Source organism: Hordeum vulgare, chromosome 2H (genome assembly GCF_904849725.1).
Source record: "Hordeum vulgare subsp. vulgare chromosome 2H, MorexV3_pseudomolecules_assembly, whole genome shotgun sequence".
Lineage (NCBI taxonomy): Eukaryota > Viridiplantae > Streptophyta > Magnoliopsida > Poales > Poaceae > Hordeum > Hordeum vulgare.
This window is the reverse complement of record NC_058519.1, coordinates 381,583,646-381,655,734: the sequence shown is the minus strand read 5'-3', so window position 1 is coordinate 381,655,734 and position 72,089 is coordinate 381,583,646. Positions and strand designations below refer to the sequence as shown.

The window sequence follows — 72,089 nt, the reverse complement described above, 5'->3', positions numbered from 1 at the left end:
ATATGATCTCATGGTCATAGGAACAAATACTTGACACGCAAAAAACAATAGCAATAAAACAACACGATCAATATTCTACGTTCATAGTTTGGGTCTTGTCCATCACATGATTCTCCTAATGATGTGATCCCGTTATCAAGTGAAAACACTTGCCTATGGCCAGGAAACCTTGCCATCTTTGATCAACGAACTAGTCAACTAGAGGCTCACTAGGGACAGTGTGTTGTCTATGTATCCACACATGTATTTGAGTTTCCAATCAATACAATTCTAGCATGGATAATAAACGATTATTATGAACAAGGAAATATAATAATAACTAATTTATTATTGCCTCTAGGGCATATTTCCAACACTAATACAATGAACTCGATATTGTTTCTTCGGAAAGTGCACCGCATGCTCATTACCATTGACATGGAAAGTGACACTGCCTTTGTTGCAATCAATAACAGCCCCTACAGTGTTTAAAAAGGGTCTTCCAAGGATGACCGCCATGGCATCATCCTCGGGAATATCCAGAATAACAAAGTCCATTAAGATAGTAACGTTAGCAACTACAACAGGCACATCCTCGCAAATGCCGATAGGTAAAGCAGTTGATTTGTTGGCCATTTGCAAAGACATTTCAGTGGGTGTCAACTTATCCAATTCAAGTCTACGATAAAGAGAGAGAGGCATAACACTAACACCGGCTCCAAGATCGCATAAAGCAGTTCTAACGTAGTTTCCTTTAATGGAGCAAGGTATCGTGGGCACTCCGGGATCACCTAGTTTCTTAGGAGTTCCACCCTTGAAGGTGTAATTAGCAAGCATGGTGGAAATCTCAACCTCAGGTATCCTCCTTTTATTAGTCACAATATCTTTCATGTACTTAGCATAAGGAGACATTTTGAGCATATTTGTCAAACGCATTTGCAGAAAGACAGGTCTAATCATTTCAACAAAGCGCTCAAAATCCTCATCATCCTTTTTCTTGGATGGTTTGGGAGGAAAGGGCATGGGTTTCTGAACCCATGGTTCCCTTTCTTTACCATGCTTCCTAGCAATGAAGTCATTCTTATCATATCTCCTACTCTTAGGTTGTGGGTTATCAAGATAAACAGGTTCAATCTCCACATCCTTATCATTGCTAGGTTGAGCATCATCATGAACACCACTATCGATATTATCACTAGGCTCATGTTCATCACCGGATTGTGTTTCGGCATCAGAAACAGAGACATCGTTTGGATTCTCGGGTGTAACAGCAACAGGGTTGCTAGCATGCAAGTTCCTATCATCTTTGTTTTCTTCCTAGGATGACTAGGTGCCTCAGTGCTAACTCCTTGAGAATCTTGTTCAATTCTCTTAGGATGACCCTCAGGATACAAAGGTTCCTGGGTCATTCTACCACCTCTAGTGATAACTCTAACAGACTTGTCATTCAGCTCATTGAGCAAGTCATCTTGAGCCTTAAGTACTTGTTCTACTTGAGTGGTGACCATAGAGGCATGTTTACTCAAAAGCTTAAAATCATTGACATTTCTATCCACACAAGCACTTATATGATCAACCATACGAGCATTTTGCCTCAATTGTCTACTAACATAATCATTGAAACTTTGTTGTTTGGCAACAAAGTTATCAAATTCATCTAAGCATAAGCTAGCAGGTTTATCAAAAGGAATATCACTCTCATAGAATCTACGAAGAGAATTTACCTCTACTACCTGTGTCGGGTTATCAAGACCATGTATTTCTTCGATAGGTGGTAGATTCTTAACATCTTCAGATTTAATACCTTTCTCTTGCATAGATTTCTTGGCTTCTTGCATATCTTCAGGACTGAGGAATAGAATACCTCTTTTCTTTGGAGTTTGCTTCGGAGGTGGTTCGGGAATAGTCCAAGCATTATCATTGCTCAAGATATTATTCAATAGAATCTCATCTTGTTCCACAGTTTGTTCCCTGAAAACACAACCAGCACAACTATCTAGGTGGTCCCTAGAAGCATCGGTTAGTACATTATAAAAGATATCAAGTATTTCATTTTTCTCAAGAGGGTGATCAGGCAAAGCATTCAGTAACTGGATAGGCCTCCCCAAGCTTGTGGGAAACTCTCTTCTTCAACTTGCACAAAGTTATATATATCCTGCAAGGCAGCTTGTTTCTTATGGGCAGGAAAATATTTCTCAGAGAAGTAGTAGATCATATCCTAGGGACTACGCACACAACCAGGAGCAAGATAAGTGAACCAAGTCTTAGCATCATCCTTTAGTGAGAAAGGAAACAACTTAAGGATATAGTAGTGGCGGATCTTTTCCTCACTCGTGAATAGGGTGGCTATATCGTGCAGTTTGGTAAGATGTGCTACAACCGTTTCAGACTCATAACCATGAAAAGGATCAGATTCGACCAAAGTGATTAACTCGGGATCGACAGAGAATTCATAATCCTTATCAGTCACAAAGATGGGCGAAGTAGCAAACTTAGGATCGTATTTCATTCTACCGTTCATAGATTTTTCTTTCCACTTGCGCAATAAATTCTAAAGATCATAGCTATCCTTACAAGCAAGAAAGTCCTCAGCTACCTCTCCCTCCATAACATAACCCTCAGGTATATCAGGCAATTCATATCTAGGAGAGCTAGTTCTAATAGGTGAAATAGCAGGTTCTACTTCAATAATTTCAGCAGTTTCAGAAGTATCACCACATTCAACAGCATCTAGCAATTTGTGCATCAAGGAATGCACCTAGTGGCAAAACAGTATCAAGCAAAGCATCATCATAAGCATCATGGATAGCAGAAGTAGCATCATCAAGCACAGGAGACACATCATAATTTCTAGTAGGTGGTGGTGTCGCAAACTTACACATAACTGAAGGTGAATCAAGTGCAGAGCTAGATGGCAGTTCCTTACATGTCCTCGTAGTTGAGGGCAAGACTTTAGTTTCTGGATCTCTCAGATTCCTCATAGTGATCAACAGACGTGAATCCCAAGTGACTCAGAGAATAGTGCTAGGCTTCCCCGGCAACAGCGCCAGAAAATAGTCTTGATAACCCACAAGTATAGGGGATCACAACAGTTTTTTAGGGTAGAGTATTCAACCCAAATTTGTTGATTCGACACAAGGGGAATCAAAAGAATATTCTCGAGTATTAGTAGTTGAGTTTTCAATTCAATCATACCTGAAAGACTTAGTATCTGCAGCAAAGTTTCAGTAGCAAAGTAGTGTGATAGCAACAGTAGCAACGGTAACAGTAGCAGCAGTAACAGCAGTAGCGGTAACAGTAGCAGCAGTGACAACAGTAGCAGCCAAGTAACGTAGCAAGGACCAGTAGGAAAAGACTCGTAGGCATTGGATCGGTGATGGATAATTATGCCGGATGACATTCATCATGTATCAGTTATAACATGGGGTGCTATGTAACTAGCTCCAGTTCGTCAATGTAATGTAGGCATGTATTCCATATATAGTCATACGTGCTTATGGAAAAGAACTTGAATGACATCTATTGTCCATCCCTCCCGTGGCAGCGGGGTCCTAATGGAAACTAAGGGATATTAAGGTTCTTCTTTTAATAGAGAACCGGAACAAAGCATTAGCACTTAGTGAATACATGAACTCCTCATACTATGGTCATCTCCGGGAGTGGTTCCGGCTATTGTCACTTTGGGGTTGCCGGGTCATAACACATAGTAGGTGACTACAACTTGCAAGATAGGATCAAGAACACACATATATTGATGAGAACATAATAGGTTCAGATCTGACATCATGGCACTCGGGCCCTAGTGACAAGCATTAAGCAAAGCAAGTAGTAGCAACATCAATCTCAGAACATAGTGGATACTAGGGATCAAACCCCATCAAAACTAACTTGATTACATGATAGATCTCATCCAACCCATCACCATCCAGCAAGCCTATGATGAGATTACTCACGAACGGTGAAGAGCATCATGGAATTGGAGATGAAGGATGGTTGATGATGACGACGGCGATGATTTCCTCTCTCCGGAGCCCAAAACAGACTCCAGATCTGCCCTCCAGAGGAAGAACAGGTGGTGGCGGCGGCTCCGTGTCGAAAAACGCAATGAACTCTTCTCTCTTAATTTTTTCTGGGCGAGAGAGACTAAATAGAGCTAGAGTTGGAGGCGGCGGAGCCCCGAGGGCCTCACAAGCCTGCCACGCGCGGCCAGGGGGCGAGCCTCCTGGGCTTGTGGGCTCCTCGCTCCGTCCCTCCAGGTAATTCTTTCGCCAGTATTTTTTATATATTCCACAAAAAATCCTCGTAAATTTCCAGGTCATTCCGAGAACTTTTATTTCTATGAAAAAACAACACCATGGCAATTCTATTGAAAACAGCGTCAGTCCGGGTTAGTTCCATTCAAATCATGCAAATTAGAGTCCAAAACAAGGGCAAAAGAGTTTGGAAAAGTAGATACAATGGAGACATATCAGGAGTCACCCCCTCAAGAACTCTCTAGTTCTTCCTCTTGGGGATCCACATCAACTTGACGGGAATCCTTGGAGTTGTGGTAGCACCAGATGAGGTAGTTCTACTAGTGTCCCTCGGAATCCACTTGACCTTGGCTTGGGGTTCTTCTTCAAATAAGTCGATGTCCTCTTGAATCTTTCCCTTGCCCTTGTGGTCTTGTGGTAGAAGGCCATCTTGTGAGCTTGTTCCCTTGGGAGGAGTAGGATCATACTTCTCCTCTTGAGGAACAAACTTATGAATGGGACATGGACCTTCTTCCCAATTATCTACGTTGATGTTGAAGTAGCCAACACCTTCTTTCTTCCAAATGTCCTCCTTGCTTGCGCAGAATTTCCTCAAATTACTTACTACCGGCAACTCTCTTGAAGACACCTCTCTTTATAATCCCTTTCAATAAATTGTTGTCTTGCTCAAGTATAACTTGGCTAAGAGAATCATTGGTGGAATCAAGAGAGCTACTAGTAACAACATGATTAGATTTAACTTTAGCATTGTTGTTACTAGATGAAGAAACTTTCTTGCATTTGTTACTAGTGTTCTTAGTTTTAACTTGTGGAACAAAAGTAGACAAGAGTAATCGTTTGGCTGGATAAGAAGAACTCTTCTTTTGAAGATCGTCATTGATTGCTTTTAGGAACTCATGCTCTTGCTCCAAATTGAGCTTCTTGAAGCGTAGCTTCTCATGAGTTCTTGCAAGCTCTCTATGATCTTCTAGAGTAGTTTCATGACCTAATTTAAGAATGTTCAATTCAATAGTTAGTCGTTCAATCTCTTTCTTATCATCATCACTCGATTTCTCTTGACTAGCATGATAATTAGCAAGTTCTTTTTCAGTGCAATCACTAGCTTTATCAAAGAGTAAGCCATCTTCTCCTAACAAGTCATCCTCGTCACTATTAAAATCAAGATACTCGGGGTGTAATACCTTGGGGCCTTTAGCCAGGAAGCAGTTTCCGAACCCCTCATTTGGTGAATCAAATAAGTCGTAGGAGTTGGAGGAAACAAGTGCAATGTCGGCAACACCTTCATCTTGACTATAGTCAGAATTGGAGTGGTAGCTTCTCTCGGTTTGGTTGTTAGACTTGGAGACACAAACCCATTCACCAACATGAGCTTGATGTCTTCTTCTAGAGCTTCTCTTGGTGTATTTGTCCTTCTTCTCTGATTCCTTTCCTCTCTGTGAGTGTCTTCGTTCATAACGATCTTCTCTACTCCTTCTCTCTCTGCGAGGTGACTCATCCCTTAAGCTTCGTCTTAGAGGTGACTCTTCTCTTAGTTTGTAGGGAACCGAGCACTCATTGGAGTAGTGCCCGGGCTTCCCATAGTTGTAGCAGTTTTGATCATGACTGGACGAATGCTTCTCATCATGTCTTGAGATTGAGCTTCTCTCTTTGCCTCTACTCATGTAGAACTTGTTGAATTTTCTAACCATGAGGCTTATCTCTTCATCAGTGACAAGGTTGTCCTTTGAAGTAGTGGGAGCATCACATGAAGCTTTGTATCCACCGTTTGACTTGTTGTGAAGCTCATCTTTGTCCTTGAATGACATCTCATGAGCAACAATCCTACCAATGACTTCAGTTGGCTTGAGATCTTTGTAGTTTGGCATCATTTGGATCAATGTGCACACGGTGTCATACTTTCCATCAAGAGCTCTAAGTATCTTCTTGATGATGAATTTGTCAATCATCTCTTCGCTTCCTAAGCCAGCAATATCATTGATGATGAGAGCTAGCCTAGAGTACATTTCAGCGACACCTTCACCATCCTTCATCTTGAACTTGTCAAGATGACTTTGGAGCACACCCAACTTAGATTCTCTAACAGAATCAGTACCTTTGTGCATATCGATGAAAGTATCCCAAATCTCTTTTGCATTCTCAAGGCCGCTGATTTTGTTGAATTCTTCGGGGCATAGACAGTTGAAGATGATGTCGCAGGCTTGTGCATTGAGTTGCAGCATCTTCAGTTCATCGGTCGTTGCATCACGATCTGGTTCACGCCCTTCTCCGAAGAAATTACCTTGCACACCAACACAAATAACAGCCCATACACGAGGATTAAAACCAATAATATGCATTTTCATCTTATGCTTCCAACTAGCAAAATTAGTGTCATTGAAGTATGGACCTCTACAGTGATAACTTCCCTCACTAGACGCCATACTCTCCTAGGTTGTGAAACCAATGCAATGGAGCCCAAAGCTCTCATACCACTTGTAGGATCGAAAGTATATCTAGAGGGGGTGATTAGACTACTTGACAAGATAAAAACTTAGCATTTTCCCAATTTTAGTTGTGAGCCAGTTTTAGCAATTATGACAAGTCAAGTACACCCTACACATGCAGTTCTAAGAGTATAGCAGTGGAATGTAAAACATGCAAGTGTAAAGTAAAGGAGTGAGGTAGGGAGATCAAACGCATGAGGTTGACACGGGGATTTTTGGCTTGGTTTTGTTAGGTGGTGTTATCGTATGTCCATGTTAGTGGATACTTCAACCCACGGAGGGTAACGGCTGCGAGAGTCCACGAAGGGCCCCACCCACAAGGGGTCCACGAAGAAGCGGCCTTGTCTATTCCACCATGACTTCCGCCCATGAAGGACTACTATTACTCACGATAGATCTTCACGAAGTAGGCGATCTCCTTGCCCTTACAAACATCTTGGTTCAACTCCACAACACGAAGTAGGAGGCTCCCATGTGACACCTAACCAATCTAGGAGGCACCACCCTCCAAAAGGTAATAGATGTGGTAGAACAATGAACTTCTTGCTCTTGTGCTTCTAAAGATAATCTCCTTAACACAAAATCACTCTCTCACAGACTAGGCATGGGTAGGAGAGATTGATTTGGTGGAAAGCAACTTGGGGAGGCTAGAGATAAAGTTTCAAATGATTGGATTGGAATATCTTGGTATCAACACATGAGTATGTGGCTCTCTCTAAGAAAAATGGATCTGGCAATGAAGTTTGTGTTCTGAGTGATTCCTCTACGAATGAGAGGTAGGTGGAGGGGTATATATAGGTTGTCTCCAAAATCCAACCGTTACACCTAAAGTGGCCAACTCGGTGACATCGAAGTCATCAACTTGGTGGTAATGACTTGCACTAAAGGCAACAACTTTTGAATCTCGGTGGAACCGATATACACAACTAGGTGACACCGAAAAGGTGGCTAATGGTCAGATGACACAACTCTGTGACACCGATACTCAAACTCGGAAATTCCAATTTTGTGTACCAAGGCAACACAAAGTTGTTCACCTAAACTCGGCAACACCGATATGGTTTTGGTTGCACCGATTTGGTGGGTTTGGCTAGGGTTCTGTCTGAGATGAAAATCGGTAGTGCCGAAATGAGAAAGTTGGTGGCACCGATTTTGAGTATGTGGTTTTTGACAGAATGGTTATGTGGGAAAATGACTAAGTATTTTTTATGGTTATCTCTAACAGCCCGAGACCAACGCTCCAGAGGATTCTCCTTTTATTCCACATGCATCTCTAACGTCGTGTGATTCGTTTGGTTGTCGCATTCATTATCGCACCATTCACATCATCCACATGCATCGGCACTCTGTTGTCGCCAGTTTTCAAACTTGCATCGGTTAGTAGTTTCCAGTTCTTTCTGTTTTCGTCGCTAACCGTTTTGAGACCTTCCACACACACGCGCGCCCGCGGCATCATTAAAATCTTGTTTTTAAATGTGTGTATAAAACATTCTCGGATTGGGTTGAAACTTGGCATGCGGTCTTAATATAGTGTAGGTAGGTCGCGTGCCAAATTTCGTCTCAATCGGAGTTTGTTCCATACCCGAACCGTTAAACCTATAACGACACTATAGACGGTCAAACGTCAGACATTTTGGTGTTTTAAAAACTAATGTCGGGTGTCCGTTTTCCCTCTCTTCTATGCCTAACCCCTCCGCACAGTGCACCGACCCTACGCGCAACCTAGCCTGAAACATCCCCCACACCGAACCGGGCGGTCGTGACCGTTGGGTTCGGATCAACCCCGTTTTACCGCAAACCATCATCGGTTTTCCAGTGGACTTCCTAACCTAATTATCTCGACCACCCGATCTAAATTGGAGGGTCCAGATGCTCCTAAAACTAACCCTCGTTCTATATATAGTCTGCCTCTAGTCCATTTTGGACAAATCTTGACCTAACCCTAACCCTAGCCTACCCTAACCCCGCAGTGTCGCCGCCCCTTTGTCCCTCCTCGGGATCCTCCGAGATCCCATATGTCCAACCAGCGCCCGCCCGTGCCCGATCCAGCCCAGCCAACCGCAGTCGCGCAAGCACCCGCATGGCGCCCAGGAGTTCATGCCCGAGGCCACCAGCGCCTGTCGTCCGAAGCCCCACGCAGCCTGGGAGCCGCTCCTCCCGAGGCTTCCCCAGCTCCGAGCTCCCTCGTGTTGCACCCGCCGCCGCCCGAGGGCCTCGCCCAACGCCGTTGAGCAAGGCAGGTCGGAGCACCCCTCCTCTACCTTGCTGGAGGTGCATCGCCCTGCTCATCCCTTGCATCCCCCTCCTCTCTTTCCCGTTTCATCTCTATCTCACCTTGTTCATCCCTTGCTCTCTCCCCCTCGCAGGAAGCTACAATGGCGCGCGTCAGGACCTCGCCATCGGGCTCGGAAGCCGTCGGGGATGGACGGATCCGGGGGGCTCCGTTGTGGATCCGACCTCCCTTGCCATCCTCGTCGCGCTGGAGCCCTGTCGCGAAACTCGCATAGCCGGACAGGACCTGTGAGTGCCCCTGCTTCTGCACGTGAAGGAAGACGAGCGCCAGCCACAGCGTCCACCTCGACCTCCCCGTCATCCCAGCCTGGCCGAGGAGATCCATCCGCCTCCAACCACGCTGCTCCCGTGCTGCTTCAACATGTTCGTCTACATCGAACAGGTCTAGGGAGACGATCCCCCGCATTGACCCGATCCTTCGCCAGCATGGACCGGTGTTGCGTTGTGCGCCTGGGCCGCGTGCCTCGTTCGGCCTCTTCATTGACCACGATGTCCTCAAACGTGACTAAACCGTGGAGACCCAAGACCACCTCGGGTTCGACCGCACTCGGAACCCCCAAGACCGTTGTCGTGTACAAGTACCATCGTCGAAGACGCGTGTACCACTACTTCCACGACGTCCACGACGACCCATGTAAAATTACACCGCTACGACTCGAACCGCTCCGAGAGGCACGCTTCAAAGGTATACCGCTGAGACGATACCCATGGATGAATGCATTGTTGTATGAGAGGCGATGTTGTCTGTTTTGTAGATGCCATGCTAGTTGCACGTTGTCCCTCTTTTGTCGTGCCCCCGACACCTGGGAACCCGGTAACCGGGATCACCCCATCTATCGTGGCATGACAAGCACACGCTCCCAATTCGTTGGCACCAGTATCTCATCGAGTTATCGGGACCGTAATGTTGTCGTGGCATCGTTTCCGTTTTGCCGCCATGCTTCCCTTTCTTTCGCCATGGCGACACATGCTTCATGTCCTCCAGGTCAATGTTTTCATAAAATTGCATGCATGTTGCATTCACGGCATATTATCTTGTGTTGCACGTATCTGTTAATCGTTGCTCCGTTAGCGATGTTCTATTTATGTTAACCGGCTAGAATGACATGTAGAATCACATGCTTCACCTCTTCCCATGTGTTAAACAACATTTAATATTGTCGTGTACCTAAACGGGAGTGAACTAAATAATTTCGTATGTGGAGTTTCGTCAATATGCAACTCGTTGCATATTGAGCTTCACTTAATGTGTAATGTTGATTGTTGTGAATTTCCATGCCATGCCATGAATAATTGAAATGGACATGCATCATATTAGGTTGTGCATCATATCATTCATGTGAGGTGGTGAATATCGTGTGTTGATTCTTGTTTACGGTTTGCTTCTTCTTGGTAGAGTTCCGCAAGCGTGTCGGATGTGAGGATCCGTTTGATTACATTGGTTCATCTCCTTCACGGATTCGTTATTCTTCCAAGCGGTATCTCAGGCAAGATGACCATTTCCCTATATACCATTACTATCAATGCCATGCTAGTTGTCTCGTTTCTTTCGTAATGTCTCGTTGCCTACCACCTGTTAAATGTTAGCCTCTCAGCATTGCCATGAAAACCTTCAACTTGTTCACAACCTAGCAAACCACTGTTTGGCTATGTTACCGCTTGCTTAACCATGTGTTAGCGTTGCTAGTTGCAGGTGCAGTTGCTTCCATGAAATAACATGGGTTCCTTGTTATATCACCATAATAATGCTATTTAATTTAGTGGACCTATATAATTGGTAAAAGTTGGAAGGCTCGGCTTTCTAGCCTAGTGTTTTGTTCCACCTTTGTCGCCCTAGTTTCGGCTACCGGTGTTATATTCCATAATTGAGCGCTCCTAACTTGCTCGGGGTTGTTATGGGACCCCCTTGATAAAAAAATAGTTTAAAACTCGTCTGGCAAGGCCCAACTTTGGTACTGCATTTACCTAATAACTAATAAACTTACTGTCACGACCAAGATGCGACCCTATCCTCAATTTGGCACGAAGGCCTCGTCGGGGATAGAAGCGCATCTCGTCATGTCGCAAGAATGGATATCGTTACAAGTACTTGTATTGAAAAGAAGAGATAAATACAGAGTTGGCTTACACTCGCCACAAGCTACATCAGAGTCACATCAGTACGTTACATAATCATCAAGAGTAAGAGCAGGGTCCGACTACGGACGAAAACAAACGAGAAAATAAGAACGACGTCCATCCTTGCTACCCCAGGCTGCCGGCCTGGAACCCATCCTAGATTGATGAAGAAGAAGAAGAAGAAGAAGCAACTCCAAATGAACAATCAACGCGCTCGCGTCAAGTAATCTTTACCTGTACCTGCAACTGGTGTTGTAGTAATCTGTGAGCCACAGGGGACTCAGCAATCTCATTTCCAAAGGTATCAAGGCTAGCAAAGCTTAATGGGTGAGGTATGGTTAAGTGGTGAGGTTGCAGCAGCGGCTAAGCATATATTTGGTGGCTAACTTACGAGTACAAGAAACAAGAGGGGGAAGATCTACGCATAACGGACGTGAACTACTGATGATCAAATGAATGTTCCTGAACACCTACCTACGTCAGACATAACCCCACCATGTCCTCGATCGCAGAAGGAACTCACGAAAGAGACAGTCACGGTTACGCACGCAGTTGGCATATTTTAATTAAGTTAACTTCAAGTTATCTAGAACCAGTGTTAAACAAAGTTTCCACGTTGCCACATAACCGTGGGCACGGCTTTCCGAAAGATTTAACCCTGCAGGGGTGCTCCAACTAGTCCATCACAAATTACCACAAGCCGCATAGAAATCCTCAATCACGAAGCTCGCGATCTCGTCGGATTCCCTAGTGGAAAACCTCAACTCTGAAATTACCCAAAGCATCACCGGAATCCCGATGCACAAGATATCTCGTCAAAGGTAAAACTAATCCAGCAAGGCCGCCCGACGTGTCGACGATCCCGATAGGAGTCACGTACCTCGTTCTCAGGACACGGCGGATGAGCTAGACGTCGGGATCGCTAAACCTCCGGGTGACCAGAGGGGCGCCGGACATCGCTCAGGTGGGGCCAACACTCATGAGGAGCACTGGCCCGGGGGTTGATTAAATTATCCTCGGGGCCCGGGAAGTCCCTATGCAATTTTAGTAGGTGATTAGGCAAATGTAGTACCAAAGTTGGGCCTTGCCAGACCAGCTTTAATCTAAAACGAATTATCAAGGGGGTCCCCATAACAACCCCGATCGTGTTAGGAGCGCTCATTTATGGAACATAACACCGGTAGCCGGAAACTAAGGGGGCAAAGGTGGAACAAAACACCAGGCTAGAAAGGCCGAGCCTTCCACCTTTTACCAAGTATATAGGTGCATTAAATTAGATAGTAATTGATATGGTGATATAACAAGGAACCCATGCTTTCACATGGAAGCAACTGCACCTGCAACTAGCAACGCTAACAACATGGTTAAGCAAGCGGTACCATAGCCAATCAGTGGTTTGCTAGGTCGAACAGGTTGAAGGTTAACATGGCATTGTTGAGAGGCTGATATTTAACATGTGGTAGGCAACGAGACATAATCGATAGAAGCGATAAAACTAGCATGGCAATGATAGTAATGGTATCTGGGGAAATGGTCATCTTGCCTGAGATCCCCTTGGAAGAAGAATGCCTCCGTGGAGCAGACGAACCGACGTAGTCGAACGGGTCCTCACAATCCGGCACCCTGCGGAACTCTATCAAGACGAAGCAAACCGGAAACACAAATCAACACACGATATACACCACACGACGCACAACACATATGATGCATGAGCAGTTGAAAACATGCACGTCACGGCATGACAATCCACACAATCAAACACTACACATTAAGTGAAGTTCAATATGCAACGAGTTGCATATTGACGAAACCCCACGTTAATTATTTAGTTCTATCCCGATTAAATACACGGCAATATTAAATGTGGCTAAACATGGCAAGAGGTGAAGCGTAAATAAACTACCTATCTAGGTATTTTAAATGAGGTCGGAAATGTCATATAGCACCTCCGAAATGACCTCACATGTTAATTTACAATTCTGTCCAGATCTGAACTAATGCATTTAATTAGTTGTTAAACAGCAAAACAAATAGGTTCACGTGATTCCACATGTCCAGGCAAGCAATCTACACATAAAGAACATCTCCAACGGAGCTACGGGTCAAAAGATACAAGCACCGCAAGATATGATGGCATGAATGCAATATGTGTGCAACGGCGATCACGAGCACTTCAAAACCTACAAACAGCAAGGGAAAAAGAAACTACACGAGATCCTAAGCAAGTTTCATGTAGGGCACGATCAAATCGGAGCTACGGTTCAACATCTACGAGCAAAACAAAAAAACACTACAATCTACCAAAATCAGCCACATAGCATTTTCTACACCCCACAACTACGGATACACAACTCCGATATGCTCAAGCAAGGCATGGCACGGAAGAGGCGAGAAGCACAACTACAAGCAACTAACAACAACTAGCAAGGCAGCAAGGATCACTAGGGAAGGAAGACAATAAAATGGCATCTCACACACTATTTCAGACTTAGTGAAAATTACACCTCATGAAAGTGCAGTTTTCGATCTGAAGCAATATTGACAGCAGCAAAACCTATAGCTACAGGACTCCAAATGGCATGAAAATTTACAGCATGCTAGAGAAACACAAGGGGCACAACTAACTCCATTGGACCAACCTCAAAAGAGCTACATATCACAAGATAGAAGCAAGACAAGACAGCAACAAAATATAACAGATTCCAGACTTAGAAATATTTCAGCACGTCCAAAACGGCACTATTTCTAGCAACTTGAGAGCAAGCAAACAACACATAAACATGCATTTCTATTGCAACCAAAAAGGCAGGGGCTAAACAAAACATCCAAGATCAACTCTCTAGTTGACAACTCCTTTAAACGAAGCACGGAATAAATCCTACGAATTAAACAAAAGGGCATCACGGCAAAATATCTCGCGAACTAACTTCCTCACGAGCTAAAACTAATTGCACAGAAAAATCACATGGATTTTTCTACCCCGGAAACATATAAAATATGTGGGGTTTGCAACACAATATAATGCCACACATAAATGCGGGAAAAACTATCAAAACGCGGAAAATAAACTAGCGGCAAATCACTAAGCGCAAAAATACCAACGGCTACTCTAAAATACATGCAAAAATGATTCCTAAAACATGGGCATTTAATCTACAGCATTCGAGCAACCCGATCTTGCACGAAAAATAAATACGGGTCGAAACCTATTAGGACAGCACGCTTATCTAGGCAAAGAGCATGCTAAACCACGTCAAACAAATATGCAAGTAGCAAATTCGGATTCTACGCGCAAAACTACACGATTTTCATATATTGCTAGCTACGATCCGATATACGGAATAAAAGATACATGCGTTTGAGAATCTAATATTACCGTGAAATTAATAAATCGCAGAAATCCTAAAATTAACAACGGGCCGAAACAACAGTGAGCGCAACATACTATCCTACGCCCTGAGCGTTTTATAGCGACTAGGAGGGGGAGCTGCTCACCTCATGGGCTCGGCCCATGAGGCAGGCCTGGGCGCGGGCAGTTGGAGGAGGAGGCGGCCCACGTGGGAGGCCGGCCTGGCGCGTGTTGAGCTGGGCCTGGCAGGCCGAGGCGAGTGAAGGCGAGGGCGCGGCCAGGTGGGCCGGCTCGGCGCTGGGCCGGGGATGCGCTTGGCCTGGGCAGCTCGGTCAACAGGGCGAGCGAGCCGCTCCTCCCGATCCAGATCGGGATCGAGGGAGGGAGCTCGCGGCAGCGGCTCCGGTGGCCGGTGGGGCTGCAGGGCGTGACTGCGGCGACGGGAACGAGGCGAGGCAAACCGGAGCTACCCGTGTCCTGGCCGGGCGGCGGTGGCAAGGCGAGGTAGGTCCGCGAGCATCGACGGCGCGACCATGCAGCGAGGCGATGCCATGGCGAGGGATGGAGCTGTGCTAACCTCCGGTGGCGCATACCGACGACAGAAGGGGCGGCGACCTCCGGTGGCAGGGCCTCGGCGCGGGGATGGAGTAGCGCACGGGCGCGGGGCCCCTCAGGCGCCATGGAGGCCCTGCTCCATGTGCTGGAAGGCAGCGGCATGGATCGGGCCCAGATGGGCTTCGTGCGGGCTCAAACCGGTCCCTGCGGGCCGGCGGCTGGAGGAGGGAGACAGGGGCGTTGGGGTGGCGGCTGCACACTGTTTCGCACGGAAAACGAGGTGGAAGAGGGGCTTGCTGTCTAAATTAAAGGATGGGGTGTTTAAATAGGAAAGGGAGCTAGGGTTAGGGCTTTTCCGGGCCGATTTCGACCACACGATCGAAAACGGATGGCTTCTGTCGCGGAGTGTGGTTAGGTGGCTGTGTAGAGAGGCTTAGGCTAAGATGAGAGGGAAGGGGTGCGTTTGTGACACGCGTTTTAAAACACCGAATCACGTCCGACGATAGACCGAATACGGTGCCGCTACGGTCGACCGTTCGGGTACCAGACGGACTCCGATTGCGATGAAACTTGAGAGACGGCCTACCTATATATAAATAATACCGCACGTCAAATCTCACCCCAATTAGAGAAAGTTTTTTTTCAACACACTTTTTAAAACAGGGTTTCGAACGATGCCGCGGGCGCGTGCGAGTGCGGTTGGACTCAGAACGGACAATGACGAGAACCAGCAACTACTAACGAATGCAAGTTTTGAAAAGTGGCAGCAACGGAGATGCCGATGCAATGCAGATGATGTGCATGATGCGATGATGATGCGATAAATAAAATAAATCACACGATGAAAACGGAATAGAAGGGGAATCTTCTGGGGCGTCGGTCTCGGGCTGTCATACTTACATAGGGACCAGTCGACCCCCGTGGATAACTAATCAACCCCCGGGCCAGTGCTCAGAGTGTTGGTCCAAACTCGCAGACTACGGGGCCACCGCCAGGCAACCCGATGTCTGGTTTTACTCCTAGTGTGACCCATCCGTCATGTCGTGAGAAAGAGATGTGCGGCTCCTATCGGGTTCGTCGACACGTCGGGCGGCCTTGCTCGACTTGTTTTACCTTTTATGAAATATCTTGAGCATCGGGATTCCGGTGATGCTTTGGGTTATCTCGGAGTTGAGGTTTTCCATTAAGGAATCCGAGGAGGTCACGAATTTCGAGATCAAGGCTTTCCATGCGTCTTGTGGTAATTTGTGATGGACTAGTTGGAGCACCACTGCAGGGTTAAATCTTTCGGAAACCCGTGCCCGCAGTTATGTGGCAAACTTGGAAAAAAAATTTATCATCCGGTTCTAGATAACTTGAAATAAACTAATTAAAAACTTGCCAACTGTGTGTGTAACCGTGACCATCTCTTTCATGAGCTCCTCCTCCGACTAAGGACACGGTGGAGTTATGTTTGACGTAAGTAGGTGTTCAGGATCCTTCATTTGATCATCATTTGTTCACGTTCGTTATGCGAGATCATCCCCCTCTTATTCTTGTACTCGTAAGTTAGCCACCTCAAATAAATGCTTAGTCACTTGTTGCAGCATCGCCACTTAACCATACCTCACACATTAAGCTTGCTAGTCTTGATACCTTTGGAAATGAGATTGTTGAGTCCCCTGTGGCTCACAGATTACTATAACACCAGTTGCAGGTACAGGTAAAGTGATATTATGACGTGACCGCGATGATTGTGCTTTTGGAGTTTCTTCTTCTTCTTCTTCATCGATCTAGGATGGGTTCCACGCCGACATCCTGGGATAGCAAGGATGGACGTCGTTCTTTTATCGTTTGTTTTCGTCCGTAGTCGGACCCTGCTCTTCTTCATGATGGTTGTATATTGTTGTATTGATGTGAACTTGATGTAGCTTGTGGCGAGTGTAAGCCAATTCCATATACTCATCTATTATGTACATGTACTTGTAACGATATTCATTCTTGTAAAACGACAAGATGCGCTTTTATCCTTGTCGAGGTCCTCGTGCCAAAATAAGGATAGAGTCGCATCTTGGGCGTTACACTATCTTTGAGCACTTGTGCAACCAGTTTATTTTAATACCTCACCCCCTTTTAATAGTATTAGCTTTCCTATGGACTCAAAAGTGATTTCTCATAAATATAAAATGAAGAGTCTTCTAGCTTAAAGCTTGGGACTATCTTATTCCTTTATTGCATCAAGGGGCATCTCCATGTAAGCCTTTAACCAAGGCATCTTTTGAACTTTTCTGAAATATATTTGGAAAAACATATTAGTTTAATGGTGCATATGTTGTGATCAATTATCAAAACCATCTTAGGGAGCAATTGTGCTTTCATGATGCATTGGAATAAGGTCTCTCCGGCCTCTTTCTCGGTGACCTTCGATCCAACGCCGATGAAGGGCTTGTAAGAGTAGGCGTTGTCAATATGCTAGATCTCTGCAAATTTGGCAGTTGATGTGTCGATCAAGTGAAGCAGTTGGTTGGCTCGTACTACATCGACTTCGACCTCTTCTTTTGAATTGTTATACGACATGCCTAGTTTCTCTAACCATTTGAAGTAGTGATGAATGTTTGCAAGGTTGTGTTGAGCGGGGTGATGCCCCAACAAATGTTCCTTCAACGGTTACTATATCTCATTCCTAATGGTGAGTGGCTACCACGATCTTCAAAGACTAATATGCCAAGGGTGTTTGCAAGCGTCGCTTTTCCTTATTGCCGATTCAATGCTTCGGCGAGTGACATACAACCGGAGGAAGAAGACTGTACTTTTTAATCGGTTTCTGTCTTGTTGCTTTTTCATTATACCGTTTTGCTTGATAATCATCAGATATAGTATGCACTTTGGATGTCTTATCTCAAAAGAAAATATGAAAGAAGGGCAGAATCGATTCTCGAAAGCATGAAAAAATGCCCACAATTCTGAGTTATGATGATTTTTTTTTTTAAATTAGAAAATCAGGAATACCCCTGGCCTCTGAATTATGATGATATATTCACAAGAATTCAGATTATTATAACATGAGAGTTTGGATTAATGAAACTTGTGGTATGTGCAAAGATTTTTGAACTGGACATGTATCACAGTGAAATCCCAAAAGTATTTGAGAAAATATGTACAGAGATGATCAATGTTGGCTTTGTACAGCAAACATTTGATACACGTTTTCTCAGTCTCCGCATACACTTATGGTCGTCTTTCTTTGTTCGGGTGTTTTTCATATGCACCCGTTTATACACTATTTCAAATCAGGAAATCCATGCGATTATTTGAGTTCAGTAGCACACAAAATTAAGTTCCAGAGAGAAACGATGTCTGGTTTAAAAACAACTATATATAAGTTAACATTTGGAATAACTTGTGGTAGGTGTCCGAAACATGCACTCCTACTTGAGGTTTCTGCATTGCCCACACTCAATCCTCACACAGCCAGCCAGCGCCAGCCAGCCTATTTACCTCCTCTCTTCAGACAAGCCAAATCTTGAGACAACTTAAGTCAAGCGAAGAGGCGCCTCCTGCCGCGCCTGCCAGCCCTTGCCCGTGGTCCGTCGGCAGCCTCGCCACGCACCACCTCGTCGACGAGCTCCTTGAATATCGACCTCTCGATCTCCAGTATCATCCCAGGGAGCTGCTGCTGGACGAAGCTTGTCGTCCACCCTTCCAGCCTGTGCAGGATCTCTGCGTCAGGTATCACAGTACTGCTCTTCTCCTGGCACATCCGTGATCTCTCCGCTTTCAGGTACTCGATCTCTGAACAAATGGCCTTCACCAGCTGCTGACCGCTGGACACCTCCCTGGCTCCGGTGAGCGAGCTGGCCGCATGGACCGAGGTTTCTTTCTCAAACATGTCAAGGAGGAGCATGTTCACGGCATCGAACATTAGCTTCCGGTGAGCTCTCTTGGGGTCGTCAGACCTTCTGCTCTGAGGGACGCCCTCGGGTTTGGAGGTCCATCCCGACTTGCGTTGCTCCAGCACGAGGAACAAGTCAGGGTTGATGGGGTAGCCGGAGGCGTGGAGCTGGATTTGAGACAGGCCCGTGCCCAGGTCTTTCATCAGAAGGCCCGAGGCCAGTAGGATCTCCGACACATAGCGGTGGTCCGGAATTTGTGTCTCACACAAGAAAGCAATGTGATCCACAGGAGGGGCCTCGTCGTCATCCTTGGTTACAGTCAATTGCTGCAGCTTCTGAAGAAGGCTCGCTACATTTGCGAGCTTATTGTTCTCGGACTGAGTAGTGAGCTTTGTTGGCTTTACATCTGATGGATGTCGCTGATCATCTGAGAGTTCCAAGGAAAAAAGAAATTAGCCACTGGAAAACACCCAATATCCACCAGTCATCAAGGTAAACATGATTTTCTATCTGTGGACCAAGGTACTAGCGCTGTGCAAAAGAGCTATCGGTTGCACATATACATCCGACAAGCATGATGGTGAGTATACATCACCAGATTCATGATCCCCCGGTCCAGGGAAATTGTAATGTCAAAGCAGGAAGTAAAATGAATAACTTCAAGATCTTTCCATTTGACGCCAACAAAAATCGAGTTTTTCATTTTAAAGGAACACAATTTCCAGTTTATATGATCAAGAAACAAAGTTAGCAAAGCTGGCGAACTAGGTGATCTTACCAACATTAGGTGAATTTGAGGTCTTGCTGGTATGGAAAATATTCTCCTGGTCAAATGAAGAGTCCAAGACAGAGACTGGACTTGGCCGCTCAGGGATAGTTGCTGCATGATCCATAGATGACAGGTCCTTGTTTGCATCATAAGAGGTTTTCTGCACAACAGATGAATACCAAAGAATAATTAGAGAAGAGGCATGGAACACTAGTAACATTTCAAGTCTTCAGTACTAAAGTGGGCTGGTGGGTGAGAATGGCGTTTTGGCTCCCGGGAGCCATGGAGGCCTTTATTTTTGAAAAATTCAAATTCAAATTTTTATGGTTCAAAAAATTCTGAAAACAAATATGCATGTATGTAAGGATGTAACCTACATGTGTGTAAAATTTCAGGTCAAAAAACTTTAAAACGTGATCTGTACAAAAAAGACAAATTCATGGTCTGAAATGATGAATAGTAACATGTGTTAAACAGCCTCAGATTTGTCTTTTTTGCACAGCCCTCATTTCAACGTATTTTGTTCTGAAAATTTACACACTTGTGTATTATACCTTCATCTATCTATGTATTTTTTTCAGAATTTTTTGAAACATTAAAATATAAATTTTCACTGAATTTGAAGTTTGAATTTAAAGGCCTCCAGTGAGCTCGGGAGCCAAAAGCAATATTCGGCTGGTGGGTTTGCTATGTGGATCCTTTCTGTATCTTCGTGGTTTTATGATGAAATTAACAATTAAAATACTATCTTGTCGCAGACTACTAGTTCGCAGCAAAATCAGCCTAATCATACCGCAGGTACTAGCCCAAACAAGTTGGTTTCTGCTCTGTACCAGGATTTGCGATTTGGCTCTTTTGAACCCGCGTCCGCGCCGGCAAAATTTGGTTCTTGGGCGGGGTGCAATGAGACACTAGTGCGGTCTAGTATGCCGCGCTTTTTGGGAAAGAATCCCCGATGCAACAAAGGAATTGTGCAGTCTCAATCTATGTTGCAACCACTGTCTCTGGAGGAGTATCTGGCGGGAGCAAAGGCAGCGAGTAATCAGCATGGTACGTTAGATGCACCAGAGGAAGTACAGCCAGCTACCAATATTACTTGCATGGGTGGAGAAATAGCTGATGGGCTCGGCTCCGGCGAACCCACTAGCCAGGTGGTCGTTTTGCCCCAGGCTACGTTTGTGCATGAGGGCGCTGATGCTGCCCAGACCATGCGCATGCATGCAGATGCGGCTACACAGGCCACGTACGAGGGTGCTAAGGCGGCTGTTGGTAGCGATTCTAGTGCACCAGGGCTTGATGGATCTCACGTGTTTGACCCAGCGGCAGCAGCGGCAGCTTGCGACGGCGCGCTCGCCAGCACAGGTGGTGCCCAGCTGGATTCGACCCTATGCGCTGCTATACCCGACGACAATTCTGAGGAGGCTGTCGTCTCTATGGATGGACCAGATTTTATGCCCAAGGTGGGTACGGAGTGTGCCCCTACTGCTATTGCACCAGAGTCTGTACCGATCTCGGTTGATGAAGTCATAGCATTCGGAGGTGTTCCCAATCCGATGGGTCCGGATAGACGAGCTAGTCTACGGGTACAGTCTCAGCCAGATGCGGATGACCTGCAGATTGGACGGGCTATGCGAGCGGCCAAAATGAAGGAGGTTCAGAATTCAACAGGTATGAATTTTAATACTGAACATTCTATTCTTCATTTTACACCGCAAGAGATTTTAGATAATGCTACGGCAGTGGGGGTGACTTTGGGTGAGACTAGCAAACAAGTGTCAAAATCTATCAATGACTTATTAGACTTAGAAGTTGATAGGGCTTTGGATATTATACGAAACTTAGCGGCGGTTCGACCTATGAATGATAAGGAGATATCTGATATGGGGGGACTGAATTTACTATGTAAAAACTTAGTCCCAGAGGAGGATATTAAACAGTCGCAAGTAGATTTGAATGATTATAACCTATCTACTGATCATCTTAATGATAGTGGCAAAGATACTCATGGTTATATGGACCAGGAGTATGCTTCGGATAAGCCAAAGCGCACTTCGAAACGAAGAGTTTATACAGTTTCTGCTGTTCGTAGGAGTGCTATTATAGAGAGTCTGAATCTACGGGAGATTGAACTCTCAGCTAGGAAATATACTTGGGCCAATTCTCTACATAACCAGACTTTTGAAAAATTGGACAGAGTACTTACTAGTGTTGACTGGGAGCAGAAGTTCCCTTTAGTCACAGTTTGTGCTATGCAGAGGACTATATCTGACCATACTCCACTATTGCTAGATTCTGGAAATGCCACTCACACAGGAAAAAAAGATGCCTTCTCCTTTGAATCCAGTTGGTTCACACATGAGGGCTTTATAGACACCATTGCTAGAGAATGGAGCAAGCATACGGATGGGACATCTAGTGTCGACATCTGGCAAAACAAGATCCGACACCTTAGACAATTCTTGAGAGGTTGGGCTAAGAATGTGTCCGGACAGTATAAAGATGAGCAAGACCGACTGCTCCATTTCATAGATGCCCTGGATTGTAAGGCTGAGACCGACATGTTGGATGAACATGAAAGGTCGTCAAAGTACGAGGCCGAACAAAGAGTGTGTGTCCTCCTCCGTGAGGAGGAAATGAAATGGGCTGTCAGAGCCAAGGTTAGGGCAATTGTCCACGGGGATAACAACACAAAGTTTTTCCACTTGATTGCAAATGGCAAACATAGGAAAAAGAAAATCGTACAGCTTGAGCAAGACGAGGGTACCATAGTAGGGCATGAGAATTACTACAAACGGTTGTTCGGTGCTCCAGACCATAGTTTTGTGTCTATGGACGAGCATCAGACTGCGGATATTCCTCAAGTTGGACAAGCCGACAATGAGAGTCTCTCCGCACCATTTCTAGAGGCAATTGAGGGTATGAAAAGTGGTAAAGCTCCTGGGCCAGACGGGTTCCCAGCTGAGTTTTATAAGAGATGTTGGCATATTATTAAGGCGGATCTTATGTCTATGTTCCATGATTTGTTTTCTGGACACCTACAACTCTTTCATCTTAATTTCGGTACGATAACGTTACTACCGAAGAAAGAGGGTGCCTCCAGAATTGAACAATTTCGTCCTATATGTCTCCTCAATGTCAGCTTTAAAATTTTCACAAAGGTGAGAACGAATAGGCTAACTAAGATGGCACATTCGGTCGTGCAATCTTTGCAGACGGCTTTCATGCCTGGTAGGAATATTCTTGAAGGGGTTGTCGTACTGCATGAGATCCTTCATGACTGCACTCCAAGAAACTCAATGGAGTTTTATTTAAGGTTGATTTCGAAAAGGCATACAACAAAGTCAAATGGTCTTTCCTGCAACAAACTCTACGTATGAAAGGGTTTGGCGACATTTGGCAAAAACATGTAGATTGTTTTATAAAAAAAGGTAGTGTCGGTATTAAAGTAAATGATGACGTCGGTCATTTCTTTCAGACACTTAAGGGACTTAGGCAAGGAGATCCTATGTCACCTATTTTATTTAACATTGTTGCGGATATGTTGGTGCTAATGATCAGGAGGGCTAATGACAAAGACTTAGTAGGGGGACTAGTACCTCATCTAGTTGATGGGGGTGTCTCGATCCTACAATATGCGGACGGCACGATCCTTTTCATGGAACATGATCTCAAAAAAGCCAGAAACTTGAAACTCATATTATGCTTATTTGAACAGCTATCTGGGTTGAAGATTAATTTTCACAAAAGTGAGCTCTTCTGCTTTGGGGATGCACAAGCTGAACAACTCACGTATTATCAACTTTTTGGTTGTGAGGGTGGTAGGTTACCGTTCACATATTTAGGAATCCCCATTCATCACCGAAAGTTGACCATCAAAGAGTGGAGATGTATCGAGGATCGTTTTGACAAAAAACTAAGCTGCTGGAAGGGCAAGCTATTATCCTACGAAGGACGATTGCTTCTTGTCAACTCAGTGTTGACAAGTATGCCAATGTTTCTTCTATCCTTTTTCCAAGTGCCTCTTGGGGTGCGGAAAAGGTTGGATTTCTATCGATCTCGATTTTTCTGGCAGAGTGACGAGGTCAAAACTAAATATAGACTGGCTAGATGGGACATTATTTGTAGACCCAAGGATCAGGGAGGTTTGGGGATTGAAAATCTAGAGGTTAAGAACAGATGTCTGCTTAGCAAGTGGCTATTCAGACTGTCTGTCGAATCGCAAGGGATGTGGGTACAAATTCTAAAGAACAAGTATCTACAGCACAAAACCTTAGCCCAGGTCACTGCGCGACCGGGCGATTCACCTTTTTGGAAGGGTCTCATGAGGACAAAGGCCGCTTTCTTTAACAGGACTAGATTCGTCATTGGCAATGGTGAAAATACTAGATTCTGGGAAGATACTTGGTTAGGAGCGCAACCTTTGGCTCTCCAGTATCCGCAACTCTATAATATTGCACAACGAAAACAGACTTCCGTTGCGGCAGTGTTACGACAGACTCCTCTTAACATTCAATTCCGTAGAGCCTTGATCGGAAATAGATGGGTTAGATGGTTACATCTAGTCAGAAGGCTAATGGATATTTCCCTGTCTGATTTTCCAGATAGTATTCGTTGGAGGTTGACCACCAATGGTACTTTCTCAGTGAAATCGATGTATGTCCATATTATTGATACGTCGCCTATTCCAAAGTCATGAATATATGGAAGGTCAAGGTTCCCCTTAAGATAAAAATCTTCATGTGGTTTGTTCACAAGGAGTTGTTTTAACTAAGGATAACTTGGCTAAAAGACACTGGAAAGGAAATAAAAGATGTAGCTTCTGTCAGACGCATGAGACGATTAAACACCTCTTTCTGGACTGCCCTATGGCTAAATTATTATGGCGCTCAATCCAAATTACTTTCAACGTTACCCCGCCTACTAGCATTCACATGTTATTTGGGACGTGGCTAGACGGGGTTAATATACTTTACGCCAAACTAATTCGAGTTGGAACTTGTGCTATTCTGTGGGCTATATGGAACTGCATAAATGATCTAGTTTTTAATAGAATGCATTATATTAACTTTTTGCAGGTCATCTTCAGGGCTACCGCCTTGATCCGCACGTGGTCCTTACTCACTCCTGTGGAAACCAGGGAGCCTTTGGTTACTGGGTGTGTCCGATGGGAGATGGTAGCTCAGGTTATCTTCAACCGATATGGATGGCGGCATGCTAATAGGATTGGACCTTAGTCGTGTATATCCGAGGGATATAGTCGGTATTGGCGTTATGATCGCCATGTAACTCTTTTTCTTGTTTTTTCCTTTGGATTCTCGGACTCCTCTGTATTTCGTTCAGACTATTTCCTTCTTAATAAAATGGATGTATGCATCACTCGATGCAGAGGCCGGGGCGTTGCCTCCTTTTCGAAAAAAATCTTCATACCGATACAGCTTTGAAATATAGACCTTTTCTCGAAAACAAAATCCAAAAAGGTGATAACCCCGGCCTCTGCATCATACGATGCACACAGCCAATACACCTTTTCTGGATGAATTGAAGGATAATTTGAAAGAAGAAATGGCTTACCACTTTTTGTGGATTCCTTCCTGGTGGAGTTTGATTGCCTTGTTGGAAGCTCGATGCATCAACTTCTGCAGATCTGTCAGCACTTGTTACTTCTATGTCCAGCTCTGATACAACACTCATACTGCCATCCGACCTTAAAGACATATCATCGCCTTGCTGGTTAAGACTTCTTGTCCTGCTCTTTGCAACATTTTGATGACCATCTTCACCTTGAGCAAGCTTTCTTCTAACTTTGCTTCTGGGTGATATTGTATCCAAGTGACTCTTGTCCGCAGATTGCCTTTGGTTCTTGTTAGACTCAGGAGAAGGAATAGGCAATCTAGACCTTCGCTCCATGTCGAGCTTTTTCTGTGGTAATCTGGGGCTAGTGGAGTTTTTATGCTTTAGCATTCCATTATTATCTCTTGGTAACTGCTGTCTTCTCGATGAGCTCTCAGTCATCAACTGCGAGCTAGATTTCTGTTTCCTGCTCGTCACTTCATTTCTTCCATTTGGTCTCCCATCAGAAGCAAGGGGTTGAGAAGCAGGCACCGTTGGACTAGATTTCAGACGTTGCTCAACAGTTGCCCTACTGATCTTTGGCATTTTCCTTTTATCAGTGCTATTGACTGTCCGCAGCTGCGGTAAATCTGATAGCCCCCTCAATGGGACAACAGGAGAATCTGTGTCACCCAAGAAGTCTGCAGAATTTGCAGGCTTCATGATCACAATAGGAGATTTAAAGAATTTTTCTGCAATGCTCTCTTCTTCCATTGATGGAGATGGGGCCCTTTCAGATATCTGACTGGAGTTTGTGTTACAGCTGAGTCTCGGATTAGCATCAGCTGTCACCTCTTGGCTATTGTAGTCATCATCATATAACTTGAGCATCGATGCTTCCTCGCGTTTCTTGTTCTGCAACAGTCCTTTTGCTTGCATAGAGTCCAGGATCTGCTTAAGTGCCCTCAGGTCCTTGTTTGAATGCTGAAAATCAAGGTCGTTGAGTCGTTTCTCTATCTCACTGTAAACTGATGCAGCAGGTTGCTCTTTTCCATGAGCAGCCTTGGACCCTTTTGGCAATTTTCTCGGTAGCACGATCCTTTCCTGCTTCCAAGGTGCAGTTTCAGCTGGGAACTTAGAGTTAGGAACATTTCTGATTGTTGCATCCAGATTCCTGTTTTGCCTACGAGCAGGCTCATTATGCGAGGAGAGGCTCAAAGGGATCAGTATATGTTCTTGCTTCCTCTCTTGAACTGATATGGGTGCCTGTGGTGATGTCACCTTGTTGTCGTTGGGCTCGGGCAACTCTTCCAAACCCATGAGTTTTGCAACGACACTTGGGAGACGCTTAGAGGCTGCTGGTTGTTCTTTCTGGATCTCTGCATTGTATTCTTTATCCGAACTGAAACTGATGCTCCTTTCTGTGTCGTTCATGTTCGGCTTCGGCCACGAGTCCATTTCACGGGTCCTAAGAGGGCCTTCCTTGATGTCCAGCGACAATCTTGGCATCTCCCTACGTTTTGATGCCGATTCCCTCCCATCATATGAGAACCGAGGAGCGTCATAAGACAGCCTTGGTTGGTGGCCAGGTTCAGATGGACTCCAAGAGGACTCTCTGAGCTTGGCTAGCACTCTGAGCGACTCATTGATGTCCATGGTTCCCTTGCTCTTTGCTTGGATATCGCTGCTAGGGGACTCATCAAAGCATGTTGCTGCATCTCCACGGTTGTATGTGTGATCTGCCACTGCTTCCGTTGTGGAAGTTCTGGCTGACAAATCACGAGTATCTCTATAAATCGAATCCTTTACCAGATTTCTTATACCAAGAGTCCGGTGGCTGGATTGAGCTGAGGGCGTGTTGGTGAGGGTATCATCCAGGAAGTAGTCTGGTCCATTGTCACTCTCAGGCGAGCTCTTGAGCCTCGGTGAGCACTTGAATGGTTTCTCCGGAAATAGCATCCGATCAGTTGACGATAGGTCCTGTTGTGTCGACCTATTGCCATCAAGGGAGGAAAACGACGAACATGATGACGATGAAGTCTCCATTGTTGACGATGCTCTTTGATTTTCAATCCAGCTTCTACTGAAGTTCTTGTCCTGAATACAGATTGCAGCAAGTCAGTCGAATTGTGAAAGGCTGGAAGCCGGTGCATGCATGCTGAAGGAGTGCACTGACAAGTGAGACTCACGAGAACAATCTGGGGACCGTATCTTGTGCGCTCTTCCCCTACGCTCGGGCTGCTTGACAGTGCATTGCCTGTTTTAGTAAGTGAAACATTTTTCAATGGTGAGCCAGCCTGAACAAGAACATTGGATTCTCAAAAAGAAAAAGGAAAGGGGAAAATATTGCTTCTTACGGAAAAATACATGGGACGAGCAAGAGAGAAAGTTAATCAAGACTGTTGCATTATAAAAGAAGAGAAGCAAAAACGTCACTGTCATTGTTGTCCAAATATACACTACATTTTTCTAGGAACTGTCACCCAAGAAGAAGAAAAAGAAAATTGTCAGTGTCATTAGTTGTCCAAATATAAGCTTTTTTTGTGAAAAGAATCCTCTTCCAATTTGAAGAATCATTTTCATTGATGTCAACATTTACAGATAGATTTTATTATGGGAAGTAGTAGGGTTCTAATATGCCTGCATGGCATAGTGACATATTTTGTCGGTCGTCCGGGGCCAATTCCCGGGTAATCAGCGCCGGTACAGATAAAAAAAGGTATTCTGAACTGAAGATTTCATTTCAGAAATAAACTTCCCTCTGCCTCCATCCTACACCAAGGTAGGTAAGGTACTCCGTAATTAAATTCCTGCATCTCGGTGGCCCGCCCAGAAAAAGGGGAAAAAGGCTACAGTAGATCTCAGCAATTGCCACCAGCACCTAGCGATTCAATGTGGAATGAAAGAAGGCCGAAAAAACAGGACGATAGTAAATTAAATCCCTGATCTATCATCCAAAATCAGAGCTCTGATCTATGACGGTGGCATGGCATACGAACATATATATAAGCAAAAAATGTGATTAGTGCGTCCAATAACGTAATTGGTGAGACGGAATGAATCCATGCATATTTGGAGCAAGCAAGCAGAAGCAGGTGCGGCGGGAAGGAAGGAAGGAGAGGATAGCAAGCAACCTGGGGGGAGCAGCCTCTTGTGGGAGTGTTGGGCGGCGATGGGGTAGCGGCGGTCGAAGGCCTGCAGGATCCCGGTGACGCACCCGATCTGGCGGTGCAGGTCCGGCCGCCTCTCCTCTCCCAAGGCCAGCAGGTACTTGGCCGGCATCGCCTCCTCCCCCTTCCACCCAAGAATGCAGGGAGGAGGAGTAGCAAAGCGAACCAAACCAAGCAGCTACCAGCTAAAGAAGAAGAACATCTCAGCAGTGCCGTAGCTCAATCGTGGAGGCAGCCCAGCCCAGCCCAGAGGGACAGAAGGAGGAGATCTTGTGAGGAGGCTGAGCGGTGAGCGTGAGGGACGTAGCCGCCCTCACCGCTCTGGGACTGGAGGTAGATGATGGAGGGGAAGTCTGGTGTGGGTTGCAAGAAGGGTGGTCGTCCTGTTTTGCTGCTCCTCTCCTCTATGACTGACTGGGACTGGAAGAGCTGTGAGGATGAGAATGGGGAGGAGGGGCTGGAGAGAAGAAGAGAAGAAGGCCTCGCTCCGCTACTGACATGTCATTGTTAACTCGTTTTACCGGAATGTGGGTAGGGTACTACTGTAGTACATCAGTGTCCTGGTAAATGCAGTTAAGAGGACTGACGTACATGTGAACTTGGGTAGGAGGAGTGCTGCTACTGTACTGGGACCTGGCATTCCATTGCAGGCAGTGTATAAACTAAACTACCCACAACTAACTAACTATATTAGGAGACGCTTCCCTCAAAAAAAAAACTATTGGGAGACGTGGCCTGTAGCTAGCTCGAGGATATGTGGGTGGGCACGGGGCATAGGGCCGAGAGGAGGGCGGGGGTTCCTTGTTCTCTTTCTCAGCACCCCATGTGCCGCTCCAAGCCCTACCCACCATCAGAGATGCTTGTCCACTTGTCCATCTCCTCTCTCTCTCTCTCTCTCACACACAGTGTATGCGTATGCGTATGTGTATGTGTATGTAAGGAAGTCAACATCAGTTTGTCATTTTGCAAGCGACCATGGCTGACCATGGAGGAAGTGAAGAGTTTGTTCGTTGGGTTGGGTAAAAAACTTGTCTCCTTTCAAACCGAGTAGGACTACTCGTCGGTTGGGTTGGGTGAGGAAGAAGAAGAAGATGATGATACTAAATCTGACAGCGTGTTCCTGCAACCATTAGCTGTGCTTTGTCCAAAAATTAGTGCAGCAAATGGAACGATCCATCAGCTGCTTCGTCTTGGGGTCAAGGACGCATTCAATGTGAGTGCAGTGCAGGGCAGGGCCAACTAACAACACCGCATTCATGGTGTGGATCCGTGATTGCAAAACCCAGCAGCAATTCTTGGCGTTGAAGCATGCATTGCATTTGCATTGCACGCTCTGACTCTGCACTCATCTACTACCTCTATGTCTGCAACACGCCGTTTCTTCTCCTTTTAATCTGGACCTCTCTTTTTTCCTTCTCCTTCTATCATTCTTCCAAAAGATTCAGACCGCTTCTTCTTTTCATTTGGTTCAGACTCAGACACAAACTGTTGAGCAAGTTGCAGCAAGCTGAATAAATTAAGGGACGGATGACATGGACTCTTGGCCGAATGAAATGACCAAAGTACCCTGCCACGTAAACAGACAGTAATATACTCCCTCCGTTCCTAAATATAAGTCTTTATACAGATTTCGCTAGTGGATTACATACGGATGTATATAGACATACTTTATAGTATACATTCAATCATTTTGCTCCGTATGTAGACACCTAGTGGAATTGCTTAAAGACTTAGGTCCACTTTGATTCAAAGGATTCTCATAGGATTTTTAAAGTATTAAAACCCTTCGTAATATTTCCTGTGTTCGTCATTTGATTCGCAGGATTAAATCCTGTAGGAATTTTTCCTATGGATTCATTTTTATTATATTTCATAAAAATTCTAGTATCCACTCCAACCTCTTGAAAAAAATCCTTTATTTTTCCTGCGATACAATCAAACAAACTTAATTCCTACAGGAATGCAATGGACATGCCATTATAAACCTACGTTTTTCCTATTCCAGCATTTTTGCAATCTTGTGAATCAAAGAGGCCCTTATATTTAGGAACGGAGGAAGTACTAGTTATTGGCATTTTCAGTTTTGCAAACTGTTTCAACTGTGGAGGACCAGCAGCAGCAGTTGCTCCACATTTGCTTGCGTCCACGCTTGAGGATTGACCTAACATAAGGAGCTGATAAGCATGGACATACGGACTACTCGTATTTAGAGCATTTTCAGCGGTTTGCTTCCCAGTGTACCTCGATGATAGCCTTTTTGACGCTTCGCCGGTGCTATTCTCGGCCTGGGGGCGAGCGAGTTTCCGATCGCGTCCCTATGTTTCGATCTCCAGACGTCAATGTTTTTAATTTTTTCTTTTCCGCTGTCCAAAAACACGCCACGAGTTCGGCAATCATCATGTCACAAGTCGGCGATCAGTGCCATAGTTCGGCGATCAACGGGGAGGGTAAAAAAAGGATCACACGTCCGACTAGGCGGGGTGCGTCGCGGGACTGGTCGGGCTCGGCGTCGGCGTAGTCGGGCTCACCGTCATTGACGTGACCGAGCTGTTCGTCTTCGGCGTAGTCGGGCTCGCGGTCGGCGTGCGCTCTGCGTTCGGGGTGGGCGCCGTTGTGGTGGTCATGGTCGCCGTCGGCGCTGTCATCTGATTTAAGATGAGGTCGCATTGTACTATGTGCCACGTCTTCACCTTCTTGTCCATCGTTGACGTGTCTGCCCTCATCATGAACTCTAGGTTGGTGTTCCTCTTCTTAGAAGCAGATCAATGTCGACCACCGCGCGTCGGATTTCTCCTCCCGCCTAGCAGCGCTGCTCTTGACGCCGGCGATACATTGCTCGATCGAAGCCTGCATCCGTTGGGCAACGGGCGTCGTGTCTCTCGCCGCCTTGTCCTTTTTGGTGCCATTTGGGCGCCCTTCTGCCGCAGCCGGGGCAGGCGCGTACGGGTTGTAGGTCTCCTTCGCCTTGTCGAGAGCGAGTCGAACCTTCCTCCACTTCTCTTACGAGTCGATCCTGGAGAACACGTGAAGGAACCTGAACTCTTGGTCCTCCTTGTCGGCGCGGTACATGGCGAACATCCGAAGCATCTGCACAAAAAACCGCGGTCGAAACATATCGGCAAAGCACACGGTGACGTGACGAACTAGTACCAGCGAACTTTGCGCATACCTGACCTTCGACATTGGCGCCGCTTTCGGGACGAGTTGCGACCTCCTCGACGATGCCATATCACTTGTTGCAGGCTGTCTGGATCGTCGACCAGTGGTTCGTCATGGCCTTCTCGCCGCGGACGATGTGGATGCTGTCGAAGTCGGGGTCGACCAGCTTGCGTTCGTCGAACGCTGTTTTGATTCTCCCCCAGTAAGTGTCGGTGTTCTGGTTCGCTCCGGTGATCGGGTCGATGCTGACAGTCTTCCACGCTTTGGCAAGGCAATCGTCTTCCTTGGACGTCCACTTGACGCGGGGTTCGGCTAGCTTGGCGTTCGCCGCCCGCTTTCTCTTCCTCCTCTTCTTCTACGACACAGGTTCCGGTTCCACCTACCCCTCCTCCTCCTCGGCGTCATCGATCTCGTCGTTCATGTCACCGGTGGTGTCCATTGTTTCATCTTGCACGCCGAACTTTGGTTGCGACGTGGCGGCTACGGAGCCGCTCGTGATTATCTCGTCCATGTCGGTGTCGGCATAGTTAAACTGTAGCGATGAAGCGGGCGCGAATTGAAGGACACCACGGCAAAGAGACGACGCGGGTGAGGCTGCTGACGAGTACGCCGGCGGCGAGTAGCTGTACTGGGTGTTGAGGCCGGCACTGAATGCGGGCGAGGGAGTGCGTGGGTCGTGGCCGAAACCAGTGGGGGAGGAACGTTGCGGCGCGCCATGCGGGAAGGTGGTGTTGTGATTCAAGCCTCCATGCGCGTCGCCGTCGGAGTAGCAAGGCGAGGGCACGTACCCCCAGTGCGACATCGTCGGCGAGTGGGTGGCCGGCGCAACGCCCTAGAAGCCCCTCCATGCGGCATGTGAGTTGCGGCCGAACGGATTCATCATCCTCGCACGGGACACCTCTTCCTGATCGACCGCGACGTCCGTCGCCGCCTCCGCAGTGTCCCTGATCTTCTTGGCGTCGAGCCTCCTCCGCCGGTCTGCTGTCACCGTCTCCCGGTGCGCGACTTCTGCCCTCCACTTGGCGTCCGAAACACCCACCGGCCTAGGCATCGGCTTCTTCGGCTTCCTCTGCTTTGGCTGGCTGGCATCGGCAGCGATGGCGGGGCGTGGGAAGGTGTACTTCTTTGGCGACATGGCGACCGGATGGCGGGAGCGGGGAGGAATGGCGGGAGGAGGTCGGGGAAATTGAGGGAAAGGTAGTAGGAAGGGGAAGAAAACGGCGGGAATGGCTCGCCTGCAACTGACAGAGTGGGCCCGCTTGGATTTTCACTTTGCCAGACCCTCCCAGGCGCCCCCCCCCCCCCCCCAGGAGCTGGGTTCTGCTCGGGTTTGTCGGCTGTTATTTTGATCCAAACCGGCGATAAACGAGGACTTGGGGCGCGACCGAGCTGATTTCGCATCGTCAGCGCTAAAAAAGTCGCACGGGAGGGCCTCTTGGGGGGGGGGGGCGAGTGCAAATGCTCTTATGTGTAGAAAAAAATAACAAATACTGCCTTCGTCATGTGCTTTATTAGTCCTCTTGTATTTTGGATCATATTTTGATCATGATTTTAACTAATAAAATGTAAGCTATACGTAGTAAAAATAATATCATTGTAAACTATATTCAAATATGATTCCAACAATATAATTTAAAAGTAATGGGCATTAATCCCGATCGTTTTGTCCTGGTTGCAGAATCGGGACTAAAGGCCCTCTGGAACCGAGACCGATGCCCTGTTTTCTACTACTGCCTCTAGTCAACCATATCGATCCTTTCAACCGCCTACGCCTCGACCATCAACGGTTTCGTGTACTCCATTATAATGAGAAACAAATGGATTTGACGGCGGAGAGGCAGCACACTAGATGGTGCATTTGACATGGGGATGGTGATATTCACCAAGAAGAATCGCGTCATATTGAGCCTTACCCTGCTTGAAAATTTCGTCACTCACCTCGACGACGATGGGCAAAAATAGAACGATGAAGAGATCAACGGATTGTCTCACAGTTGTGCGACGAGTGGACTCGTCACATATCCACGTGCGCAGTGGACTGCATTCACCTTCGTCATGGTGGAAAGCAACTAGTGCTTCTCCCAAGACATTAAAAAGCATAAGTGATTGACATCAACTTTGTAATGTAGTGTTACCTTAAATTTAGTGTTTTAATACCTCAAATGAGTGTGTGAGTATTGAGTTAATGCAAGAACAAAAAAAAGATATGGAGGCCGCATTATGGTGACTGTGTTTGTGCACAGCCGTCGCGGCCTCCAAATGCATATGTAGCACCCTTCCTATCCCATATGATGATCGCACCTAGGGCGAATCTACTAGAATTGCTCTTACACATGTAAGAATGTATCCAGTGCATCCATCATTGTGGTGCTACCGAAGCATTGGATGTCGTAGCACATTTTAAAATGTTTCAGAAAATCTAGCACATTGACACAATATCAATGTATGTTATCGCAAAATTTCATATCAAAAATTGAAACATTGGTTGAGATAAAAAATGACAAAATTGACAACAATATGACATGATGGGTCAAATATATAGCCCAGCTTATTTTATGTACTACTCAGTGTCGAATTTTTCATTTTTTAAATGATTTTCAAAAATTGAATAAAATGTGCTAATTTGTTTTTTTAATCAAACATTTTAAGATGTGCTACAGGAGTTCGGTGCACCGGTGCATGGAGCATACATGTAGTACTAGGATCTGGGTATAGAGAGGCAATTTATTTTTCAGAGATATCAGATGCGTTTGTCAGTTACCTACCTGTATGTAGATCTTGTAACTAACTGCTCTTTTTGGCGCCGTTTACAGTTAGGATATTTATTAGGTTTTGATGGCAATCAAACTTCCGGACCACAGTTTAATTCTGCTGTTAGGTGAGGGGTTATTTTGACAGTGTACCCGATTATCCGAAAGAGGCAGACTAACTTTTCCTGAACTGTTCTGAGCAATAATAATAATAGTTCATTGATGCTAGTATGATTCAGTCTAAGATGATAATATTCTAATCATTTAAAATCACTGATGAGCATCGAGGGCTGAAAGAGATACCTCATCCATATGCATCAATTCCGTGGAGGACCCCTTCACAACTCCTAACTGATACAAAGCCGTAATGTGTTTTGCAAATCGGAATTATTATTGTGCTGTATTCATTAACAATATATAATTAATATCATTTTGCAAAGTGAACAGAAGAACACACCTTTAAGTACGTGGTAGCACCAAACACATGACCGTCCTGGCCAGACACACTCACCATTCACCAACCTGCAATTTTTTAGATACCTGTAACAGCTGGTACAGTAAGGCAAATTTGATTATGGAAGGGGTACTGCTTGCTTAGCTGCATGTAGTGAAAAAAAATAGTGGGCAAGAAATTATGCTAGCAATAGGCAAGATCTGATGTTTGTCCTCATCTTTCACTTTGTATTGCTTTTTAGGCAGGAATCATGATGTGGCATTCATTTGATTGATTCCTTGTTATAAAGCTGAAAAGAGCCTTACTTCTAGCTGGTAGATACAGTACATTATTCTTCAACTCACTGCAACATTTGCAAGGTCAGATGCACACAGCATGCCTATCAATTCTGCTCCCTTCAAATGTTGGGCTGGGACCCGAAAATGCCAAAATGGAGACCGAGCTTCATGAAGGTCTTTATTTGAAAACTTCAAAATACAAAAGTTTCAGTTTTAAAAATAAATGCACATATACCTAGATGCATAATGTACATGTGTGTAAATTTTCAGGTCAAAATACATTAAAATGTGAACTACACAAAAAAAATCTGGTGTTTTTTAACATATGTATGGTTCATCTTCAAATTCCATGATTTTTTTTTGCGCAGCTCGTAATTCAAGATATTTCATCCTGAAATTTTTCACACATACACTTTACATCCTTGCATACATGTGTATTTATTTTCAGAATCTTTTGAAACTGAAATTTATGAATTTTTATTTTTTTCAAACTAAAGGGCTCCATAAAGTCCGGTCTCCAAAATGACCTACTCAACCTCACAACATTGACCCTGCCACGATTATTGGCTTATTCACCACAGCGTGAAAGTTATTATAAGCACAACTGCACAAGGGTAATGGTGAGTAATTACTAATCAAAGGGTGAGATCTCTCTCTCTCTCTCTCTCTCTTTGCAGAATGTAGAGATACAAGGGAAGATGATTATTAGTTAGATTTGGAGATGGCAGGAAGAATTGCAACTCCACCACATGGGGGGAAAGTTAACAATAGCGATGGTAATTAGCAGCAAAGTTATCCAGGACAAGAGCCATCTCTGCCCCTACCAATAACACCCATCCCCAAGTAATAAGGGCAGCTTCACCCTCAAACCGCTTGCATCACTGTACGGTTAGAACGTATTTTATCATTCAACGTGGACCGGTTTGTACGTCCGTTTTCCCATAAATCAGAAGCAAATTTGAAGGGGATGGGGGCTTTGCGGGAGTTCAGACCAACACCACGCACGCGTCTGACAACCCCGGCCCGCCCATTCCCCCTTTCCCTCGCCCACGCCCTTTGTCGCCATAGCGTCAGCGTGTCATTCATGCTGGCCCAGAGCGGACGCGGCCACTCACTGGAGCCGACATTGAAGAGTGTTGCCTGCTACATGCCCGTTGCGCACGCCTTCTCTCCGCATTGAACCACACATGTCTACCCGCATACCTCCATTAGACCAGTGCGTCTGTCGAGGAACCTACTCCGCATCTCCTCCTTGCAGCACACCCGTCGTGGTCTCCAGCTCCAAAGCCCCATGGGATGACCTCTCTGGCGAGCAAAAGAAGGAGCTCTTCTGCAGTGCAGCCGGCTAGGAGGCTTGACAAGCCAGTAGGGTACAGGCTGGCTTGATGGTGAGCTCTCCGGAGCCGGCGGGACCACCATCGCCAGGCCGTCCTCGCCCGTTAGGTTGGCCATGACCGTCTCCCGGCAAATTCGCCACGAGCTATGGCGGCAACGCGCCCGACGGGCGAAGAAAGAAGCCATGTTCACGGAGGTTGACGCGGCGACGGAGGAATTTTACTGGGAACCAACTCCGCGTCCGCCACGCCTGCTGTCGTCACCAACATCGAGGAAAGGTAGACCATGGGAGGCCGCCACCGCTTGGGTCCCAGGAAGGGCATAACCACCGCCTCGTCGCCCTACACATCCGGTGACTTGCCCACTTTGCGGAGGCATAGGCCATGGTGGTTGTCTTCCCCCGTCCCAAAAACCAACCCTGATTTGTGCTTCACGAAAGCGTAGGCTACTATTTTCCTCTCACCGAACCATTTAGCTCTGGGGCTCAGAGTGGTCCGGTGAGCTTGCTGTCGGACATAGGGAAGACATGTCACGGAAACATAATCCGCCGCAGCCTGCGATAGATTAGGTTAGAATAGCATAGCCTAGCCCGCTATAGTTTAGTTAAAATATGTCCGAAATGTAAGTGCGTTTTCGTCCGATTTATATGAAATCATCCGGTTTGCATGTAATTCGTTCGATTTGTTGAAACATGGTTTGAATTGTATGCGGCTACGATTGGATGGCTGGTTTCCGCATCAACGTCTAGGGACTGATCCTCGGTTTATGGACCGGCGCGGTGTATGATTTGGCAGTCAGCCTTGGAGATGCCCTAAGCAAGCATGTTGGAACTTGGAAGAAACGAAAGACTTGTCTGCACAAGCTAGGGTGGCACATGATGCTCCAGGTCAGTTTTTTTCTTTCTTTCTCCGCAATCAGAAGCTTCCCCACCCACAGCCACATGACCCATGTGAGGCCTATGAAGACCAGATCAGCAGTGTGTTGTTGTGCACTGCATCCGAATGGTAGGTAGGTCAGGTCAGGCCTCCTCATCCTTTGATTGATTCCATGAGCAAACTAACCAACAAGCATGCAAGCAAATCTTGGGGTTCGAGACCAGTCAAAAAAACAGCATGGTCTCTCATTATCTAGGTGTTTAATACTGGACGCATCAAGAGTGCAATCTTGAGCGCACATGGAACGGAAGCCAACACATTTGAGCTACGCGCTAATAAAGATGGATGCATCGAGATTGCAGCAATACCGTTAGAACAGGAGATTCGTTTGTTTATTAATCATCATCGGCGGAATCAAGAATCAGTGGGCGCAGTTTTATACCAGGTTGAAATTACTACGTACTCAGATTGCTTTGTGGATATACTTTGTTCAGACTTGGATGGCTTCACTTGCGTATGTAGCAAAACCATGCACCTTATACAACGCCGTTGGGTCAGCTGACAAGATAACACTTACTGTATGTCTTTAGGAGTAACCTGATGTGTTGAGCAGGAAACGAAGCATCATCCGTTACACGCATTTGGGTGCGTGGTGGTGGAGAGGTGAAAGACAGAAAAGAAGGAAAGTTGCTCGGCAGGAAAGCAAGATCTGCCTGCCAGGCGACAAGGGAAAAGGGGAGAGAAGCCCTCATCTCACGTGCTTCATGAGATGATGGGCACAATTAACCTCCTACAAGAGTCAGTGCAAATCTACAGGTGCTTTGTGCATGCCATTCATCTCTGAAAGTGATATGCTTGTCCAGAAAATGATGCATCACGTGCGCCTTCATCATGGCGGTCCATGGCTCTGATGTTGCCATCCATCTCTCGTCTCGAGCCACAAAGTTAACCACGCACATACATTAACTCGATGATGATGCTTGGTTTATGCATTTCACTGCAGCACCAGAGTGCATGGGACCAGCCTAGGGATCATCAGTTCATCACCATCGTATACAAACTTACAGATGGAGACATAAGCTCCTGGTCCTGGACCTGGTGAGCTACATCGGCCGACCGATGTGTGTGAATATGCAGTTTTTCACATGAACATTGGTTAAAAATAAAAGGAACACAAGTCGGGCTTACACTTGAGTGACGAGATTTTGGCTATCATCACAACAGTGTGGCAGTTGAGCTGGATCAGGTGGGAGCTTTGCTTTCGTCCACGACTTTGAGCATGCAACTCGTGACTCTCCAACCCGGACTTGACATCAAACTCATCAGGTCAGGATAAGCACTTCATTACCAATGTCCCTTCTGCTCAATCCAAGACTACACACACACCTGCATTCATTCATTTTCTTGCATCTTGGCAACAATACCAGTTAGTTTCCCATGAGACCACCACAAGGCACAATTAATACTGTATTAATCACATCTACTGAGACAAAACTGCCATCAGATTGACAAAGAAAATGCTCACAAGATGACAGCATTCGCAAGTGTAAGTGTCTTGCACGAAATGACACACGGTTATTTTCCAGATTTGGTAACAAAACAAAGCACAACAAATGTTGGGCACAAAAAAGTCAACAAGATTTCAAGTCCCAACATAGAACAACCAATTCCATTTGCAATAGTGCTATTTGTTGCCACTCTGGCAGCTGTCAACAGCATTGGAGATACTCCCTCCTTTCCGGTTTATAAGGCTGGTTGTAATGGGCAGTATCATCTATATGATACGGATATATCATGTGCTTGTATCATGCATGACACATAGTAGCACAACATTTAATATGATACGGTATCATAATATGATACTCAACCTCTCTTTCTTCATTTAATTTCATGCCACCTTATCAAATATGCCTAGTTGACATGCATGATACTACTTATGATACTCCCATTACGACCAGCCTAAGGCTCAAATCTGAAATCTCATCAACCAAGGTGAATTGTGAGTGGATTGTACTAGTTCTAACTAGTTAATGAAATATTTCTCACATATTCAATTTCTGAGGCAATAAATGTAGTATCTTTTCTTTCATTGGACTTGCATGATGCATATAGAAAAAGATACAAGCATAGCCACTAATTTCCTTTCTTTTATCTCTATGAATTAAATATGACGTGAGACTCAAAACACTTAACTCAATTAGATTCAAAATGAGCCTAGTATAATGAAAATCTGAAATTTTAAAGATGAGCCCTATAAGTCGGAAAGGAGGGAGTACGTACTATACTTCAACAAGTGTGAAAAGATTGCACACTTACTCAAGAGGAGAAAAATTACAAGCCAGCAAAACTCTTAACATCCTTACAACATACTTGATCAACTTCTAAAAATGCTCTGTATCTAACCATTACAACAACCCTGTTATTATTGATACAGGGGAAAGAATGGCTCTGAACATGTGAAGTATTAATATCCACGACCCTTTTTTCCTTTGGACCACAAGTAATAGGCAGGCACGACACTGAGTCTACAAGTAGAGAGTAAAAATTGTTCGAATTGCCAATACCCTCTTGTCTACAAGTAGTCATGCCAACTGCTAAGCCAACAAACAAAACTAATTCCAGAGTCAAAATTTTCTGCCATCCAACACAAGCCCAGCCAAAGCTCTTGCTTACTGTATGGACCATCAAGTGGCATACTCCTTCCGCTTATCCATTCTGTCGCGTATTTTTGCATAGAAATCCCAATTCGGATCACTCTCAGTAATGAAAGATTGACCAAAAGGGTGCTCCTGAACATAATGCTGAACATCATCTGCAGCAGCTAGGTTCTCTAGATACACACGAATATCTCCACCTGGTCCTGTTTATGGAACAACATTCAGCATTAATGATTCGACACATGTAAAACGGTAAAGCAATCTTAAAAATAGTGAATCTGACCCAATGAATTATCCCTCCTGTTATGGTAGCTGTAGGGTTGTGGGAAAATGGCAGTGTGTGGCTGCACAATACAGATTTCAACATAAAATATATGTGAATAGCAACAAATGGGCTTAGCATCAACACATACAACACAATAGGAGCAGGGTACAGCTCAGTACCGGATTGCACAGAGCCTTGTAAGGGGAATCATCCACAAGCAAAGTATTCGAAGGTGAAAATTCCCCTTGCTCCCATGGAAGATCAGGGTCCTCTTTATTCCACAGTTTCTTTAGTTCCTTCAATACTAAGGGTTTGTATCGATTTTCAAGAGTATTACACTTGGTAGTAGTGCAGTGAGATAAATCCTGGGCAGATTAGACCAGTGGATGGATTAGGACTTCAGAGCAACTCCAGAAAGAGAAACAGAAAAAAGTAATCGAAAATAATATAGCAATGCAAATGGCATTTCCACACATTGCCTGGACTGTGCAAATGCACATCACCTGGCTTTCTTGCAATTATACTCCAAGTGGAGACCATCAACAAAAAAAATAGGTCGGAGATTAGAGGTAGCAAGTACACATGCATTTCCGCTACTTACCCAGCAGAATAGCAAGTGTTGCCTGAGATCTTTCATAAGGATATCGACAACAGCATCCACATTTACTCTGGAGAATTACAAAATTGGATTAGCACCGTGCGGTTAAATTATGTCATCAGAAGAGGTGTAGGGGAAAGGAATCAGTACTTCATTCTCGACGACCATACACCTAGCTCAAAGTTCTGGAAGCAAAATCTCAGAAAATCGTCATAGTATGGTCTTATGAAGACTGTTGCAATAGTATATCATCGTACATTAGCATTTTTGAGATAGAAATTCCAATCCAGATTGATACCAAAAGGAAAGTGCTGCACAAGGAATATTAAAGAAGTAACTTTACCATATTTGCCTCGAACTTTTGCATGTGCTAAGCGACAGTCGGGAGAGTTACTGTGGACTGGAGTGATATCCGCAAGCAGACCATTAAGATCAAGAATAAGAAGTTTTTTCCTCTGAAACCTTACAAGCGATCCTCCTGGTGAGTACTTGTCCTGGACAACATTTTTTGCAGTAACCTCAGATTCACATATTGAGTATCCCATACTTCCTGTAACCTTCACGGTACCTGTCCTACACACATCCTTCCTTTCATCTGAGCTGACATCACCCACCGCAGGTGCCTCAGTAACAGCTACTTGAGCCCTCTTCTTCCTTCTCCGTTTCTTCTGCTTAGGCTTCTGAGAGTTGTCGTTATTCCCATTCTTTCCCTCCACCGAATTTTCAGCTATGTTTACCTCAGGACAATCTGGTCCCTTGCCATTTCTGGGACTCATATTGATTTCAGTGTCTCCTGGTAGACCTTCCCCTCCTTCCCCTTCTATGTAGCCCTTCTCAATTTTATCTATCACAATAGCACCGGTGTCTGGTATAGCAGAAGGGGATTGATCTTGCTCATACTTCTGTTTTTTGAGCTTAGGTTCCTGAGAGTAATCTTTATTCACTTTATTTTCCTCCACCAAATGCTCAGTTATGTTTACATTGGGATATTTTGGACCCTCTCCAGGACTGGGACTCGTAGTAACATCAGCACCTCTGGATGGAGCTTCCACATTTGTGCTGCCACGTCCTGATTTATCTGGCACAACATCACATGCATCCAACAAGGTAGAAGGGGGTTGCTCCTGGTTCTTCCTCTTCCATTTGTTGAGCTTATTCTTCTTCATCTGTGGTACCCCCTTCTCTGCAATGTTTACTCCAGGACGGTTTGGATCCTCTCCATTTTTAGGGCTAATACTAGCTTCACCATCCTGTGGTGCACCATCACCATTCATAAAGCTATTTCCAGATTCAGCTGCCACAACAGCACCAGTATCAAGTACAACAGAAGGGGATCCTTCCTTTTTATTTTTTCGTTTCTTGGGCTTACGCTTCTTCTTCTCCCGTGTCCCCTTCTTTGCCATGTTAACCTCTGGACAGTATGGATCCTCTACTGTGCTCATACTAACTTGAGCATCTCCCAAAGCATCATCCCCATCTGTGCAGACATTTCCAGATTTCTCTGCCTCAACAGCACCATCATCAGACACAGCAGCAGGGGATTGCCCCGGCTTATTCTTCTTCCATTTTCTGGGTTCAGGCTTCTTCCTCTCCAGTGTCTCCTTCTCCACAATGTTTACCGCGGGACAGTTTTGACCCTCTCCATTTCTGGGACTCATAGTAACATCAGCACCTCTGGATGCAGCTTCCACATTTGTGCTGCCACGTCCTGATTTATCTGGCACAACATCACCGGCATCCAACAAGGTAGAAGGGGATTGCTCCTGGTTCTTCTTCTTCCATTTGTTGAGCTTATTCTTCTTCATCTGCGGTACCCCCTTTTCTCCAATGTTTACCCCAGGACGGTTTGGGTCCTCTCCAATTCTAGGGCTAATACTATCTTCACCATCCTGTCGTGCACCATCACCACTCATACATCTATTTCCAGATTCAGCTGCCACAACAGCACCAGTATCAAGTACAACAGAAGGGGGTCCTTGCTTATTATTTTTTCGTTTCTTGGGCTTACGTTTCTTCTTCTCCCGTGTCACCTTCTTTGCCATGTTAACCTCTGGACGGTATGGAACCTCCAATGTGCTCATATTAACTTGAGCATCTCCCAAAGCATCATCCCCATCTGTGCAGACATTTCCAGATTTCTCTGCCTCAACAGCACCATCATCAGACACAGCAGCAGGGGATCGCCCCTGCTTAATCTTCTCCCATTTTCCGGGTTCAGGCTTGTTCCTCACAAGTGTCTCCTCCACAATGTTAACCTCGGGACTGTCTTGACCCTCTCCATTTCTGGGATTCGTACTAATTTCAGCAACTCCTGGAACGCCCTTCCCACCTGTGCTGTCATTTTCAGATTTACCAACCACAACGGCGGCATCCACTACAGCAGGAAAGGATGGTTCATGCTTGTTCTTATTCCGTTTCCTTCGCTTGGGCTTCTTACCCTTCGGTACATACTGTTCTTCATTGTTTACAGCAGAAAAGCCAAGATCCTCTTCATTTCTGGGACGCCTACTTGCTTCATCATCTCCTGGTACATCTTCCACATTTTTGCAGCCAATTCCGGATTTGTTTGCCTCAACAATAGCATTGTCATCAGACACGGCAGAAGAGGATGGATCCTGCATAATCTTCTTATTCCTTTTTCTTTTCTTGCTAACCTCAGAGTCTCCTAGAACACCTTCGCCATCAGTGCAGTCATCACCTGATTTACCCGTGGCGGCAGCATCAGCACCCGATGCAGCAGCACAGGGAGATTGCTTCCTCTTATTCTTCTTCCGTTTGTTGAGCTTAGGATTCTTTTCCCTGTCCGTTGCGCCCTTCCCTGTAGAAGCCATAAAATCAGTTGGGCTAAACATGCTTTCTCCAAGCAACACAAGGAAAACAAGAAAAGATTGGCGTGGCTAGTGCAAATCAGGGGCAGGAAGCAAAACATTCGACTACCAGATGGATAAACCATAGGCCCTGGCCGCAGCCACGGACACACGAATGTTCACAATTTCAACGAGATCCACAGCCGGGCGTAGGTGCGTACCTTCAACGGCGGGATCCAGTGCGTGAAGGGTGGCGGAGGCCTCCTGCGCGGCCCTGGCGTCGCCGCCCCGTCGCCTGCTCCTCCTCAGCGTGGCTGGATCAGAAGCGGCCGCGGGAGCCTCCCGCTGGGCAGCCTCCTCCGGCGCACCCGTAGCGGCGGCCACGCCCCGCCGCTTGCCCTTCTTCCCCATCTGATCTAATTTTTCTAGGACAGGCAAATGATGGCTGAGAATACCGAGCGCACCAGGGCGCAGACGTGGTTTCGGCAGCGGCGGCGGCGCTGCCTGCTTTGCAAATTGCGACCGGCGTTTGGATTAGGTTTAAGCGACGCATCGGGTTCGATTTGTCACCCGCGCGCCAACACGCAAAGGCCTGCTACTATATTGGGCCGTACGAGCTTGGGCTGTGCCTCTACGAATAAGGCTAGCCACACTATTGGTATCTTAACTAGTAACACTAGTTTAGTGCCCGTGCGGTGCCACGGGCTTTTAATTTATTTTTAGGTTACAGAGGCTAAGATAACCTTTTGAACTTAATACTTGGTCATTTACTCCACCGCTATGAAGCACACAAATTAATGGTAATATTTCACATAACAAATAAAAATGACTTCACATGTTAAACTTGTTAATTCATTGCTAGATTTGAAATGGGCACCATGGCAGTAATTCTGATACTTATTCCTTCCTATATTATCATTTAAGGAAAAGTTAACTAATTACCAATCATTGCAAAAGGGGTGGCAATTGAACCCCTTTTGATAGCAGGTTTAGTTTTGAGACGAGATCATATAGTGACAATTTGAAAAACTAAAATTTCCTTCTCTCACAGAAATCGCCATGTCATTCTAAAGAAACTATCATCCCCTCTAACTGAAAATGACAATGAAATCGTTCGCAAATGCCACCTCCTCCTGGCGACCGTTCGTCAACAAAGCGGGTCCATAATTTATGTAGAAAACAAGTCAAATAGGCACTAAAATGAATACAAAAGGATGTATGACAAGAGCTACAACATAAATTGTGTTGCAATCAAATAACAATAGCACCGGTTAAGGATCCCATTCCATTTCTCCTCCCATCCTACTACGCCTTCGGCATGCCTCCCCTCATAACCCGCCTCCCTGTACCGAATCTTTTTCAATACTTCCGTGGGTTTTCACACTCCCACTTTACTCTTCTATACGGTACTCCCTTTCTTGGATACCCCCTTTCGGGGTATTTCACCCTCTCACGTTTTCTTTTCTTGTATAATTATATGCTTGTAAAAAATTAAAACCAAGCATCAGGGACAACTAAACCTGGACCGGAGATGAGCGTAAGCGCACACACACTCACACCCGCACACGAGCGCGCGCACACATACGCATGCACACATCACAAGGTAGACTATTTTGAGTTCCTGCTCCAGTACTTTCCTAAGAAGTATTTTGGTCCTGCATTCTACATTCTCAGTTTAATGCTTCACTAAAAAAGGAGGTAACTTGAAGCGATCCTTGTATATAAAAACACAATCTAGGATATTCTTACATACAACTTTATTTTGCTTCACAATAATTTTTAAAGCAGATAAAAAAACATGTACAAGGACTGCTATTGGGATAACTAATGGTCATTTTTTTTAAAGGTAACTGATGGTTATATGTAACATCTAAAACTTTAGAAACCAGATATGATCTAAGGAAGTGACACACATCTGCATGTATCTAATAACAAAGGCCACAGGAAAGATAACCTTTATTGATAAAAATATTGCCAGATCCACTCCGTTGTTTGAATAGCAACGGGCACTGGCACCAACACATCCCCTTCATCATAGATCAATAGCCAGCAAAAATGGAGCGACATTAAGAATAAACGGGGTAACATTTAAAACTTGAGAAACCAGATATGATCTAAGGAAGTGACACACATCTGCATGTATCTAATAACAAAGGCCACAGGAAAGATAACCTTTATTGATAAAAATATTGCCAGATCCACTCCGTTGTTTGAATAGCAACGGGCACTGGCACCAACACATCCCCTTCATCATAGATCAATAGCCAGCAAAAATGGAGCGACATTAAGAATAAACGGGGTAACATTTAAAACTTTAGAAACCAGATATGATCTAAGGAAGTGACACACATCTGCATGTATCTAATAACAAAGGCCACAGGAAAGATAACCTTTATTGATAAAAATATTGCTAGATCCACTCCGTTGTTTGAATAGCAAGTGGCACTGGCACCAGCACATCCCCTTCGTCATAGATCAATAGCCAGCAAAAATGGAGCGACATTAAGAATAAACGGGAGATCTGAAAGCAATAATATATTGTGCATGGTAGATATGGCTCGGTTGTGAGACCAGGCTCGAAACTTCGTTGAGAGGAAATTGACAAGCTTCTTCTTCTACAAGTTAGCCCGTATCTAACATATAGGTGCAGTTACTTACACCGTTCTAGTAGAACGCTTGTGCGTTGTCACGGGCCAACAAATGGATCTATTACAACCCACTCAATTTTAGCTCTTTGATTATTGTGTTATTATTCTTTCCGGTCCTTTTTAGTCTGCATATAAGTTTTGTCTGAAGTCAAAACATCTCTAATTTGACCAAACTTATAGAAAAAAGTATAGACATTCACAATATCAAATCAATATCTTTAGATTCACTCAGGGATGTAGTTTCATGTTTTATATGTTTAGTATTGTAGATGTTGATATTTTTTCATATAAGTTTGGTCAATGAAAATTTGACTTGACACAAATCTTACACGCGGAGTAAAAAGTACCGAAGGGAGTACTTCACTATGTTGCCACTCCACTCAAAATCCGGCTGGTGTTTCCTCCAAGTCTATCAATTTTCTAGTCCCATCACCCATAACCCATGGACTAAAATATGATTAGGAGTTGTTTGGCTTCATGACAGAAGTGGGAGAAATGTTGTTGACACACCTCGGCGACGCCTGTAAGGAGAGGAACGACACCCACTGCGTCGTCGCCACCGACACCGACCTAAGCCAGGTAGGACTTCCATCCATTGCACAACACATTTCCAGCTCCACACACCATAATAGGGGCAACACCATCCATGTTTGAACACACCACCGCCGCCACAACAACCCTTCATCATGACCGAAACACGGTGGTAACCAGGCGAGCAAGAGAACACAACCCATCTTCCATCTCTACTCGCACAAACACACTCAATATAATTTTGCAAATGAAGCATGCTCCATCTTCAATCGCACAAACACATTCAATATAAAGTCCTTTTATCAAGTTAAGACATCTAAATCATGCAAATAAAGCATGCCCCATCAATAAAGATGATCTCAATTTCTCAGTACATTAATCAGCAGGCCATTAGCATTAGCTCATGTTAACAACGGCAACATGCTACTGTAGCTCAGGTCACAGACATTCAGATTGTACAGACTACAGAGCAAAGCAACACCTACAGCACATTGATTCAAATAATTTCATGTACATCTCGTCCCGGAGGCTTTTGCATTCAGACCTTCATGCTGCTTCTTCAGTCATGCTGCACTTGAGAGGCCATCTGAATTTTGTTTCATTTTCAACTGAGGAACCAGCTGCAGCACCGGAACCGGGACGGCACGCGGCCGGTCTTCCGGATGCGCTGCACCTGACGGGCCAGCCGGACTGCCCGCCGGTTCCGCCTCGCTTCGACCCTCGCCTGCTTCCCCTCCACCTTGTAGCTCAACGTGGACAGCCTCTTGGTCAGGCTGTTCTTTGCCCGCGCCTTCATTTGGTCGGCCTGCACCTGAAATGAATCTTGCACAATTACACTATGTAAATTGATACTTCTACATTATATGATGAAGAATCGCAATGCCGGTCAGGAGTTGGTAGCACCACAATGCAGCAAGTTCGGGGGTTCAGATGGGAGCTGACCTCTGCATGCCTCATCTTGGCTTCGAATTTCGATTTCTGACAGTTCTCCCACTCCTGAATCCTCACCTCCTTCCTCTGATATCTGAGCCACCATGACCAAAAGAACATAAGATTCAGAAGAAAATGGTGTTTTTAATGAAACAATCGTGATTAAAATGTGGAGATTTTGTTCCGTGCCTTGATGCGAGCTTGCACTTCTTGGACTCTGCCCATGCCGTGACTCAAGCTTCGAACTCCGCCTTCTTGGCTCGGTCTTCTTCGTCGGCGCTCTTCTTGGGCGAGTTGCGGAAGCGATCCTCCTTGCTGGCCCAGGACGCGATGCTCATCTTGCCCAGCTGCAGCTCCCGCTCCGACGCGGACGGTGAGGCCGGCACCGAGCAGAGCGGGCTCAGCGACGGCGTCGCAACGCCGGCCGGGGTGCCGCTCCTCGACTGCTCCTAGCTGGCGATCGGGGTCATCTCCGTGCCGACGTCCATCATCGACATCGACGACGACGGAGCGCCCACCTGCGTGCGGAGCTTGGTGTCGCGACGCTCCTTGCTGGCCGGCCGGTCACCGACGAGAGCGACGACGATGACGGAGAAGGCGACCGGGACAACTCAGCCTTCTTGGCATCTGAAGGCGGCGGAGGCGCACACTCCGGCACGACGCGCACGCAGCCTCTGCCGACGCCGGTGTGGCCGTGCACGGAGGCCGCGGCCTTCCTGGAGAAGATGGGGTTGGAGTGCACGCCATTCCGCTTGGACGACACCTGCTGCCGGAAGAATGGCCCGAGCCCGGCCACTGCCGCCCGCTCCTCCATGCGGAACTAGAAGCTGCCGCCGTTGGTAGAGTGGGCAGCGGACCTGCCGTGGCTTCCGCTGGAGCGCGAGCGGGACGAAGAAGAGTCGGAGCGGTCCTTGGGGTACTCTGAGGAGGAGCCTTGGTCGGGCTACTGGGGCAGGAGGCTGTTCTTGGGGTGGTCGTCGACGTCGAGCCTGGACGGCGGCGACTTGCTGGGCGCCTCCGTAGCCGTGGGAGGATCCCATCCCGAGCAACTGCATCCTCAGCTTCGTCGGAGACATGACCCCCATCTGCATCCGAATCTGAATCACACAAAACAGAACGAAACGAAATCAGAAAGAGATTCAAAGCAGAAGTAAACGTGTTGTTAATTTCAGTAAAACTGGTAGTATGAATGTGTGGGAATTTGTGGCCGCATAAATCTGTGCCTTGATTTCCGCGGAGGAGGGAGGCATTGGCTGCTCCGCTGCCATTGGAGAGCGACGGTGTGTGAAGAGCGAGTGAACCACCTTCCGACCAGCTGCTGATGGTGTTGCTGCCGCTGGCACGTCGGGAAGCCATCATCCCGCCGCGATTCGGATGGTGGCGGTCATGGGTTCCTGGTTAGGCAGGTGCGCAGTGGCGGTGACGGCGGGGGAGAGGTAAGCCGTTTGCGTGCGTGAGGAAGGGGATGCGGGGTGGAGAAGAGAGGGGGAGAGATCTAACTTGCGTGGGTGTACAGAGAACCTTTAGTGGGAGGGAGCGGGAGGACGTGGGTGCGTGTGCGTGGGAGGAAGTATCGATGGGCTAGGAGGTGGTCGAACCATGCGGGAGGTCGAACCATCACGACGACGGCAGATCCTCCTTTAATAGTATATAGATAGATATACTCCGGAATAGCAAACATGTTGATGTGACAGAGAATTAAACTCCGAAATAGCAAACATGTCAATGTGACAGAGAATTAAAGAAGAAAGAGAAGGTTAGAGTAACATAGGTAGATACTGTATCATGTTAAATGCAATGCTACTTTGTGTCATGCATGGCAATAAATAAGATCACCTATGATACTAGTTTATACAATAGTATCATATGCATGATACTACTATATGTTACTCCCCACTATGACCAGCCTAAGCGAACTCCATCAATGGAGTGATAGTATTTGTCCCTTAAAAGAAGTATGTACCCTCTCGTTAGGGTTTGTTATCCTCTCGCAGCCGACGGCGATGTAGAGACTCCTCTTCCCATCATAGCCGGGATACTGGATCGTTCCTGCTCGGGCTGATCAAGGGGCGACCGTGGGTTGCTGCCCGGCCTTGGCAGGACTCCTAGGGATCAACTAATGAGGACATCAACATCATTGTTACACCCACGGCACCAGCTACTATACATACTAGACCAATTACTAGAGCTCGCACATGCCAATTGAATTATCGGGTATTTTCGTTTCTTGGAAATCCTTCTAATGTTTATGAACATATGATGTTGCCTAAGTTAAATATTTTTGTTGTACTTATGAATAGAAGACCTAGTATATGGATAAAAATGATATCCATTCGAGCGGGATCAAGCATGCAGAAGAAGGTGCACGCGCGGGAAAGAACAATGGAGCTTTCACTGGTGATTTTCGCACTTTGAAGCCACCATAAGAAGAGCATGAAGGATGCGACGGAATATTTAAGACGCCACTTTATAAATCTCGTCCATAGGCTATTATAGGTGTTGCGTCACCTTATTTTTGGGTCAGGCCCATGTAGTTTCGAAAATACCATATTATAGGCTATTTTTAGAGTTCTTATGTGTGGGGAAACTGGGTTAGGGTCAGTTTCGGACCCCTCCTCCAAGGAGTCACGGAATTTCTCCTCTATTCCACCATATATACAACCCTTAGGACATCGTTTAGATTTGGGTTTTTTTTATATTACAAATTCATCATAGGTGCAACTTCGTGTTCTTCGTTTGTGTTCCATGACCAGACAAAGGCGTCACAGAACTCCACTTTCATCAATAAAGCTTTCTTCTTATATTCGCAATATCTAGATTGCAATCTTAGTCTCTTGCTTGTTCTTCGTTTGCGTGCAGGAAACAGGCCCTCGTGGTACGGTTGATCGTGCTCTGGTGTGGTTAATAACCTCTCGGGGTTGATTTAGCGATTGGTAAGGCACGGCGTCCTCACACGTTCGTAGTCGGATCGTCAAAGTCTACTCCAACAAAACGGTAACCACCATCTCATCGAAAGACAGGGACAACTTTGCCTCTATCAAGTGGTATCAGATTTCCAGGTTGTTCGGTGAGATTTTACCAGTTTTTCCTAGTTAGATCGCATCTATTCTTCATACCTATAGTCCACGGAAAAGACACAAAAAAATTAGTGTTAGATCAACATATCCGAACCAATCTGAGCCTTTGCATTCTCTCTTTCAGCATTTTGCTTTGTTGAATTTGCGGTTACATCTCGTGTCGAGTTGATGATCTTAGTGTCTAGTCCTTTAGAGTTTTGAGTTCTGTTCACAGGTTGTCACGCCTCCACCATGCCATTTTTCATCGCTGTCATATACCACCACCACGCTACCATCATCGTTGCTGACATATACCACCACCACGCCACCATCATCCTTGTTGTCATATATCATCACCACATATCCACCACCAATCCTAGTCTGAGTCCTTGACCTATTAGGTTAATTTCAAGATCCGCTTGTTTTCGGTTTCGCGTTTCCTTACCTGAGTAAGTTTTGAAAAAAAAAGTCTGCCACACTTTTTAGAGCACTTTTTCGGCCAAAATTTCTGAGGGTGGATTTTTTTCCCATCGTGTTGTTAGGCTTTTTAGAGAGTTTTGAGACACTCGCCACCATAGTGATTTTTTGTCGCAATTTTTGGTTGTCGCAGCCCTGAATTGCTCCACACAAAAAAATAGTCAATTTTTTTTCGTGCCTATCCTGTTTTTAGTCATTCGGAAGAGTTTTGATACAATCACCATTATAATGATTTTCTGAAGAAGAAAAAGAGCGCAAAAAAGAAGAAGAAAATCAGAGTGGCTCTTCCCTTGCTTATGTGTAGCGCCATGATTTTGTTGGTGTTTTAGGCTCACGTCTCTTGGACGGTCTAGCCTACGATGAGCACGGTACCGTCGTTGAGCGTCTTTTCAACTTTGCATATCTGAACTGATTATCGCTGGCCCTTTTTGCTACCATATTATAAGCATTCTCAGCTCAACATGCATCTACATCGTGTGTTTGACACCACCTGGCAATCGCTCTATCCAAGCTGTGAGAGTTTTGACTACACCGCTTGCCGATCACCACGTGCTGCTGCGTAAGAACTGGTAAGAATTTGAGTTTTTCTTGACGGATTTGTGACACACCACCACCACCACCACCACTTCCTAGTAGCTTGTAGGTTCATATTCTTCTGCGTTCCTATTGCTGCTAACCATGCTAGGATCACAAGACGCTGAGATCAACTGGGAGAGACTGACCAACCGGGAGCTGCATGATAAATTTCAGCAAATGATGGTTGACCAGGTACAAGACTTTGTGACCAGCCTTGGAGAGGCCATGGAGAAGCTAGATGGTTTGGCGAAGACATTCGACACCAAGATGGACGCCAATTTTAATGAGGTGCTTGCCCGTCTACCACCACCAGCTGCAGCTTTCGTCCGTTTCCAACAACAACAACAACAACGACAGCAACGAGGCCTGGATTTTGTGGGATGAGCGCGACATGTGCCTTCTGACCAAGCACATAATTCTGGTGTTGTTGCTCCTTCTGCTACTATTGAGGTTTCTCTGGCTGAGCAGAATGACGATTATGATGGTGAAAACGATGATGAGGTAGAGGTTGCTCCAAATCAGCACCATGGACAACAACCACAACCACAAGCACCGGGTCATCCACATGGTTACAATCGCAATGGTAGGGTTGCACCACCCCCTCGGTACGGGATCATGACCATCTCCCTAAACTTAAATTGAATATTCCTACATTTGATGGTCGGTATGTTCCTGATATATATCTTACTTGGGAGATAGAAATAGAGCAAAGTTTTACATGCTTACAATTTCCTGGGGATAGACGTGTTGCTGTTGTTGTTTGTTCATTCACTAGTTTTGCTTGTGTTTGGTGGTCTGAACATTGTAGAATACATCATGATAATATTCCAACTACTTGGGCTACTTTGAAAACTGCTATGCGTACTCGTTGGGTTCCACCATATTATCAACGTGAATTACTTCAAAAAATTGCATCTTTTAAGACAAGGAAAAAAATTATGTAGAAGAATATTATCAAGCATTACAAACTAGCATGATTAGGTGTGGTATTATTGAGGATAATGAAGCTATGCTTGCACGTTTTATGGGTGGATTAAATAGAGATATTCAGACTATTCTAGAATATAAGGATTATAACATTATCACTCGTTTATTCCATCTTGCTTGCAAAGCTGAACATGAAGTGCAGGATCGGTAGGCATTGGCGAGAACTAACTTTTCTGCAGATCGCACTTCCTCATGGACGCCAGAGACCTCATCTACTTCCACACGTCCTCCTATATCATCACCACCTACTTCAACCACCAAATCCAACAGAGATACCAGGAAACAGGCCCCTGCCCCACCCTCCTCCAAGAGCACACCTTCCGGGCCAGCACAAAGCTCTTCATCATCCATGGCATCCACAGGGCAAACACATGAGGTTATTCGTCGTCGTTGCAAGGGTGGAGGTCATTATGCGAGAGAGTGCCCATCCAAGTGTGTGATGATTGTTACTGAGGATGGTGGATATGACTCCACTAGTGATTATGACGAGGAGACTTTGGCTCTTATTGCAAGTGAAGAACATGGTGTAGATGATATTGAACAAGAGACACAATACATGGCTACTGACTACGCTGACAGGTATGAAAGCTTAGGTGCTCAACATGTTTTAAGTGTGCAGGTAACACAGGCTGAGAAAAATCAAAGGTACAACTTCTTCCATACAAAGGGAGTTGTGAAGGAACGTTCTGTTTGCGTAATCATCGATGGAGGGAGTTGCAAAAACTTAGCTAGCATGGAGATGGTGGAGAAGCTTTCTCCCACCACGAGACCACATCCTCATCCTTATTACATCCAGTGGTTCAACAACAGTGGCAAGGTTAAGGTAGCACATACTTTTCGTGTGCATTTTAGCATGGCTACATATTCTGATTTTGTTGATTGTGATGTGGTACCCATGCAAGCATGCTCCGTTTTACTTGGTAGACCATGGCAATTTGATAAAAAATCTGTACACCATGGTAGGACAAATCATTATACTCTTGTTCATAAGGATCAAAATATAACTTTGCTACCTATGTCTCCTGAACATATTTTGAAAGATTACATTGCTAGAGCTAGTAAAGCAAAACAGGTGTTGGGGAACGTCGCATGGGAAACAAAAATTTTCCTACGCGCACGAAGACCTATCATGGTGATGTCCATCTACGAGAGGGGATGAGTGATCTACGTACCCTTGTAGACCGTACAGCAGAAGTGTTAGAGAACGCGGTTGATGTAGTGGAACGTCCTCACGTCCCTCGATCCGCCCCGCGAACAATCCCGCGATCAGTCCCACGATCTAGTACTGAACGGACGGCACCTCCGCGTTCAGCACACGTACAGCTCGACGATGATCTCGGCCTTCTTGATCCAGCAAGAGAGACGGAGAGGTAGAAGAGTTCTCCGGCAGCGTGACGGCGCTCCGGAGGTTGGTGATGACCTTGTCTCAGCAGGGCTCCGCCCGAGCTCCGCAGAAACGCGATCTAGAGGAAAAACCGTGGAGGTATGTGGTCGGGCTGCCGTGGAAAAGTCGTCTCAAATCAGCCCTAAAACCTTTGTATATATAGGTGGGAGGGAGGGGGCCTTGCCTTGGGGCTCAAGGAGCCCCAAGGGGGTCGGCCGAGTCCAAGGGGGAGGACTCTCCCCCCCCAAACCAAGTTGGACTAGGTTTGGTGGGAGGGAGTCCCCCTTCCTTCCCACCTCCTCCTTTTTTTTCTTTCTCTCTTGATTTTCTTCTCCTTGGCGCATAGGGCACTTGTGGGCAGTCCCACCAGCCCACTAAGGGCTGGTGTGTCTCCCCAAAGGCCTATGGGCTTCCCCGGGGTGGGTTGCCCCCCCGGTGAACTCCCGGAACCCATTCGTCATTCCCGGTACATTCCCGGTAACTCCGAAAACCTTCCGGTAATCAAATGAGGTCATCCTATATATCAATCTTCGTTTCCGGACCATTCCGGAAACCCTCGTGACGTCCGTGATCTCATCCGGGACTCCGAACAACATTCGGTAACCAACCATATAACTCAAATACGCATAAAACAACGTCGAACCTTAAGTGTGCAGACCCTGCGGGTTCGAGAACTATGTAGACATGACCCGAGAGACTCCTCGGTCAATATCCAATAGGGACCTGGATGCCCATATTGAATCCTACATATTCTACGAAGATCTTATCGTTTGAACCTCAGTGTCAAGGATTCATATAATCCCGTATGTCATTCCCTTTGTCCTTCGGTATGTTACTTGCCCGAGATTCGATCGTCAGTATCCGCATACCTATTTCAATCTCGTTTACCGGCAAGTCTCTTTACTCGTTCCGTAACACAAGATCCCGCAACTTACACTAAGTTACATTGCTTGCAAGGCTTGTGTGTGATGTTGTATTACCGAGTGGGCCCCGAGATACCTCTCCGTCACACGGAGTGACAAATCCCAGTCTTGATCCATACTAACTCAACTAACACCTTCGGAGATACCTGTAGAGCATCTTTATAGTCACCCAGTTACGTTGCGACGTTTGATACACACAAAGCATTCCTCCGGTGTCAGTGAGTTATATGATCTCATGGTCATAGGAATAAATACTTGTCACGCAGAAAACAGTAGCAACAAAATGACACGATCAACATGCTACGTCTATTAGTTTGGGTCTAGTCCATCACGTGATTCTCCTAATGACGTGATCCAGTTATCAAGCAACAACACCTTGTTCATAATCAGAAGACACTGACTATCTTCGATCAACTGGCTAGCCAACTAGAGGCTTGCTAGGGACGGTGTTTTGTCTATGTATCCACACATGCAAATGAGTCTTCATTCAATACAATTATAGCATGGATAATAAACGATTATCTTGATACAGGAATTATAATAATAACTATATTTATTATTGCCTCTAGGGCATAATTCCAACAGTCTCCCACTTGCACTAGAGTCAATAATCCAGCCCTCACATCACCATGTGAATTACATTGTAATAAATCTAACACCCATACAGTTCTGGTGTTGATCATGTTTTGGCCGTGGAAGAGGTTTAGTCAGCGGGTCTGCTACATTAAGATCCGTGTGCACTTTGCATATATTTACGTCCTCTCCCTCGACGTAGTCGCGAATGAGGTTGAAGCGTCGTTTGATATGTCTGGTCTTCTTGTGAAACCGTGGTTCCTTTGCTAAGGCAATGGCACCCGTGTTGTCACAGAACAAGGTTATTGGATTCAGTGCGCTTGGCACCACTCCAAGATCCGTCAGGAACTGCTTCATCCAGACACCCTCCTTAGCCGCCTCCGAGGCAGCCATGTACTCTGCTTCACATGTAGAATCTGCTACGACGCTTTGCTTGGAACTGCACCAGCTTACCGCACCCCCATTATGAATAAATACGTATCCGGTTTGCGACTTAGAGTCGTCCGGATCTGTGTCAAAGCTTGCATCGACGTAACCTTTTACGGCGAGCTCTTCGTCACCTCCATACACGAGAAACATCTCCTTAGTCCTTTTCAGGTACTTCAGGATATTCTTGACCGCCGTCCAGTGATCCACTCCTGGATTACTCTGGAACCTACCTGCCATACTTATGGCCAGGCTAACATCCGGTCTAGTGCACAGCATTGCATACATGATAGAACCTATGGTTGAAGCATAGGGGACGGAGCGCATATGCTCTCTATCTTCATCAGTTGCTGGGCACTGAGTCTTACTCAATCTCGTACCTTGTAAAACTGGCAAGAACCCTTTCTTGGACTGTTCCATTTTGAACCTCTTCAAAACTTTATCAAGGTATGTGCTTTGTGAAAGTCCTATCAGGCGTTTTGATCTATCCCTATAGATCTTAATGCCTAGAATGTAAGCAACTTCTCCTAGGTCCTTCATAGAGAAACTTTCATTCAAGTAACCTTTTATGCTCTCCAAAAGCTCTACGTTGTTTCCAATCAGTAATATGTCATCCACATACAATATTAGAAACGCCACAGAGCTCCCACTCACTTTCTTGTAAATACAAGATTCTCCAACCACTTGTATAAACCCAAATGCTTTGATCACCTCATCAAAGCGTTTGTTCCAACTCCGAGATGCTTGCACCAGTCCATAAATGGATCGCTGGAGCTTGCACACCTTGTTAGCATTCTTAGGATCGACAAAACCTTCGGGTTGCATCATATACAACTCTTCCTTAAGGAAACCGTTAAGGAACGCCGTTTTGACATCCATCTGCCAGATTTCATAATCGAAAAATGCAGCTATTGCTAACATGATTCTGACGGACTTAAGCATCGCTACGGGTGAGAAAGTCTCATCGTAGTCAACTCCTGGAACTTGTGAAAAACCCTTGGCCACAAGTCGAGCTTTATAAACGGTCACATTGCCGTCAGCGTCCGTCTTCTTCTTAAAGATCCATTTGTTCTGAATAGCCTTGCGGACCTCAGGCAGTATCTCCAAAGTCCACACTTTGTTCTCATACATGGATCCTATCTCGGACTTCATGGCTTCTAGCCATTTGTTGGAATCTGGGCCCACCATTGCTTCTTCATAATTTGCAGGTTCATTGTTGTCTAACAACATGATTGATAAGACGGGATTACCGTACCACTCTGGAGCAGCACGTGATCTCGTCGACCTGCGTGGTTCAACAGAAACTTGAACTGGAGTTTCATGATCATCATCATTAACTTCCTCCTCAACCGGCATCGCAATGACAGAGGTTTCCCCTTGCCCTGCGCCACCATCCAGGGGGATGAGAGGTTCGACAACCTCGTCAAGTTCTATATTCCTCCCACTCAATTCTCTCGAGAGAAACTCCTTCTCGAGAAAAGTTCCGTTCTTAGCAACAAACACTTTGCCCTTGGATTTGAGATAGAAGGTGTACCCAACTGTCTCTTTTGGGTAACCTATGAAGACGCACTTTTCCGCTTTGGGTTCCAGCTTTTCAGGCTGAAGCTTTTTGACATAAGCATCACATCCCCAAACTTTAAGAAACGACAACTTTGGCCTTTTGCCATACCACAGTTCGTATGGTGTCGTCTCAACGGATTTTGATGGTGCCCTATTTAAAGTGAATGCAGCTGTTTCTAATGCATAACCCCAAAATGATAATGGCAAATCAGTAAGAGACATCATAGATCGCACCATCTCTAACAAAGTACGATTATGACGTTCGGACACACCATTACGCTGTGGTGTTCCAGGCGGTGTCAACTGTGAAACAATTCCACATTTTCTTAAGTGATCACCAAACTCGAAACTCAGATATTCACCCCCACGATCAGACCGTAGGAACTTGATCTTCTTGTCACGATGATTTTCCACTTCACTCTGAAATTGCTTGAACTTTTCAAATGTTTCATACTTGTGCTTCATCAAGTAGACATAGCCATACCTACTCAAATCGTCAGTGAAGGTGAGAAAATATCGATATCCGCCGCGTGCCTCCACGCTCATCGGACCACACACATCGGTATGTATGATTTCCAATAAGTCACTTGCACGCTCCATTGTTCTGGAGAACGGAGTCTTAGTCATCTTGCCCATGAGGCATGGTTCGCACGTGTCAAGTGAATCAAAGTCAAGTGACTCCAAAAGTCCATCAACATGGAGTTTCTTCATGCGCTTTACACCAATATGACCCAAGCGGCAGTGCCACAAAAATATGGCACTATCATTGTTTACTCTAACTCTTTTGGTCTCAATGTTATGTATATGCGTATCGCTATCAAGATTCAATATGAACAATCCTCTCACATTCGGTGCATGACCATAAAAGATGTTACTCATAGAAATAGAACAACCATTATTCTGTGACTTAAAAGAGTAACCGTCTCGCAATAAACAAGATCCAGATATAATGTTCATGCTCAACGCAGGCACTAAATAACAATGATTTAAGTTCATCACTAATCTTGACGGTAGCCGAAGTGATACTGTGCCGACGGCGATTGCATCAACCTTGGGACCATTTCCTACGCGCATCGTCACTTCATCTTTCGCCAGCCTTCGTCTATTCCGCAGTTCCTGTTTCGAGTTGCAAATATGAGCAACAGAACCGGTATCGAATACCCAGGCACTACTACGAGAGCCGGTCAAGTACACATCAATAACATGTATATCAAATATACCTGATTTTTCTTTGCCCGCCTTCTTATCTGCCAGATACTTGGGGCAATTGCGCTTCCAGTGACCCATACCCTTGCAATAGTAGCACTCCGTTTCAGGCTTAGGTCTAGCTTTGGGTTTCTTCGGCAGATTGGCAACAGGCTTGCCGCTCTTCTTCGAATTGCCCTTCTTGCCTTTGCCGTTTCTCTTGAAACTAGTGGTCTTATTCACCATCAACACTTGATGCTCTTTACGGAGTTCAGACTCTGCGACTTTCAACATCGCAAACAACTCGCCGGGAGACTTGTTCATCCCTTGCATGTTGTAGTTCAACACAAAGCCTTTGTAGCTTGGCGGCAGTGATTGAAGGATTCTGTCAGTGATAGCTTCTTGCGGGAGTTCAATCCCCAGCTCAGCTAGACGGTTTGAGTACCCAGACATTTTGAGCACATGTTCACTGACAGACGAGTTTTCCTCCATCTTGCAAGCATAGAATTTATCGGAGGTCTCATACCTCTCGATCCGGGCGTTCTTCTGAAAGATAAACTCCAACTCCTGGAACATCTCAAATTCTCCATGACGCTCAAAGCGACGTTGAAGTCCCGGTTCTAAGCCATACAAGATTGCACATTGAACTATTGAGTAGTCCTCCTTACGTGCTAACCAAGCGTTCTTAACATCCTGATCAGCCGTAGCGGGTGGTTCATCTCCTAGCGCAGCATTAAGGACATAATCCTTCTTCCCAGCTTGTAAGATTAGCTTAAGATTACGAGCCCAGTCTACAAAGTTGCTTCCATCATCTTTCAACTTAGCTTTCTCTAGGAACGTATTAAAATTCAGGATGACTGTCGCGTGAGCCATGATCTACAACACAAATATATTCAAAGTGGACTTAGACTATGTTCAAGATAATTAGAGTTCAACTTAATCAAATTATATGCTAAACTCCCACTCAAAAAGTACATCTCTCTAGTCATTTGAGTGGTTCATGATCCACTTACACTATCCCAAGTCCGATCATCACGTGAGTTGAGTATAGTTTCAGTGGTAAGCATCCCTATGCTGATCATATCAACTATATGATTCATGATCGACCTTTCGGTCTCATGTGTTCCGAGGCCATGTCTGCACATGCTAGGCTCGTCAAGCTTAACCCGAGTGTTCCGCATGCGCAACTGTTTTGCACCCGTTGTATGTGAACGTTGAGTCTATCACACCCGATCATCACGTGGTGTCTCGAAACGACGAACTGTAGCAACGGTGCACAGTCGGGGAGAACACAATTTCGTCTTGAAATTTCAGTGAGAGATCACCTCATAATGCTACCGGCGTTCTAAGCAAAACAAGGTGCATAAAAGGATTAACATCACATGCAATTCATAAGTGACATGATATGGCCATCATCACGTGCTTCTTGATCTCCATCACCAAAACACCGGCACGATCTTCTTGTCACCGGCGCCACACCATGATCATCCATCAACGTGTTGCCATCGGGGTTGTCGTGCTACTCATGCTATTACTACTAAAGCTACATTCTAGCAAAATAGTAAACGCATCTGCAAGCACAAACGTTAGTATAAAGACAACCCTATGGCTCCTGCCGGTTGCCGTACCATCGATGTGCAAGTCGATATTTCTATTACAACATGATCATCTCATACATCCAATATATCACATCACATCGTTGGCCATATCACATCACAATCATACCCTGCAAAAACAAGTTAGACGTCCTCTAATTTTGTTGTTGCATGTTTTACGTGGTGACCATGGGTATCTAGTAGGATCGCATCTTACTTACGCAAACACCACAACGGAGATATATGAGTTGCTATTTAACCTCATCCAAGGACCTCCTCGGTCAAATCCGATTCAACTAAAGTTGGAGAAACCGACACTTGCCAGTCATCTTTGAGCAAAGGGGGTCACTCGTAACGATGAAACCAGTCTCTCGTAAGCGTACGAGTAATGTCGGTCCAAGCCGCTTCAATCCAACAATACCGCGGAATCAAGAAAAGACTAAGGAGGGCAGCAAAACGCACATCACCGCCCACAAAAACTTTTGTGTTCTACTCGAGAAGACATCTACGCATGAACCTAGCTCATGATGCCACTGTTGGGGAACGTCGCATGGGAAACAAAAATTTTCCTACGCGCACGAAGACCTATCATGGTGATGTCCACTTACGAGAGGGGATGAGTCATCTATGTACCCTTGTAGACCGTACAGCAGAAGCGTTAGAGAATGCGGTTGATGTAGTGGAACGTCCTCACGTCCCTCGATCCGCCCCGCGAACAATCCCGCGATCAGTCCCACGATCTAGTACTGAACGGACGGCACCTCCGCGTTCAGCACACGTACAGCTCGACGATGATCTCGGCCTTCTTGATCCAGTAAGAGAGACGGAGAGGTAGAAGAGTTCTCCGGCAGCGTGACGGCGCTCCGGAGGTTGGTGATGACCTTGTCTCAGCAGGGCTCCGCCCGAGCTCCGCAGAAACACGATCTAGAGGAAAAACCGTGGAGGTATGTGGTCGGGCTGCCGTGGAAAAGTCGTCTCAAATCAGCCCTAAAACCTCCGTATATATAGGTGGGAGGGAGGGGGCCTTGCCTTGGGGCTCAAGGAGCCCCAAGGGGGTCGGCCGAGTCCAAGGGGGAGGACTCTCCCCCCCAAACCGAGTTGGACTAGGTTTGGTGGGAGGGAGTCCCCCTTCCTTCCCACCTCCTCCTTTTTTTTCTTTCTCTCTTGATTTTCTTCTCCTTGGTGCATAGGGCACTTGTGGGCTGTCCCACCAGCCCACTAAGGGCTGGTGTGTCTCCCCAAAGGCCTATGGGCTTCCCCGGGGTGGGTTGCCTCCCTGGTGAACTCCCGGAACCCATTCGTCATTCCCGGTACATTCCCGGTAACTCCGAAAACCTTCCGGTAATCAAATGAGGTCATCCTATATATCAATCTTCGTTTCCGGACCATTCCGGAAACCCTCGTGATGTCCATGATCTCATCCGGGACTCCGAACAACATTCGGTAACCAACCATATAACTCAAATACGCATAAAACAACGTCGAACCTTAAGTGTGCAGACCCTGCGGGTTCGAGAACTATGTATACATGACCCGAGAGACTCCTCGGTCAATATCCAATAGCGGGACCTGGATGCCCATATTGGATCCTACATATTCTACGAAGATCTTATCGTTTGAACCTCAGTGTCAAGGATTCATATAATCCCGTATGTCATTCCCTTTGTCCTTCGGTATGTTACTTGCCCGAGATTCGATCGTCAGTATCCGCATACCTATTTCAATCTCGTTTACCGGCAAGTCTCTTTACTCGTTCCATAATACAAGATCCCGCAACTTACACTAAGTTACATTGCTTGCAAGGCTTGTGTGTGATGTTGTATTACCGAGTGGGCCCCGAGATACCTCTCCGTCACACGGAGTGACAAATCCCAGTCTTGATCCATACTAACTCAACTAACACCTTCGGAGATACCTGTAGAGCATCTTTATAGTCACCCAGTTACGTTGTAACGTTTGATACACACAAAGCATTCCTCCGGTGTCAGTGAGTTATATGATGTCATGGTCATAGGAATAAATACTTGACACGCAGAAAACAGTAGCAACAAAATGACACGATCAACATGCTACGTCTATTAGTTTGGGTCTAGTCCATCACGTGATTCTCCTAATGACGTGATCCAGTTATCAAGCAACAACACCTTGTTCATAATCAGAAGACACTGACTATCTTCGATCAACTGGCTAGCCAACTAGAGGCTTGCTAGGGACGGTGTTTTGTCTATGTATCCACACATGCAAATGAGTCTTCATTCAATACAATTATAGCATGGATAATAAACGATTATATTGATACAGGAATTATAACAATAACTATATTTATTATTGCCTCTAGGGCATAATTCCAACAACAGGACCTACATAAGAGTGAAAATCAGATTGTAGCAAAGGAATTTGAGCAACACAATAAGCCTAATAAACCATCATCTAGTGTTGCATATGGAATAAAACTGAAGAGTGGTTGTCTACTTGCCACTAAATCTGATATTACTAATTTGAATGTTACTAAATCTGTTTGCTATGCTTTCGTATGCAAAGAGGTATTATTTTCGTTCGAGGACATGCCTCCCTCTTTGCCTCCTGCTATCATTAACATTTTGCAGGAGTTCCCTAATGTGTTTCCACATGATGTGCCATCGGGATTACCACCTATTAGAGGGATTGAGCATCAGATTGAGTTAATTCCCGGTGCATCGCTACCCAACCCTGCACCATACTGCACCAATCCAGAGGAGACGAAGGATATTATGTGTCAAGTACAAGAGTTGCTCGACAAAGGTTATATATGCGAATCTCTTAGGCTGTGTTTGGTTGAGTTGCAGATTCTGTAAAAGCTGCTGTGAGCTGTGAGGTGTGGAAAAGTTGTTGTGAACTTTCAATTGTGGAAAAGATGGAAGCTGTTTGGCTGAAACAACTGTGAAACTGTAGTTTCGTATGTGAATTGTCTGTAATGACCCTGAACAATAGGTCAATATTTTAATGTGCAACTTGACATAAAACAGTGTAAAAAACATTGACATGCAATAGAATGACCATTTTGCAAAGGAAAATTATGACAATTTAGATGATTCACTCCTAACACATACAAATTCAACAACATATCACATACAATAAAATTGACCCATATCACTTATCAAAATTTCATCATCAATACACAACAATATGACAGATTCGTCCTCTCTGCACTTGTCGGTATGGAGGGAAGAGGCCGTGGCTGGGCGGCCGGAGCCTTCACCGGCGGCAGGGTGCACGGCGGTTGAGGGCGGCGGCCCCTGCTGCTCCGTTCATCCAACAGAGATGGTCAGGCGGGGGAGGTGGAGCCTTCACCAGCGGCAAGGCGCGCGACGGTCGAGGGTGGTGACTCCTTCTACTACGGTCGTCTAGCAGAGATGGTGAGGCGGGGAGGTGGAAGGAGGAGCTCCGGCGACCAGTGAAGGAGGGAGGACGGCGTGACGGGGAGGCGGATGTGGGAGGCGTCGCCGGCGGCAGGGCGCGCGGCGGGTGAAGGACAGCGGTTGGTCCTGTGGTCCAACCGATCTGGTGAGGCGGGAAGGTCCGATGGTGAATGGAGGAAGGAGGAGCTGGCAATGGGGAGGCAGGCATGGGAGGCGACGCCGGCAGGGCGGGCGGCGATGGAGGTATGGTGGCACCGCCGAACCTTAGTTGCCGCTCGGGGGGATTGGGGTCCGATGGTTGGCTGGTCGATGGTTCGCTCGGGAGGAATAGAACGAATCGTTTTTTGACTTGCCAGTGGCAAAGGTGGGTAAATACCATGCGACATTCACGGGACCGCTAAAAGTGCATCTGTGAAGTTGGGGTTCACCTGCTTCAAAAAATACACTACGGGGAAGTTGTAACTTCTGGGGAATCTACTTCTCCTTTTATCCGTTTGGTTAGCTTATAGCTTCTAAAAGCGAGAAGTTGGCTCTAAAAATCCAACCAAACACAACCTTAGTCCTTGTGTTGTTCCTATTATTCTAGTGCCAAAAAAGGATGGTACATCGCATATGTGTGTTGATTGTAGAGACATTAATAATATTACTATTCGTTATCGTCATCCTATTCCTAGGCTAGATGATATGCTTCATGAATTAAGTGGCCCTACAATTTTCTCCAAAGTTGATTTGCGTAGTGGATACCATCAAATTCGCATGAAATTAGGAGATGAATGAAAATATCATTTAAAACTAAGTTTGGATTACATGAGTGGTTAGTTATGCCTTTTGGGTTAACTAATGCACCTATCACTTTCATGTGATTAATGAATGAGGTTTTACGTGCTTTCATTGAACGATTTGTGGTAGTCTACTTTGATGATATACTGATTTATAGTAGATCTTTGGAGGAACACTTGGATCATTTGCGTGCTGTTTTTATTGCTCTACGTGATGCATGTTTGTTTGGTAACCTTGGGAAGTGTACCTTTTGCACCGACCGAGTATCTTTTCTTGGCTATGTTGTTACTCCTTAGGGAATTTAAGTTGATAAAGCCAAGGTTGAAGCTATTGAGAGTTGGCTGCAGCCCAAAACGATCACAGAAGTGAGGAGTTTTCTTGGACTCGCCGGGTTTTATAGGCGTTTTGTGAGATATTTCAGCACCATTGCTGCACCTCCCAATGAGCTTACAAAGAAGGATGTGCCTTATGCTTGGGGTACCACACAGGAACAAGCCTTCACGATTTCGAAAGATAAGTTAACACATGCTCCTTTACTCCAATTTCCTGATTTTAATAAGATTTTCGAGCTTGAATGTGATGCTAGTGGAATTGGATTAGGAGGTGTGTTATTACAAGATGGTAAACCTGTTGCATACTTTTCTGAAAAATTTAGTGGGCCTAGTCTGAATTATTCTACTTATGATAAGGAATTATATGTTCTTGTTCGTACTTTGGAAACATGGCAACACTATTTATGGCCCAAAGAATTTGTCATACATTCTGATCATGAATCTTTGAAACATATTAAAAGGCAAGAAAAACCGAACCGTAGACATGCTAAATGGGTTGACCCGTACTTCATTAAACACAAGAAGGGTAAAGAAAATGTTATTGTTGATGCTTTATCTCGTCGTTATACTATGCATTCACAACTTGAATTTAAAATATTTGGTTTGGAGACCATCAAAGATCTATATGTGCATGATGCTGATTATAAAGATGTGTTGGAGAATTGTAAATAAGGGAGAACATGGAACAAGTTCATCATTAATGATGGATTTGTGTTCCGTGCTAACAAGTTATGCATTCCAGCTAGCTTCGTTCATCTTTTGTTGTTACATGAAGCGCATGGACGAGGATTGATGGGACACTTTGGCGTAAAGAAGACAGAGGACGTACTTGCTACACATTTCTTTTGGCCAAAGATGCGGCGGGATGTTGAGCGTTTTGTTGCTCACTGCACGACATGTCAAAAAGCTAAGTCATGACTCAATCCTCATGGTTTATATATGCCTTTTCCCGTACCTAGTGTTCCTTGGGAGGATATATCTATGGACTTTGTTTTAGGTTTACCTCGAACAAAGAAGGGGCGGGATAGCATAATTGTTTTCATGCACAAATTTTCAAAAATGACACACTTTATACCATGTCATAAAAGTGATGTTGCTGCTAATGTGGCTGATTTGTTCTTTCGTTAAATTATTCGATTGCATGGTGTGCCAAATACGATTGTTTTAGATCATGATGCTAAATTTCTTAGCCACTTTTGGAGATGTTTATGGGCTAAGTTGGGGACAAAATTGCTTTTTAGTACTACATGTCACCCCAAACTGATGAACAAAATGAAGTAGTCAATAGATCATTGTCTACTATGCTTAGGGCTGTTTTGAAGAAGAACGTGGAAATGTGGGAAGAATGCTTCCCTTATATTGAATTTGCTTATAATCATTCACTGCATTCTACTACTAAGATGTGCCCTTTTGAAGTTGTGTATAGTTTCTTACCTCGTGCATCTGTTGATTTGTTACCTCTTCCATCTTCGGAGAAGGTTAATTTTGATGCTAAAGAACATGCTGATTTGATATTAAATATGCATGAGTTAACTAAGGAAAACATTGAGCGTATGACTGCTAAATACAAACTTGTTGGAGATAAGGGTAGAAAACATGTTGTCTTTGCACCGGGAGATCTTGTTTGGTTGCATTTGCGTAAGGATATGTTTCCAGATTTGCGCAAGTCAAAGACAATGCCACATGATGATGGTCCTTTCAAGGAGTTAGAAAAAAAATGATAATGCATATAGACTTGAGATGCTTGTAGATTTTGGGGTTAGTCCCACTTTTAACATTGCAGATTTGAAGGCATATTTGGGTGAGGAAGATGAGCTTCCGTCGAAGACGACTTCAGTTCAAGAAGGGGAGGAATGAGGACATCAACACCATTGTTACACACACAACACCAGCTGTTATACATACTAGACCAGTTACTAGAGCTCACACACGCCAATTGAATTACGAGGTACTTTCGTTTCTTGGAACTCCTTCTAATGTTCATGAACATATGATGTTGCCTAAGTTACATACTTTTGTTGTACTTATGAATGAAGGACCTAACATGGACAAGAAAGATATCCGTTGGAGCGGTATCAAGCATGGAGAAGAAGGTGCACGCGCGGGAAAGAACAATGGATCTTCCAGTGGTGATTTTCGCACTTTGAAGCCACCATAAGGAGAGCATGAAGGCTTGGAAGGAATATTCAAGACGCCACTTTATAAATTCGTCCATAGGCTATTATAGGTGTTGCGCCACCTTATTTTTGGGCCAGGCCCATGTAATTTCGAAATACCATATTATAGGCTATTTTCAGAGTCCGTATGTATGGGGAAGCTGAGTTAGGGTCGATTTCGGACCCCTCCTCCAAGGGGTCATGAAATTCCTCCTCTATTCCTACATATATACAACCCTTAGGGCGCCGTTTAGACTTGGATTTTCTTTAGATTACAAGTTCGCCATAGCTGCAACTTCGTGTTCTTCATTTTTGTTCCACGACCAGACAAAGCCGTCACACAACTCCACTTTCATCAACAAAGCTTTCCTCTTATATTCGCAATATCCAGATTGCAATCTTAGTATCTTGCTTGTTCTTCATTTGCGTGCAGGACACAGACCCTTGTGGTCAGGTTGATCATGCTCCCGCGTGGTCAATAACCTCTTAGAGTTGGTTTAGCGATTGCTAAGGCACGACGTCCTCACACGTTCGTAGTCGGATCGTCAAAGTCTACTCCACCAAAATGATAACCACCATCTCATCGGAAGACAGGGACAACTTTGCCTCTATCACCGACGACGGAGGGATCCCATACATCCCTTGACCATCTAGGTTGGGGGGGGGTTCCGATCAACATCCTCTACATTAATGGCTTCATATAGCAAGTCCAGCGCGTCTAGCAGCAAGGGCAAGGGTCGGCTCGAGGATATGATGAAAACCCAACAGTTACGTGTGGTGTGATTAGCTGGCTTGTCTTTGGTTCCGTGGATTTGACAGGGTCGTTCCATGATTTTTCCCATTGTGTTCGTCCGTCCTTGTTCCCTTTGAAGGGTTTCTTCTGCTGTCCCGGTTTGGAGCTACGGAATCCGGCATTTACTGTCGTGTCCTCGACATCGCCAGTATGGAGGCGACGCTTGTTCTTATTTTCCTTGGCTTGCCGTTTCCGTCCCGAACCTCAGAGGTTCCAGGGTTGTCCGAGTTATGGATGCGTTGAGCTAGCCAGTTGTCCTCACCCGCGCAAAAGCGGGTCATGAGAGAAGTGAGGTCGGACATGGTCCTCGGTCTGTCCTGTCCGAGCTGGTGAGACAACCACTCGTCCCAGATGTTTTGCCAAAAATAGGTTATTGCTTCGGCGTCCGGGCAGTCCACAATTTTATTTTTCTTTGTCAAGAACTGGTTCCATAATTCTCTGGTCGATTCACGTGCTTTTTGGATGACGTTTCTTAGGTCGTAAGAATTCGGGGGCCAAACATAGGTCCCGTGGAAGTTGGATAGGAAGGCGTCCTCGAGCTCTTCCCTACTTCCGACCGAGTCCTCGGGCAAGCTGTTTAACCAGTGCTGAGCTGACCCTTTTAACTTGAGCGGTAAATATTTAATGGAATGGAGATCATCTCCTCTTGCCATACGAATTTGAAGAAGGAAGTCTTCAATCCACATAGCAGGATCAATTGTCCCGTCATACCGTTCTATGTTGACAAGTTTGAACCCCTCGAAAATTGGTGTTGCATTACTTCGTCCGTGAAGCATAGTGGATGTGCAACACTTCTAGTCCGGGCTAGCTTGTGCCGTAGATCGGCTTTGGGTTGAGTCCGGGATGAGTCTGGGTCCCTATTGTAGTGGGGTGCCTGTTGGAGAACGTTGCATGGGAAACAAAAAAAATCCTACGCACACGAAAGACCTATCATGGTGATGATCATCTACGAGAGGGGATGTCGGATCCACATACCCTTGTAGATCGCTAAGCGAGGAGCGTTAAGAAACGGGTTGATGTAGTGGAACGTCTTCGCTATCCAAATCGCAGTCGTCCCACGATCCGTCCCGATCTAGCGCCGAACGGACGACACCTCCGCGTTCAGCACATGTACGACTCCACGATGATCTCCGCCTTCTTGATCCAGCAAGAGGGGCAGAGAGGTAGATGAGTTCTCCGGCTGCGAGACGGAGTGACGGTGATGCTGGTGGAGCTATTCCAGCACGGCTTCGCCTAAGCACCGCTGAAACTAGACTAGATGAGAAACAAATCTAGAGAGAGGGCAACACGTGGCTGATTGTTGTGTGTCAAAACCCTCAAAAACCTCTAGTATATATAGGAGGAGGGAGAGGAGGTAGTCTTGGCCCTACTCCAAGGAGAAGGGGTCGGCCGAACCCTAAGGAAGAGTCCACCTTCCCACAAGGGAGGTGGACTACTTTGGGAGGACTCCTCCTTCCCTTCCTTTTAAAGGACTTTTGCCTTTTATCTCCTCTCCTAGTCACATGGGCCTTTGAAAGAGGCTTAGGCAAGCCCACAAGGGGCTGGTCCACCTCCTCTCATAGCCCATAAGGCTCTTGGGTCATCACACACCTCGGTGGTCCTCGGCACCCTCCCGGCACTACCGGTACACTACCGATGAGCCCAAAACTTTTTTGGTGACCAAAACAGGACTTCCTATATATCAATCTTTACCGACGGACCATTCCGGAGCTCCTCGTGACGTCCAGGATCTCATTAGGGACTCCGAACAACCTTCGATAACCAACACCTATAACTCAACTATACTGAACCATCACCGAACCTTAAGTGTGCAGACCCTGCGGGTTCGAGAACTATGTAGACATGACCGAGACACTCTGCGGTCAATATCCAATAGCGGGACCTGGATGTCCATATTGGATCCTACATATTCTACAAAGATCCTATTGGTTGAACCTCTATGTCAAGGATTCACACAATCCCGTATGTTATTCCCTTTGTCCTTCGGTATGTTACTTGCCCGAGATTCGATCGTCAGTATCACTATACCTATTTCAATCTCGTTACCGGCAAGTCTCTTTACTCATTCCGTAATACAAGATCTTGTGGCTAACTCTTTAGTCACATTGCTTGCAAGGCTTGTCTGTGATGTTGTATTACCGAGTGGGCCCCGAGATACCTCTCCGTCACACGGAGTGACAAATCCTAGTCTTGATCCATGTCAACTCAACGGACACCTTCGGAGATACCTGTAGAGCACCTTTATAGTCACCTACTAACGTTGCGATGTTTGATACACACAAGGCATTCCTCCGGTGTCAGTGAGTTACATGATCTCATGGTCATAGGAATGTATACTTGACATGCAGAAAACAATAGCAACAAAATAACACGGTCACATGCTACGTTTATAGTTTGGGTCTTGTCCATCACATCATTCTCCCAATGATGTGATCCCATTATCAAGCGACAACACTTGTCTATGGCTAGGAAACCTTAACCATCTTTGATCAACGAGCTAGTCAACTAGAGTCTTACTAGGGACACTATTTTGTCTATGTATCCACACATGCATTTATGTTTCTATTCAATACAATTATAGCACGGATAATAAACGATTATCTTGAAACAGAAAATATAATAATAACTATTTTATTATTGCCTCTAGGGCATATTTACAACAGTCTCCCACTTGCACTAGAGTCAATAATCTAGTATCACATCTCTATGTGATTTACAACGTAACAAATTTAACACCCATACAGTTATGGTGTTGGTCATGTTTAGCTCGTGGAAGAGGCTTAGTCAGCGGGTCTGCCACATTCAGATCCATTTTCACTTTGCAAATATTTATGTCCTCCCCGTTGATGTAATCGCGGATGGCATTGAAGCGTCGTTTGATGTGTTTGGTCCTCTTATGAAACCTTGGTTCCTTGGCTAGAGCAATGGCACCAGTGTTGTCACACAACAAATTTATTGGATCCAGTGCGCTCGGCACAACTCCAAGATCTGTCATGAACTGCTTCATCCAGACACCCTGCTTAGCTGCCTTTGATGCAGCTATCTACTCCGCTTCGCATGTAGAATCAGCTATGATGCTTTGCTTGGAACTGCACTAGCTTACCGCACCCCCATTAATAATAAACATGTATCCAGTCTGTGACATAGAGTCATCCGGATCAGCGTCGAAGCTTGCATCGACGTAACCCTTTACGACGAGCTCTTTGCCACCTCCATAAATAAGAAATATTTCCTTAGTCCTTTTTAGGTACTTTAGTATATTCTTGACCGCTGCCCAGTGCTCCACTCCTGGATCACTTTGAAACCTTCGTGCCATACTTATGGCAAGGCTGACATCCGGTCTTGTGCACAACATTGCATACATTATAGACCCTATGGCTGAAGCATAGGGGACGACACTCATCTTTTCTTTATCTTCTGCAGTTACTAGGCATTGAGCCTTACTCAACTTTATACCTTGTAACAGAGGCAAGAACCCCTTCTTGGATTGTTCCATTTTGAACTTATTCAAAACTTTGTCGAGTATGTGCTTTGTGATAGTCCTATGAAGCGCCTTGATCTATCTCTATAGATCTTTATGCCTAATATGTAAGCAGCATCTCCTAGGTCCTTCATTGAAAAACTTTTATTCAAGTAATCCTTCATGCTCCCCAAAAATTCTATATTGTTTCCAATCAGCAATATGTGATCCACATATAATATTAGAAACGCTATGGAGCTCCCACTCACTTTCTTGTAAATACAAGCTTCTCCAAAAACTTGTATAAACCCGTATGCTTTGATCACCTCATCAAAACGCTGATTCCAACTCCGAGATGCTTGCACTAGTCCATAAATGGATCGATGGAGCTTGCATACTTTGTTAGCATTTCGTGGATCGATAAAACCTTTGGGTTGCATCATATACAACTCTTCCTTAAGAAACTCGTTAAGGAATGCCGTTTTGACATCCATCTACCAGATTTCATAATCAAAAAATGTAGCTATTGCTAACATGATTTGTAGGACTTAAGCATCGCTATGGGTGAGAATGTCTCATCGTAGTCAACTCCTTGAACTTGTGAAAAACCCTTTGCCACATGTCGAGCTTTATAAACGGTGACATCACCATCCGCGTCTGTCTTCTTATTAAAGATCCATTTGTTCTGAATAGCCTTTCAACCTTTAGGTAATACTTCCAAAGTCCATACTTTGTTTTCGTACATAGATCC

General features: G+C 45.4%; 4 protein-coding genes and 1 pseudogene across 4 annotated transcripts; all 5 read right to left on the bottom strand.

Annotated features, from left to right (window-relative positions):
* Positions 1 to 18,291: 18,291 nt before the first annotated feature.
* On the bottom strand, positions 18,292 to 28,894 carry LOC123426359 (protein LONGIFOLIA 1-like). Its single transcript, XM_045110170.1, has 5 exons — positions 28,355 to 28,894; positions 27,410 to 27,477; positions 25,242 to 27,317; positions 19,680 to 19,830; positions 18,292 to 19,328 (listed from the first exon to the last, which is right to left on the bottom strand). The coding sequence occupies exons 1-5, from the start codon at positions 28,500 to 28,502 to the stop codon at positions 18,547 to 18,549; spliced, it is 3,225 nt and encodes a 1,074-aa protein (XP_044966105.1). The 5' UTR covers positions 28,503 to 28,894; the 3' UTR covers positions 18,292 to 18,546.
* Positions 28,895 to 30,861: 1,967 nt separating this feature from the next.
* Positions 30,862 to 32,351, bottom strand: LOC123427433 (annotated as a pseudogene).
* Positions 32,352 to 39,526: 7,175 nt separating this feature from the next.
* Positions 39,527 to 44,114, bottom strand: LOC123426358. The gene is made up of 7 exons (XM_045110169.1): positions 43,790 to 44,114; positions 41,105 to 43,579; positions 40,912 to 40,993; positions 40,765 to 40,831; positions 40,343 to 40,528; positions 40,182 to 40,242; positions 39,527 to 40,101 (listed from the first exon to the last, which is right to left on the bottom strand). The coding sequence occupies exons 1-7, from the start codon at positions 43,977 to 43,979 to the stop codon at positions 39,926 to 39,928; spliced, it is 3,237 nt and encodes a 1,078-aa protein (XP_044966104.1). The 5' UTR covers positions 43,980 to 44,114; the 3' UTR covers positions 39,527 to 39,925.
* Positions 44,115 to 47,049: 2,935 nt separating this feature from the next.
* Positions 47,050 to 48,241, bottom strand: LOC123427432 (the record flags this gene model as incomplete). Its single annotated transcript, XM_045111478.1, has 3 exons — positions 47,050 to 47,558; positions 47,690 to 47,771; positions 47,867 to 48,241. Coding segments are annotated over 3 exons (705 nt in total), but the record flags the coding sequence as incomplete, so codon positions are not given.
* LOC123430119 lies at positions 48,142 to 49,215 on the bottom strand. Its single transcript, XM_045114024.1, has 2 exons — positions 48,901 to 49,215; positions 48,142 to 48,774 (listed from the first exon to the last, which is right to left on the bottom strand). Exons 1-2 carry the CDS (start codon positions 48,943 to 48,945, stop codon positions 48,289 to 48,291), a joined length of 531 nt encoding a protein of 176 aa, XP_044969959.1. The 5' UTR covers positions 48,946 to 49,215; the 3' UTR covers positions 48,142 to 48,288.
* Between the last annotated feature and the right edge of the window lie 22,874 nt (positions 49,216 to 72,089).

Coding starts and splice junctions, on each gene's coding strand:
- LOC123426359 (XM_045110170.1), bottom strand. CDS start 28,502: ATGCCGGCCAAGTACCTGCTGGCCTTGGGAGAGGAGAGGCGGCCGGAC. Junction 19,831..25,241: donor GAAGGAATCCACAAAAAGTG/GTAAGCCATTTC, acceptor TCTGTTGTGCAG/AAAACCTCTTATGATGCAAA. Junction 19,329..19,679: donor CTCAAATTCACCTAATGTTG/GTAAGATCACCT, acceptor TGGAACTCTCAG/ATGATCAGCGACATCCATCA.
- LOC123426358 (XM_045110169.1), bottom strand. CDS start 43,979: ATGGGGAAGAAGGGCAAGCGGCGGGGCGTGGCCGCCGCTACGGGTGCG. Junction 40,994..41,104: donor AAAAGTTCGAGGCAAATATG/GTAAAGTTACTT, acceptor CTATTGCAACAG/TCTTCATAAGACCATACTAT. Junction 40,832..40,911: donor GTATGGTCGTCGAGAATGAA/GTACTGATTCCT, acceptor GTAATTCTCCAG/AGTAAATGTGGATGCTGTTG.
- LOC123430119 (XM_045114024.1), bottom strand. CDS start 48,945: ATGGCAGCGGAGCAGCCAATGCCTCCCTCCTCCGCGGAAATCAAG. Junction 48,775..48,900: donor CCTCCTCCGCGGAAATCAAG/GCACAGATTTAT, acceptor TGTGTGATTCAG/ATTCGGATGCAGATGGGGGT.